Source organism: Puccinia triticina, chromosome 2A (assembly GCF_026914185.1).
Source record: "Puccinia triticina chromosome 2A, complete sequence".
Taxonomy (NCBI): Eukaryota; Fungi; Basidiomycota; class Pucciniomycetes; order Pucciniales; family Pucciniaceae; genus Puccinia; species Puccinia triticina.
Window position 1 is genome coordinate 7,577,028 of NC_070559.1, and position 69,162 is coordinate 7,646,189.

The 69,162-nt window shown below is 45.4% G+C and overlaps 14 protein-coding genes across 14 annotated transcripts in view; 7 read left to right on the forward strand and 7 right to left on the reverse strand.

Moving 5' to 3' along the window:
- Positions 1–14,399: 14,399 nt before the first annotated feature.
- PtA15_2A803 (uncharacterized protein) lies at positions 14,400–15,026 on the forward strand (the record flags this gene model as incomplete). The annotated part of the gene is made up of 3 exons (XM_053166861.1): positions 14,400–14,492; positions 14,718–14,784; positions 14,884–15,026. 3 exons carry the CDS (start codon positions 14,400–14,402, stop codon positions 15,024–15,026), a joined length of 303 nt encoding a protein of 100 aa, XP_053018041.1.
- Positions 15,027–19,246: 4,220 nt separating this feature from the next.
- Positions 19,247–20,602, forward strand: PtA15_2A804 (uncharacterized protein; the record flags this gene model as incomplete). The annotated part of the gene is made up of 4 exons (XM_053166862.1): positions 19,247–19,468; positions 19,596–19,997; positions 20,076–20,504; positions 20,573–20,602. 4 exons carry the CDS (start codon positions 19,247–19,249, stop codon positions 20,600–20,602), a joined length of 1,083 nt encoding a protein of 360 aa, XP_053018042.1.
- Positions 20,603–23,610: 3,008 nt separating this feature from the next.
- PtA15_2A805 (uncharacterized protein) lies at positions 23,611–24,534 on the forward strand (the record flags this gene model as incomplete). Its single annotated transcript, XM_053166863.1, has 1 exon — positions 23,611–24,534. The coding sequence occupies one exon, from the start codon at positions 23,611–23,613 to the stop codon at positions 24,532–24,534; it is 924 nt and encodes a 307-aa protein (XP_053018043.1).
- A 731-nt stretch (positions 24,535–25,265) lies between these two features.
- Positions 25,266–26,097, forward strand: PtA15_2A806 (uncharacterized protein; the record flags this gene model as incomplete). Its single annotated transcript, XM_053166864.1, has 3 exons — positions 25,266–25,452; positions 25,533–25,681; positions 25,759–26,097. The coding sequence occupies 3 exons, from the start codon at positions 25,266–25,268 to the stop codon at positions 26,095–26,097; spliced, it is 675 nt and encodes a 224-aa protein (XP_053018044.1).
- A 333-nt stretch (positions 26,098–26,430) lies between these two features.
- PtA15_2A807 (uncharacterized protein) lies at positions 26,431–27,114 on the reverse strand (the record flags this gene model as incomplete). Its single annotated transcript, XM_053166865.1, has 3 exons — positions 26,431–26,742; positions 26,865–26,915; positions 27,004–27,114. The coding sequence occupies 3 exons, from the start codon at positions 27,112–27,114 to the stop codon at positions 26,431–26,433; spliced, it is 474 nt and encodes a 157-aa protein (XP_053018045.1).
- A 5,984-nt stretch (positions 27,115–33,098) lies between these two features.
- Positions 33,099–33,706, reverse strand: PtA15_2A808 (uncharacterized protein; the record flags this gene model as incomplete). Its single annotated transcript, XM_053166866.1, has 3 exons — positions 33,099–33,233; positions 33,317–33,423; positions 33,535–33,706. The coding sequence occupies 3 exons, from the start codon at positions 33,704–33,706 to the stop codon at positions 33,099–33,101; spliced, it is 414 nt and encodes a 137-aa protein (XP_053018046.1).
- Positions 33,707–35,410: 1,704 nt separating this feature from the next.
- On the reverse strand, positions 35,411–37,161 carry PtA15_2A809 (uncharacterized protein; the record flags this gene model as incomplete). Its single annotated transcript, XM_053166867.1, has 7 exons — positions 35,411–35,748; positions 35,841–35,985; positions 36,052–36,157; positions 36,228–36,346; positions 36,426–36,819; positions 36,912–36,987; positions 37,068–37,161. 7 exons carry the CDS (start codon positions 37,159–37,161, stop codon positions 35,411–35,413), a joined length of 1,272 nt encoding a protein of 423 aa, XP_053018047.1.
- Positions 37,162–37,417: 256 nt separating this feature from the next.
- On the forward strand, positions 37,418–38,939 carry PtA15_2A810 (uncharacterized protein; the record flags this gene model as incomplete). Its single annotated transcript, XM_053166869.1, has 5 exons — positions 37,418–37,580; positions 37,685–38,063; positions 38,127–38,346; positions 38,417–38,697; positions 38,768–38,939. 5 exons carry the CDS (start codon positions 37,418–37,420, stop codon positions 38,937–38,939), a joined length of 1,215 nt encoding a protein of 404 aa, XP_053018048.1.
- A 1,074-nt stretch (positions 38,940–40,013) lies between these two features.
- PtA15_2A811 (uncharacterized protein) lies at positions 40,014–42,578 on the reverse strand (the record flags this gene model as incomplete). The annotated part of the gene is made up of 12 exons (XM_053166870.1): positions 40,014–40,172; positions 40,246–40,298; positions 40,362–40,528; positions 40,630–40,735; positions 40,815–40,924; positions 40,991–41,068; positions 41,136–41,212; positions 41,279–41,373; positions 41,444–41,458; positions 41,528–41,554; positions 41,624–41,664; positions 41,734–42,578. 12 exons carry the CDS (start codon positions 42,576–42,578, stop codon positions 40,014–40,016), a joined length of 1,773 nt encoding a protein of 590 aa, XP_053018049.1.
- Positions 42,579–49,251: 6,673 nt separating this feature from the next.
- On the forward strand, positions 49,252–50,325 carry PtA15_2A812 (uncharacterized protein; the record flags this gene model as incomplete). Its single annotated transcript, XM_053166871.1, has 5 exons — positions 49,252–49,357; positions 49,443–49,507; positions 49,584–49,762; positions 49,833–50,137; positions 50,228–50,325. The coding sequence occupies 5 exons, from the start codon at positions 49,252–49,254 to the stop codon at positions 50,323–50,325; spliced, it is 753 nt and encodes a 250-aa protein (XP_053018050.1).
- A 3,811-nt stretch (positions 50,326–54,136) lies between these two features.
- On the forward strand, positions 54,137–55,260 carry PtA15_2A813 (uncharacterized protein; the record flags this gene model as incomplete). Its single annotated transcript, XM_053166872.1, has 3 exons — positions 54,137–54,427; positions 54,548–54,859; positions 54,940–55,260. The coding sequence occupies 3 exons, from the start codon at positions 54,137–54,139 to the stop codon at positions 55,258–55,260; spliced, it is 924 nt and encodes a 307-aa protein (XP_053018051.1).
- A 292-nt stretch (positions 55,261–55,552) lies between these two features.
- On the reverse strand, positions 55,553–56,804 carry PtA15_2A814 (uncharacterized protein; the record flags this gene model as incomplete). Its single annotated transcript, XM_053166873.1, has 2 exons — positions 55,553–56,424; positions 56,498–56,804. The coding sequence occupies 2 exons, from the start codon at positions 56,802–56,804 to the stop codon at positions 55,553–55,555; spliced, it is 1,179 nt and encodes a 392-aa protein (XP_053018052.1).
- Positions 56,805–65,885: 9,081 nt separating this feature from the next.
- Positions 65,886–66,528, reverse strand: PtA15_2A815 (uncharacterized protein; the record flags this gene model as incomplete). Its single annotated transcript, XM_053166874.1, has 2 exons — positions 65,886–66,410; positions 66,502–66,528. The coding sequence occupies 2 exons, from the start codon at positions 66,526–66,528 to the stop codon at positions 65,886–65,888; spliced, it is 552 nt and encodes a 183-aa protein (XP_053018053.1).
- Positions 66,529–68,244: 1,716 nt separating this feature from the next.
- Positions 68,245–69,162, reverse strand: part of PtA15_2A816 (uncharacterized protein) — a gene marked incomplete at both ends in the record, with an annotated part of 2,261 nt that continues 1,343 nt past the window's right edge. The window contains one exon of the mRNA XM_053166875.1: positions 68,245–69,162. This exon is cut by the window's right edge and continues 872 nt beyond it. Coding sequence (XP_053018054.1) covers positions 68,245–69,162 — 918 coding nt within the window.

Sequence of the window (69,162 nt, forward strand, 5' to 3'; positions counted from 1 at the left end):
AGTTGTTCAACAGAATAACTGAATATGCCGTTGAGTTTGTAGATTTTGTTGATGAATTTGATCCTTTCGCCGCTAGAAGTCGTTTTCCTTTGACGTTAGTTCGAGTCGTTGAAATCGGTAATACAGTGTCGATCGAAAAAGGTTATCCTATCACGTTGGGGACTCCCTTGTAAGACTCAAAAGTGGTTGTGAAACCCTTTTGCTGAATGGAGAAGGGGATGAAGGAGGTGCAAGCTCTGCCCTTCTATACTACCAGCTACAAGACCCACCAAGGTAAGCTTGGCAAGTTTTAATAAGTGATAGGAGTGGTTAGCTCAAGATAAGTTTTCTCGTGACACAGTATAAAAAGGTTGTTTATTCAGTATGTAAGGGTTGTTATATGTAAGTAAGAGGGTTGAGTGGGTATGTAAGTGTTTTGGGTGATGGGTGAGTATAAAACTTGATGAGTAATAAACTGAGGAACTACAAATGGGGGGGGAGAGAGCTCCTTATATAGACAAATGTGAGGGGTTTTGGCTCCAGGGCAGCTCCTGAGTGAGTTATTTTAGCTGGCCTGGGCTGTACAACATGAGGGAGTTAAGAGGGAGTGGCTGTGTACAATTTATGCAAGGGGTGCATACATGAGGAGGGGCTGTGCCAGATGATGTCATAATTTATGCAAGGGGTGCATAAGCTGTGCAGGGAATGATCAGGTGACGTGATAAGACCAAGCAAAGCGGAGTTAGAAGGAACTAGAATGTGGGGACCATTCAGTTGAGGGGGCACAGCCTGCAGGGGCAGTGCTGCATGATGTCATGTACATAACAAACAAACCCAAACCAATATATGTAGTGGGGATAGAATGGTGCGGGGAATGTGACTTGAGGCGCCTGACAGGTGGTTGACTGAGTGCTACAGGTTGTCCAAGGGGTCTAACTTCCAGTGTAGTGGGGCCCCAGTGATGCTTCCAGTGGGGACTAGGGGTTACTTTAGCTGTGGAGTCCATTTATGGTGTCCAATGGATGGTATCTTGAGGCCTTCTGTATGTACATGAGAAAAACTTTTGATTTTTCACATTTTTGCGTACCACACCGGAAGGCGCAGGATAACCTGAGAGCAAGTGTTGACCTGGAGAATTGGCACAGGTGCAACGGGTGTTACGAAAACCAGATGGGAATTCCCTGTAAGCATACACTCTGGCAGCGCGCAATTGATGGCAAGAAGATACTCCCCGAGGATTTTCATGTCCAGTGGCACATGAAGGTAAGATCTGTTTTTTTTTTATCTTTTTGTCATGTGGGGGGGCCTTGGATGGCCGGTTTTTGTGGACAACTTCCGTTTTTCCTATGACGACTCCCATTTTTCCTATGACGACTCCCATTTTTCCGCGGACGACTCCCATTTTTCCGCGGACGACTCCCATTTTTCCGCGGACGACTCCCATTTTTCTCCAACAACTCTTGTTTACCCCCGCGCGCCCCAGGGACAGGAACGACTCCCATTTTCCGTCTGTGCGGCTTGCCAATTGGGATAACGACTCCCAACAACTCCCAAATCCCCCAGCCGCGGATCCTCAATTGGAAGAACAACTCCCGCCGACTCCCATTTGTCCGGCCATTGCCACCGCCCCTCTGCCACCCTTTCTCCCAATTTTTAACCTCCCCTGCGCCATTCCCTTACTAACTGGAGTCTTTTCATTCCCCCCAGGATCTTCATGCTCTTGACACCAACGCTGATCTCACCCAAATCGAGCAAGTCAACCGGATCCGCGAGAGGCTCCTGCAGATGAATCCCGCGCAGATGGCGGCCCAGTTACAAGTATCAAAAGCCTATTGGAAGGCTCTGGAACCGTTGTGACAATCCAGGAACCAACACAAGCTCAGACCACCCGTGGAGGTCCAAAAGGCGCGCCAAACAAACCAAAAACTACAAAAAGGGACCCCTCCGCCTTCGAACGCGTTGAAAATAAAAGGAAGAATGAAGAAGGAGCAATGATGAAGTCCAAGAAACAGAAGCTAGCGGAAACCAGAAAAGCGGAGAAGGAAGAAATGAAACAAATGAAGAAAGAAAAGAAGGAGCAACAAAAAGGGAAGAAAGAAGAAGAAGAACAAACCAGCGCCCAAGAAGAGGAAACTCCCGGCCCAAAAGTCAAAGACTTCCAAGAACGTTGCTCTGTCTCCTTCTCCGTCGCCGTATCCATCACCATCCTCCTCACCTGCGCTTCCTCCTCCTCCGCCGCCGAAAGCTCAAGTCCCAACAAAGCGCTTCAAATTGGTCCGCGTCGCGCCTAAGAAGCCAGCTTCCCCTTCCCATCCTGTGAACTCCACCTCGTCTGCCGCCGCCCCTCCGCTGCAACGTACGTCCTGCGCCGCTGGGAAGATGCAAGCTCCGCCTTCCCCTTCCCCTCCTTTGCAATCAACCTTGTCTGCCCCCGCGCCTCTGCAGCAACTTCCGACCCGCGCCACCGCTAAGAAGCCAGCTCCACCTTCCCCTCCTGCTCAATCAACCTTGTCTGCCCCCGCCCCTCCGCCGAAATCAAGCCGGGTACCTCCTCTGCGAGCCACGCGAGTCCCTCCACCGCCAACAGCTCCAGTCCCTCCACCACCAACAGCTCCAGTCCCCCCACCACCATCCAAAGAACCAGTCGACCGACCGAATTGGCTCAATCAACTCCCAGTCATCATCAGAACCTCGGTCAAGCGGATACTTGATGTCAATTCAGATGGCCATTGTGGATTTCGCGCGGTGGCATGGTGCTTGGGGAATGTTCAGGGCGCTTGGAGTGCAGTCCGAGAAGCTCTAGCCTACAAAATCAACAAACGAGGCGAGTGGTACGTGAAGTTGGGACATTTTCACAACATCAAGTCGACTCTGGCCAGAATAAATTTTTCCGGTACCAAAGGTTGCGGTATGGCTCATTGGATGGTGATGCCCTCCTCCGGCGAAGCACTGGCCAACACTTTCCAACGGCCAGTTTTTTATTTCACTGAAGAGTGGTCTCAAACTTTCCTTCCCTCCTTCTGCCCTCCTAACCAAAACCCCCCGATCTTCTTGGCTTTCATCCGGTGACTTGATCACTTTGTGGCCCTAGAACTATCCTCCCCTGACGTCTTCCCTGCCCCTTCCCTACAAAAGAGCTGGAAGCTAAATGCCAAGCCAGAGGCACGAGGTTGGGAGGCAAGATATGTGAGAATTGATAAAACTGAAGATATTACATTTCTTAATAAGTATTTAGTTTGTAAATACAATAATAAGAATACAATAATAATAAGGTTGATTGATCTTTACCTGAAGGCAGTAACTAAACCTGCAAAAAATAATTAAGACTTTTAAACTGTTTTTTGAGCTAAGAGAGAATTTCTTTTGATAAGATTTTTATCTGTTTGTAAATGTAAACAGGAATGTCAATCATTTGATTGTCAGTTAAAAGTTCATCAAATGTATCGATAGAAGTTTGTTTTGTAAGAAAAGAACATTATGGATAAGTTATCCTTTTCTTGTTTGACTCTGACTTAGTCAGGTGCACGGCGAGGTAATACGGTGTGGAACTCCTAAAAGATCAGGAAAGAGCTGTGAGGGGAAATAGTCAACTACACTACTAATAATGTAGGAGAGGCTACAGGTGCTGGTGAGGCTGCCCTCTAGACTAACGCTGATGGAGAGAGGGTTACACTAAGAAAAAGAAAAGGGTGTGGCTGATGATTCTCTTTGACTTAGATGGCTTTAACACTTTATGAGTCTGAGGTGTATCAATCCTACTGAGTGAGAGAGGAGAAGTGAGAAGGGGAAAAGCAGAAGCTCTTGGGAGTCACTCTGAGATGGGTAATGAGATATATGCTGGGGGATATATTTCTATGGTGATGAAAGTGTATCTAAGTGTGATGTGTAAAGGTGCTACAGAGGGGATGTAGTAGAAAGTGCATATAAGGGTTATAAGGGTGATGTTTAAAAGGTGCTACAGAGGGGATGTAGTAGAAAGTGCATGATGGGGATACAACATCTAGAGGGGTGTTTATATATGTGAGAAGTACTACAGGGGGGTGATACATGATGAGCACATAGTAACAATATCTGAAGATGAGCAGTAATGATGAAGGCGCAATGACCAAAGAGTGTACATGAAAGGTAACTATGTAGAAGATGAAATAATGATGAGCATTTGATAATAACTACAAGAGCTATGAAGGAATGTACTGCTGATATCATATGAAGAGAAAAATGAGTAATGAAGTTATGTAAGATCTGCAGTCCTATGTAGCTATGATACTAATGAATGATGTATGTAATAATGCTAAGGATATGTATGAAGAAAATACCTGCCAAAACTATACATGCCAATAACTGCTGATCCATTTGGAAATCCTAGGTGAAATGAGTGGGTGACTAGGGGTAAAATGGGGTGTAGAATCTGAATATGAAGTAATAATGAGGTATTTATGAAGGGTTTAGGTGATATGAGGGTGATAGTATGAACAGGAACAGGGTTACCACAAGCTCCCCCAACTTATTGTCTGTCCCCAGACACTGAGAGGAAAAGAAAAGAGATGAAGAAGAGAAATTTGGGAAAAAAAAAAAAAAAAAAAAGAAAAAAGAAATAAGGAAAAGGAGTTAGTCCAATCCAAGGAGGGAAGTAGTTATCCAACCAAAGAGGCCAAGTCCAAGAGGTCCAAATCCAAGGAGGGAAGTAGTTATCCAACCAAAGAGGCCAATTCCTGAGAGAGGTCCAACCAAAGAGGGAAGTAGTTATCCAACCAAGGAAGTCCAAAATCCAGTGTCCAAAAAGAAGTCCTGAGAGTACAATCCAAGGGTCCAATGTCCACAAAGAAGTCCATAGAGTCCATAAAAGAAGTCCAAAAGTCCAAGTCCAGAAGAAGATAATTCTAAAACTAATCAACTATATAAAACTGAATATCTCAAACACTGTGAAAAACTAGAAGATCCACTATATAAGATAATACTAGAACTAAACTACTGAAAATCTAAGCTTATGAAGAAGAGAATTGAGATAGGGGGAGTGGACGATATACTAACTATGTGTAGTACACCAATTATGAAGACTAAAATCTAATGGCATATCCATAGACTAGTAAAAAAAGAAGACTAAAATCTAATGGCATATCCATAGACTAGTAAGACTAAAATCCAGTGGGTATCACTGAACTAGTAAGGGGGGAGTGAGGGATGGAAGCTTAGACCAGAGGATAGGCAAGTATGAAGATATATGATGAAGCTAATGATAATTCAGAATGAAGAGTTGAGGTATTTATATATTTAACCTGAAAGAATATCTAAGGGAAAAGAACTCAAAAGGAAAGAAAAATTAAACCGGGTCGTGCACCGGCGTCGAAAAGAGAGTGAGAAAACAACCAATCCGGGTCGCGCACCGGCGTCGAAAATGAAAGTCGAGCTTTGACCGCTCATAAAATCGAAACCGTCCGATGGAATTCGATAAAAATTTGATAGAATGAAAGGCCAGAGGGCAAGGAAAATTTGGCGCTAGAAATCAGCCCGAGTTGTCGTGTGCCGGTAACGTTCGAAAAGGAGAAGTCCGTAGGTCCGCGGGGCTAAGAAAATTCGATCCACGCCTTTTGAACGCTTGTATCTTTCGAACCGCTCGATGGGAATCCAAAGGTCCACCGCCAAATGAAAGGCAAGACCCCAGGAAAAAGTTTGAGCCATACGGCGGCTTTGGGAAATGAGCGCCGATACCTTTTCTAAAAGGATTAATGAAAATCCGGCCCGAGCGCGGCCGGAAGTAGAAAACCAAAGGAGAACCTGCCTGGATCGTGCACCAGAGTCGAAAAGAGTGTTAATAATAAAGAGTGTAGGGTCTGGGTCGTACACCAGCGTCGTCCATAGTTTCTTGAGCCCGTAGTCCTCGCAGAAATCGCCGAACTGCCCATTATTTTTCCCTAACTCGAAAACCAAAGCAATGTCTTATCTTAATCCTATTATAATTGAGGATAGCACTATTGAAGAAGAGCTGTTTCGTCCCCCAACTCCCAATTCCGAAGAAGACGCCGCCGGTATTCCAGTAGATAATTCTGATAACAGTGTTGATAATGCCGAAGACCCAGCCGAGTATTCCGACGACGAAGTTGATTATAATGGAGTACATACTCCTCGAATCCATCCCACCATGCCTGCTCAAGCCGCGTTTCCGGCCAAGAAAATTCCTCTGCGTGGGGCACAGAACTTTTACCATGCCATGGAGCTTGAGTTCGTCGAATTCGCCACCGCTACTCATAGAGACGAGGACGCCGTTCGAGCCGCCAAGGAACGCTTCTTTGCTCAGTTCGAGGAGCACTACAACCGAGTAAGTTCTTTTATTTATTTTTAGAAGTAATTTTTAATACTAAAACGAGTTAATTTCTTTTTCTTTCTTTTTTTTTTTTTATTTATTTCTTATGTGTAGATGATTGATTTATCCAACCTGCGTCCTGGTGACCGGGACGCCATTGCAAGATCCGAATTCGAGCGCCAAGTGCGCCGAGCTGATAATTTGCGCCTGCGCCGCCAAAGGAACCGCGCTAGCCGCCGCCTACGTCGTGAGAGGGAAAGAGAAGAGGCTGCTAGGAATAGGAGAGAGATGAAGAGGGAAAGAGATGAAGAGGAAAGAAATAGGAGAGACAGAGAAAGAGCCAGAGAGAGGATTGATGATTGTGAATGATACTAATGAAATTTTATGTTGTGATTATATACTAATTTTTACTTATTTATCTTTTTTTTTTTTTTTTCTTTTGCAATTAGCCTGGGATCCTGTAGAGTGGGCCAGATTTAGAAGGGAGGAAGGGAGATTTATCTAGGGATTTATATATATATATATATATATTTTATGGTATGTTTTCAGAGAAAGAAGTCCTAGAATGATACTTTTTGACATGTGTTGATGCATATCTTCTGGCCAATTCAGTTCCATCCAGTTCTTCCAAGGTGTAAGAGCCTCCAGGATTTTGAGTTTTTATTCTGTAAGGTCCATTCCATTTATTTTCAAAGAGTTTCCCAAATTGGGAGTCCAGAGATTTATTGTATACTAATACCAGTTCTCCAGTTTGTAGTGGTTTTCTTGCTGTCTTTTTGTTGTTCCAGTAATCCACAGAGCTTTTCCTGGTGTCCATAAGGTGCAAATGTGCCTGCTGAAGAATAGTGTCCCTGTTTTCCAATTGTTGAGTCCTGGCCAAAAGAAGGTCCTGAGTTGATTCCACTGTGGTCCAGTCTATTCCAAAGAAAGTTTCCAGTTCCAAGTCTATGGGTAAGATGGGTGATTGTCCAAGAACCAATTCATAGGGAGAGTAGCCAGTTGATCTTTTGGTGGATATTCTGTCTGCAAACAATACTAAAGGTAAATAAGACCTCCATTTCTTGCCTTCAGTTCCACACAGTTTGACCAAAGTGTCCTTGATTGCCTGATGTCCTCTTTCTACCATTCCATTAGCTTCAGGATAATAGGGTGTTGTGACTTTTACTCTGATACCTGCTTCTAGAAGTGAGTTTTGAAATTGTTGTCCAAATTCTGAGCCTCCATCCACCGTTACTGACCAAGGGGCTCCATATCTGTAGATCCAATTTTCCAAGAACCAGTGGGAGATTTTCTTTGCCTGTATTTTCTCCAGTCCAACAGCTTCTATCCATCCAGAAAGGTCATCTCTAGCAATTACCAAGTATTTCCATTTACCTGCCTTGATGTGTACTGTGTCCAAACTAACTCTTCCAAAGATTGTTGATGATCCAGTGGGCTTCTTTGGTTCCATGGGTAGTACTGAGTTCCTCTTTTGGCAAGCTTCACAAGATTGGACCCACTTGGTAACTCCTCTTTTAAGTCCTGGCCACCAAAATCTGAGTTTAGTTCTTCTGTAGGTTTCTGAAATTCCTCTGTGACCTAGGGTTTCATGGAGAGAGCTGAGGATGGATTTCTGTGCTGAAGGGGAAGTGACCACTATTTGGGAGAAAGGTTTGTTGATCCTGTGTAATACTCCATTTGAGAGAAAGTAGTTGGCTGATTTGTGCAAAATTTTTCTGAATTCCAGGGTGCTGCATCCAGGAGGTTTGTTCATGGTGGCCAGGTAGTATTCCAAATGTTTCCAAATTCCTTGTTGAAGAGACCTTACCTCCTCCCCCAACTCAGCTGATGTCCCCAGCAGCAAACCAGGACAAGAAAGAATTCCAAAAGAAGATTGCTTGAGTCCAAATCCAGGGTGAGGTTTGATCCATTCTTCATCCTCATCAAAGCTAGGGCAGTCCTCCTCATCTGGGTCTGGAGGCCTCCTGGAAAGTCCATCTGGTAAGGTGAAAGTTTTTCCTGGGGTGTGGACCAAGTCAAAAGAGAAGAGCTGAATAAAGGCAATCCATCTGTTCATAGGGGCATTAGGTAGAGAAGGGTTGTTGATCATTCCAATAAGGCACTTGGCATCCACCCTGAGTTGAAAGTGTTGGCCCCAGAGCTTGATTTGAAGTTTCTTGAGTATTTTAGAGACCCCACAGAGTTCCAGTTTTGATTGTGAGTATTCTGATTCCCTTTTTGAAAAGACCACTGACTCATATAAAACTGGCCTGTCCAAATTAGCAGAATCCTCCTGGGTAAGAACAGCTCCAGCAGCAATATAACTAGAATCCACAGAGAGTTTGATTTGTCCAGCTTCAGGTCCAAATTCCAGTTTCTTGAGGGTGATATCCTTTCCAATAATCCTTTTAAGGTCCTCAAAAGCTTCCTGGCAGTCCTCTGTCCAATCCCAAGTAGAGTCTTTCCTGGTGAGTTGTCTGAGAGGTGCAGTGATGGTGGAGTAATTTTGGATAAACATTCTGACATAGACACAGATACCTAGGAATCCTCTGACTTCAGTTGGGGTGATTGGGGTTGGCCAAGTTTCTATTTTGTTGAGTTTCTTAGCTGAGATTTTCCTTCCTTCCTTGCAGACAACATGGCCTACTAGATCCAGGGCAGGGACACAACAGGCAAACTTTTTACCAGAGATAGTGAGTCCAGCTTCTTCAATCCTAAAGAGTATCCTTTCCAGAGTGATGGCATATTCAAAGATAAATTTTCTGATTTGGGGGTTGGCATCCAGGGTTTGTCCATTGTAGTCTGAGGTTGGTCCTTTGATTCCTCCATCATCAATAAAGATTCCCATGTGGTGAGGTAATTCATCCTGGAGGATCCACATCATCTGGGCCTGATAAACTGCAACTGAATTGGTGGCTCCTTGGGGTAATCTGGTGAGTTGGAATCTTCTTAGAGGAGTTTCAAAGGTGGTGAGGGGCCTAGATTCTGGTGCTAACTCCCTTTCATCATATCCTCCCATAATGTCTCCAAGTCCATAGCAAGCCCTTCCAGTGAATGAGTCAATGAGTTCCTCTGGTGATGGTGGTAAGCCTGCATCCTTGATAGTGACTTTGTTGAGTTTCTGGAGATCATGGACTATCCTTAATTTGCCATCTTGCTTTTTGACACAGAAAATGGGGCTGGAGTAGCTGGAAAAAGATTGTTCATAGAGGCCAGTCCTGAGTCTTTCCCTTACTAATTCTATGACTTGGTCCTTGATGGGTCCAGGGATTGGGATAGGTTTCTGTTGCCAAGGTTCATGGGGAATAACTGGGATGGTGTAAGGTTGTCCATAGGTATGTTTGAGTAGTCCTCTTTCATCTTCCTTGAAGGCCAGGGCTCCTTGTCTGATGGTGATGACCCAAACTAATAATAAATATTCTTGTTCTGAAAGCCATCCAGGGGGTCCAAAGTTGATAAGGTCCAGCCTGTCTTGAGTAATTTTGGAGGTAGGAGTAAAAGGAGGTGGAAATGGAGTTAAAGGAGTTGCATAGGGATCCCTGGAGAGTGGTGGTCTGGCCAGAGGAGGATTAAGAGAAAGGGGCATAGGTTGGTTGACTGGTTTTATCTTTTTTAAGGTTGATTTATATTTTGAGGCATAGGTGGCATAGGTTGGTGATGTTGCTTTAGACAGGGTTCCAGATCCTATTGGGAGAAGCTGAAATCCTGTCCTTGGCCTAAAAAATCCCTGGTGACTAGATTGATTGGAAGGCTGGTTTCCCATTTGTGATGATTAGGCAGGAGGATTGGTACCAAGTAAGTTTGTCCTTTGTCCACCACAGACAGTGATTCCTCCCTGTTTCCATTGTATTTGATAGTGGCTGATGCATCCATTAAGAAGGGTTTTCCTACAATTAGCTGAACTCCTCCTTTAGCTACCCAGAAATGAACAGTCTTGGTGATTTTTCCTAGAAGAACCTCCACTCCTTCAGCAATTCCAGTGATTCCAGTATGGTGGCCTCCAATTCCTTTGAGCTTCATGGGTTTTTCAGTGATAACCAGTCCTATAGATTGGGCCATCTCCTCAGGGATAATGTTGACCATAGATCCAGTGTCCAAGAGTGCTTCAAAAGATTTTCCTCCCATGGTGAGTCTGACATAGGCAAGGGGGCAGGAGTAGTGAGTTTGTCCAGGAGTTTCCTCTTCTTCTTCCATAGCTGCAGAGTTGGCTGATTTGGTTGAATCCACAGAGACCCTCCTGTTGGAAATTTTCTTTTTGAAGGCTTCAGAGGCAGAAGGAGAAGAGGCTAGAAGTTCCCCAATGGTAAGTTCCACAGTAGTTTTGTTGAGCACCCTGTTGACTATAGAATCTTCAATCCCTGGGTATTCCTTGGCTAGTGGCTTTTCCAAGTGGGTTTTCCTAGATGGCTTGTCTGTACTGGGCTGGCCTTGGTCCTGGTTGTCCTGGAATTTAACTTTTGGGCCTGGTTTGGAAGGTTGGGCTGGACTGGGTTTAGGAGGAGTTTTGGAAGGTGAGGTTGCAAATTTGATTAAGTCATCCTGGTCCATATCCATTAGAGATTCCTTTTCATTCCTGGTCCTTTTTCCACTAGTAGTAGGTTCATCCTCTGGGTCCTGGCTAGATCTGGTCCTTTTTCCAATATCCACATCATATACAGTTGGAGAGTCCTGGGCTAGTTCCTCAAGTTGGCCAAAGGAAGAGTTGGTGGTTGGCCTGGCAGAATCCTTGGAGAATTGGTCCACTATAGTTTTGATAGGTCTACTGGTATCCCAAGGAATAGGTGTGTTGTCTGGAAATTTGTATCTGTTTCCATCCCTGATGACTAATCCAGAATCCACATCATAGTTTAGAAGAGAGCAAGACCTGGTTCCATGGTTGTTCTGAAAGCAGTAGAAGCATTTGAAATCTGGTTTATTCCTAGGAGAAGGGGTGTACTGTTGGCCAGGGGCAGCTCCAATAAGGTGAGGTGGGGCTGATTTTCCTGCAGTAAGAGCTGCTAATTGCTGTGTGATCTCCTCTAGTTTCTGCTCTGTGGTTTTAGGTGCCTGGGAAGTGGTAATCTGAGGTGGAGGCCTGGAAGGAGGAGCCATGGGTTGAGAGGTGGAAGGAGGGGCCTTGGTTACTGGAAGAGTTGAGTCCTTTTGATCCTGGGGAAGAGCCATCTTGAAGAGTTTTCTCCTTTCCATGACTGATGCTGAATGGACTTCTCTGATTATGAAGGAGCAGATGGTTGAAGTTGGGGTTAGAATCATTCCTCCATCCTCTGAGGCCAGCATTTCATTGCACTTGATGAGTTCCTTGGTGACAGCTGATTCCAGTTCTGGGCTAAGGGCATCCAATAGAAATTCTCTGAATTCCTCCAGGTGGGAGCACTGTTTCATTCTTAAAAGATAATTAGTAATGACTGAATATTTATTGTTGAACAACCTGAATTCTTCTGAAGTTTTGATTCCTCCAGCCTGGATTGAGTTGTTGATCAATTGAGTGAGGTCCCTCCTAGTATATCTGACCAAAGGGAGTGGGGATCCATATCTGTCCAGTAGCTGCTTCTTGAGGTCCTCCCAGTTCTGGTTCCTGTAAGCCTCCATTTGTTCCACTTCTTCCTTGATGGCCTCCCCTTTGAGAAAAGAAACAACCTGCCTGACCAAATCTATAGAAGAAGCTCCATCAGTTGATCCTACATTTTCATACCTGTTAATAAAGTTTTCAATGGTGAGGTTGGTTCCATCAAAGCAGAGTTCCTTGTCCAAGGGCTTGATTTTGACTCCTTTTGATTGGTCCTTTGTAGGCTGGCATCCTGGTTTCCTTCTCCAAAAAGTAGACCACAGAGTGCTTGGAAGATACAGATGGGGCTGGAGGTGTGATTCTTGGTCTGAGTCCTAGGTGAGAGCTTTCTGAAGGATCAGGTATGTTGTCCCTGTACTGGTTGAAGACATTGGGGTGTTGAAACTGAGGATTGTTGGGGCCAGTGCTGCCTCTGTACTGATTGAAGTTGTTGGTAGGTTGAGGTAAAGGGTTGGTTTGAGCTGGATCTTCAGGAAAGGGATTGGCTGGTCCAGCAGGGTGAGTGTTGTTATCTTCTGGAGCAGTTTGGAAGGGGTTGTTGAAGAGAGTTCCTGGGTTGTTACTGGCAGTCTCTCCTAGGTTGTTGTTGATAGGATGAGCAGCATCTTGAGAGTGGATGGACATCTTGAAAGGTAACTGGCTGGGGAAGAAAAGAGTTCTGAAGAGGAGGGAAAAGAAGAGGGAGAAATAAAACTGAAGAAATTTGTTTTTATGGGTTTGTGGTTTTGGGATCTGATGCACTGAAGAGGAATGGAGTGGAAAGGGTTTGTGTAGGTGATAGAACTATGAACTGGTAGTGAAAAAGGTAACTAGGACTAAAATCTAAAGGTAATCAGGCCACTGTTGGGACACCACTTGTGGAACTCCTAAAAGATCAGGAAAGAGCTGTGGGGGGAAATAGTAAACTACACTACTAATAATGTAGGAGAGGCTACAGGTGCTGGTGAGGCTGCCCTCTAGACTAACGCTGATGGAGAGAGGGTTACACTAAGAAAAAGAAAAGGGTGTGGCTGATGATTCTCTTTGACTTAGATGGCTTTAACACTTTATGAGTCTGAGGTGTATCAATCCTACTGAGTGAGAGAGGAGAAGTGAGAAGGGGAAAAGCAGAAGCTCTTGGGAGTCACTCTGAGATGGGTAATGAGATATATGCTGGGGGATATATTTCTATGGTGATGAAAGTGTATCTAAGTGTGATGTGTAAAGGTGCTACAGAGGGGATGTAGTAGAAAGTGCATATAAGGGTGATGTTTAAAAGGTGCTACAGAGGGGATGTAGTAGAAAGTGCATGATAAGGGTGATGTTTAAAATGTGCTACAGAGGGGATGTAGTAGAAAGTGCATGATGGGGATACAACATCTAGAGGGGTGTTTATATATGTGAGAAGTACTACAGGGGGGTGATACATGATGAGCACATAGTAACAATATCTGAAGATGAGCAGTAATGATGAAGGCGCAATGACCAAAGAGTGTACATGAAAGGTAACTATGTAGAAGATGAAATAATGATGAGCATTTGATAATAACTACAAGAGCTATGAAGGAATGTACTGCTGATATCATATGAAGAGAAAAATGAGTAATGAATTTATGTAAGATCTGCAGTCCTATGTAGCTATGATACTAATGAATGATGTATGTAATAATGCTAAGGATATGTATGAAGAAAATACCTGCCAAAACTATACATGCCAATAACTGCTGATCCATTTGGAAATCCTAGGTGAAATGAGTGGGTGACTAGGGGTAAAATGGGGTGTAGAATCTGAATATGAAGTAATAATGAGGTATTTATGAAGGGTTTAGGTGATATGAGGGTGATAGTATGAACAGGAACAGGGTTACCACACCGCTTGACTCTTTCCCATGGCAACATTCCCTGCTGTGGCGGTGCCACCGCTTCAGTTTCTCAGGCCCAACTGCTCCAGGTGACGACCTGCACAACAGAAGTTTTTTTTGTTGCCTCTGCCACCACATGTGCCCCCACAAGCAATTAAATGCAAACCTTGATTCAATCTCAGAGCTTGTATCACATATTTAAAAGACCCTGCGTAGTAAGACCGGTGCGGTCAAGTCTATTCCCTCCCAGTTTGGCTGTACCGGGCCTCTCATTAATGTCTTTATGTGATTTGCCGCCCGGCCAACAGCCAATCAGCACCAAGTTTCAAGCCAAACCATGCCAGCCAGACACAGGGACACCACCACCTCAGCACGCGAGAACCTGTAAGGGTCCAATGGACCCTCACTAAAATAAGACTTGGAACGGGACACAGGGACGAGTGGGCAGTATGTCAAGGGAGTTTCTAGGTCCAAACTCTGGGGGATTGATTGCTTGTCTAGCCGGGAGAGAGGAGAAGCTCTCTCTGTTAGTCTAAGTACAAGATCATTGGTGAGGAAGACAAGGGAGAACAGAAGATGGAAATGTGCTTACCTAGCCGGGAGAGAGGAGAAGCTCTCTGCCGGACTAGGGAAGCGGAGGCTCAGACTAAGTATACGATGCGCGGGGTTTACGTAATCCTGTGACCCTTCGTGTGGAGTCCCGATGTCGAGGGGGGCTTCACAGAACCACAGGATGAAGGGCACAGGCGCAGGGCTACCTGAACACATCCAAACCAACAATGCGGCAGGAGGACCAACACCTTCTCAGACACTTGTCTTCCTGACTGTAAGCTTCTACCTGGTCGCCGCATTGGTCAACTTATGTCAACTTGTTCTTCTTGTGATTTTCCTTGCCCCACCACAATTCTTAGTTTGCTCAGTAATACTCGTGCGAGTGATGATTGACAAAAGCTCAAGGTTTGCATCCACATCATCTTTGAAAAGGCGACCTAAAGATGATTTGATCAATTGGCACTCAGATACTGACACTTGAAATCTGACATCTCCAAAGAATCAACCGGGAAAATTCAAAGTCCAGAAAGCATCAATCTCAGCCAGTGATTCCTACGGCACAATCAGTAGGTCTTGATGCAACTCGGCCAGCTTCTCAACATTCAAAATGGACTTGTAGGAATGCGACGTTCAACTCCAACTTACTGATCAAAGCCTACCTCAAGAACCCGGTGAACCCAGTACCGTTTCCGTCGCTACCAATGAAGACGGGCCGGGTGATGACAGGACCAGCGTCCCAAGGAAGCTTGTCAGCGGGGGGCACGTTGTTGACCCCAAAGCCGAGCCGGGCTGGGATGAATGGTTCTGAGCGCAGCTCACCTCCTCGGCTCAACGGACCCTTCCTGCAAATCCGCTCAAACAACGACCACGACTCCCGGCAAGTCGACTCTAGGGTTGTCGGCGCCACCTTTTCAAAAGGGGAGCCTGCTGAGCGCCCGAAGGATGGCGCCCCGGCGAGCTCGGTGCCACCTATTTTTAACTATTTTTAAGTTGAATTACATATTAAACAACAATGTACATGAAATTTCATTACATTTTGTGCCGCAAAAATGAGAAAAACGGGTGCAAGAAGTACAAAAAAAAATAAGGGAGTGAAGTGAGGTTCAAATTGGAACTGAGATAATTTGACCATTGGTGTCATTGCCATCATCTGATGCTAATGTGCTCTGATTACTGCCCTGAAACAGAGGATCACAAAGATAATTGGACTTTTCATCTGGAGGAATCTCTCGAAACAATTCTTTGATTTGTGAGAAGAGGAGATGAGGCTTTGCTTGTTTGAAAATCTTTTGGCAGTAGGTGCACTTTGCCTGTTGTCGCCTTGCATCATCATTTTGTAAGTGAGACATTAAAACCCCCTTCCAACGTGCACCATGATGATGCAGGTTAATGGAGGGAGTGACCCATTCTGCAGAAGTGGGCCTGGTGTTACTGATTGGCGGCATCATTGAATTTTGCAGATTAAAAGGTTTGTTATATGTTGGGAATTGGGAAGCTGGATCTGGCAGTTGCTGTGGAAGAGTCCAGAATGAAACACTACTGTATAGACTCTACAGGCATGAACATTTTTTCCCAGCTGGCACATCTTGTCACATTCCTGTGGCAGGTGCCGCCGTTGCAACATTCTCTCAAAGTGGGTTCCTGGGTGACTCTGTAAGCCCTGCTCCTCATAGGCTTACACAGACATGTCACTAGATTACATAATCCTAGTTCTCCCTTGTACTTAGTCTTCACCCTCTGCTTCCTTAGTCCGGCAGAGAGCTTCCCTCTCTCCCGGCTAGGTAAGCTCCTTTCCACTTTCTCTCATTCTGTCTAGCTGTACTTACCAGAGAGAGCTTCCCTCTCTCCCGGCTAGCCCTTTGCAATTGAGTCCCCCACCGTTTGGAACTAGAAAGTTTCCAAAGGCTCCGGCCTTGTCCCCTTTGGCCCCGGTTTCCTTGTCTTCATCAGTGAGGGTCTACTGGACCCTTACAGACTCACCCTATTTTCACGGGTAAGAGGTGCGCGCCGACCCCAGTTGTTGAGATTTTCGGGGCCCCGGGTGCGTGCCCCGGGGGGGCGCGCACCTTGGCGCGCCTCAATCCATGGCGCCAACAACCCTAGTTGACTCCCTCTTTTATGGCCCCGTGGACCCCGTCCTGGTCGACCCTTCTGTCAATCATTATTACACCTTCCCCAAACTCAAAGAGGCCCTCATGGCCCCCCTAAATTGCTACAAATGTGACCTTTTTGACCCTGTCATCCTTCACCCCTCCTTCAATCCTCTTCGTCCATCTAACCATCCTGTCTTGTCCACTCCTCCTCCTTCACAACCCTCCCAGTTCTCTGCTCACTCCCTTGTTAACCTTAACTCTGAAGTCTTTCCTTGGGATGCTAAGAAAGGTATTGGCCTCCTCAACCCTTGCAAAACTTAAAATAACATCCCTCCCATCCTCTACATAGTTCTCTCCCTGCTTCTCAATTTAATTGCGCTCAAGCTTTTCAAAAGTAGTAATCTATGGTCGCTCAAATCATAGCCTATCCAGTCAGTTCTTTATTTTTCAGCGAACAACATATGAGAGAGAGATATGGTGACTGGATTGCCACTCCCTATCAAGCAGCGAAAGAAACCTGTGTGGCCAATTGCTTACCGTGCCTCTTTCCTTCCTTGAACAAGCATTGCTTTGTTTCATGGATGTTGTGATTTGCTGTTTTTTCATAGCTTTGCAAGTTATCTGTATCTATGAATGCAAGACACACATCATCTCATTGTCAATCTATCAAAGCTATTCTACTGAAATTTTCTCAGTGAATTTGAGGGTTATATAGAGATGTGTATTGTTGGAGAAAATCATTGTGGTTGGTTCCAATCCCAACTTGTTTTCTCACAAAATTTTAATTAATGGCCAACCAGTCACTGGGGTAGCACCAGGGCTGCCAATGAGGAATCAGGAACAAGGAGAAAGCTATAATAGCCAGGTTTTCCACTGGTGGGGGAAATGGGGTGATCTGTTGATTGGGCCAAGATGCTAGCAATAGCATGTAGTGAGGTGGGAAACTCTCCCTGAAACAACGCTGAAACAAATGCAATACAAGAAATGTATATGGTAAGCGTTTCACATCAAAGATACATACCTACATGTCTAAATTTTTGTTTTTAGCCATTATATACAGGATAACAGCTAAAAACAAAAAATAAGACATGTAGGTATGCATCTTCAATGTGAAATATTTACCATATACATTTCTTGTATTGCATTTGTTTCAGTGTTGCCTGAAACCTGCAGCGGTGTAGCCACCTTGGCCTCTAGTCCAATACAAATACATGTATTGGAATACGCAATACAATAAATGATTGGAAAAAAATTGTGTATTGTCCTGTCTGATACAGTGATACCATATTGTATTGGATTTGTTACAGTGTTGGTGCTGGTGCAGCGGAGGTCTAGGGTTTTGTCCTTGCAGCAGAACCAATCTGAATGCAGATTCAAAGTCAATGTAGTCTTAGATTGGATGTCATGCAGGGGCTTCATGGACCACAAAGCCTGACTACATAAGATGAATCAGTTTTACACATGGTGGCTTGTATGCATATGTTGTGCAGCAAATGGGGGCTACAAAGTGCTACAAGATGAAAGCTGAACCACTGCTGTTACACTGATGGCTATCAAGCATTTCGGGTAACTAAGTGTTTGCCCACAAGCTTCTTTTTTTCTTTTTTTTTGCCCTTAGACTATCCAGACATGCTCAAAGATGGACATAGTGATTTTCTGTGTGCAACTATAATAAGGGGCTGTACCATAGGCTTCAATTTTGCAAGATTGCTACATTGATTTTCCTCTACACAAAAATTGAAAGCAAGAGGAGGGTTCAACTGCTGAAATTCTTCAATTTTGGTCTCAAGACTGCATTTTGGTGATGTTCAGTTTTAGTTTGAACTAGAGTTCAAGGCAGCTACGCCGCCACACTTTAATTGGGGTCCAACCTTTAATACAGCTCCCCCTGACTCTTTTAGGAATACAAATCACAACCCCAAAGATATGATCTGCACATCTTGGAGTTGCACTGTTTTGTTTATCTCCACTTCAAACTGTCCCCAATCATACTTGACACTCAGTCTGCAGCATAAAATTTAGTTGTTCTCAGCTTCTGCTTAACTGCTCATCATCTCAATTAAAAAGTGAACCATGAAATTCACAGCATTGGGCCCTGATGTGCTCTCAATAAATTCCCTGCCCTTAGCTGAGTGGAGTATTGGTGGAAGGACAATACAAATGATCCTTGTGGATCTTCAATATTGGAGGACTTCCCATCAATCTGGGAACTCAGATTTTTCTAGATTTTGCGGGGAAATCTGGGCTCAATCTTCCCAAATCCTAGATCTGCCTAGATGTCCCTGCAAAATCTGAGAAAATCTGGGTTTCCAGATCGGCGGGAAGTCCTCCATTAGGGAACAACATTGTTCAAACAAATCTTGTGAATGCTATGGTGTTGGTTGTCCTTGATCTCCATCCGGGGCTCACGCTGAAGCACCTAATTACCCCGGAAGAGACTCATGCCTTCCGCATCTCGTCTGTTTTGTGGTGCAGGATGAGGATTTGTGGTGTGCTTGCTTTTAATTTATGAAGATTCTTCCAGATGGAAGTGGAACAAGAAATGTCAAGATGAGGGATAAATGTGTGGTAAGATTTTTTTTTCTTGAAAGGGAGCATGTGTACATCTTTGGTTATTCTGGAAATCGTGCTCGGCGTGGCTGGTAGGAGCGCGTTCATGTCCCTGCTAGACGAAGAAGGAGGAGAAACCGGGGTGGTCGCGGCTGAAATATCTGGTGTGATCCGCGGTCATCTACCAGATATGTATCCCGGATTGTCTCCCGGATATCCTGCACGCGCTAAGGTTTGACTCCTTTCATCGCAGCTACAATTTTGTACCCTGTCATCGATCGCTCCTAACTTTTTTCCGACGTTGCCTACCCACTTATATCTATAGTTACCCCTCGCCGATCCCCACCGTTTGACTCCCCTGAGTCAACCCAATAAGATCGACCGCATGTCAGGTACTACCACTTCCGCCACGACGCAGGCCTTGATCGACAATGGAGGTGCCGATTTGAAGAATCGAAAAAACATCTCTGGATATTCTAAGTTTTGGAGTCCCGAAGCCGCTCAGGACACCAAAGAGGATGAGAAGAACCGAAAAGACCAGTACGAAAATCTGGTCAATGGTTACTACGACGCCTGTACCGACATATACGAATATGGATGGGGCCAGGTGAGTAGCAGTGTTCATCAAGATCGGACAATACTTCCTGTTTCTTCCGACGCTTACAGAGAGCCTCGGCGGAATGTTTGTTGGCATCCATCGGTTCTGACTTTGCTTTACTCTCCCTTCCTCTTAGAATTTCCATTTTGCGCGATACTACAAGGGTGAAGCTTTCGCTCAGGGAATCGCCCGACATGAGCACTACCTTGCTGCCCAAATCGGCATCAAAGAGAATATGAAGGTACTCGATGTCGGCTGTGGTATCGGTGGTCCCGCCCGAGAGATATGTTTCTTCACAGATGCCAACATCGTTGGGATCAACAACAATATCTTTCAAGTCGATCGTGCCATCAAGTATTCCACCAAGGCCGGCTTAAGTCACAAATTAACCTTTGAGAAGGGCGACTTTACCAAAATGGCTGATCAATTCGGTGAAGACGTCTTTGACGCTGTCTATGCGATCGAAGCTACTGTCCACGCCCCGGAGTGCGAAGACGTATACGCCGAGGTGTTCAAAGTCCTGAAACCCGGTGGCATTGTGAGTTACTTTAGCCGTGTGAATGCAAATGATATTTTTGCCTTTCTAATATTTCTTTTCTGGCGATTTTTCCCCTAGTTTGGTTTGTATGAGTGGTGTTTGACCGACAAGTACGATGACAAGAACCCTCAACATCGCCAAATTCGTCATGAAATTGAACTTGGTGACGCGATCCCCGAGCTCCGTACAGTTGAACGCACTTTACTGGGCATGAAAAATGTTGGATTCGAGGTTATCAAGTCAGAGGATATGGCCGCTCGAGACGATCCGCTCCCCTGGTACTACCCCCTTCGCGGAAAGCTGTCGGAAGCCCAGACGGTCTGGGATTACTTTACCATTTTCCGATTAACTACGTTCGGAAAGGGACTTCTTTCTGGTACCGTCAGAATCCTTGAGACTTTGGGCCTTGTCCACAAAGGCACATCTGCAGTTGACCGTTCGCTCAACATCGCTGCCAATGCTCTCGTGGCTGGTGGCGAATCTGGGATTTTCACTCCCATGCAATTGGTGAGTCCATTTGTCTTTTTCGATATTCTTCCAAGTCTTGTAATAAGCTAATTTTCTCATCAATATAGCTCATCGTCCGCAAACCTGAGAGCAAATAGAAAAATTGTCTGCCATCCGTGCCCTGGTTCCCTCCCTTTTCACAATCCAGAAATGGTGTCACTCATTATTACATCTGTTAGAGTTCTTGACAAACTTCTTTCCGCTTGTATATCCGACATGATATCATTCCCTCTAACGTTATCCTGCTTGCTGCTCCATCAAGATTTCCAAGTACAATTCAGATCGCCATGGTCAATTAAGTATCACATATTACCTTGAATCACCTAGATGTCACGTCTCATCATATTCTCTTCAGGCCGGGTTGAAATCCAGAGAGCCTATGAAGGCTACAGAAGCAACCGTGCCTAACTTGGTAGATCGGTCCCGGCCCCTCTTCATCAAAGAGAACCTGACGCCATTAGATTTGAGATTCCGCAGTGCTCTGAGTGATTGGGCCACGCATTGCGTCTTTGGTAGCTGGTGTTCAGCCGCTACATAGACATTGATCAACGCCCTCAATGATTGTTCATTACCCGATCTACTTGTTTTAGATGCGTATCTTTGCACTTGTAAGTACGACAATCTGGAACGACATCAGCCAGGACAATGGAAGGACATTGATAAAATATAGGATGGTGGTTGCTGCCCCAATCTATAGCACTGTTCACGTAAGAAATCTATGACCATGTGAGAGATATACATCAGCATACTTTCCCAGCCAAATTGGCTGGCACAATGGGATAAACTTTATTTCAATCTTGCTGATGTTTAGCTTACGTGAACAGTGCTTATGTAAGTAAATATATCCAATGCAAACAAAATTAGACCAGGAAAAGATGTATGTTGTATCCATTCGACTATGCTCATGCTGTCTTGTTGAAAACAAAGGTGGCGTGAACAAGTCGTGGCCCGGAATATAATCAGGCCAGGTAAAGATGTACATTGTATGTATCCATTTGACTATACTTATGCTATCTTGCTGAAAACGAAGGAACCAGTCGTGGCCCAAAAGCTTTGGTTCGAGCAATCATCCATGTGTCCATATCTTTACCAGTTCCAACATCCGCAGAGGCTGCAGATTTGATTAGTTAAGTATTCAGCCACGTATATTGAAAAATTTCATCCCAGCTCTGTTGAGGGGTATTTATCTCAGGCCCCAATTATAAACAATATTTGAAACTTTATTCAAATATATTTCCGTTTGTTTTGAAGGTCAGTTATAACTCGTTCATAGTTAAATACAGGGTTTCAAAAGTGTTTTTGAGCTCAAAAGTCCTCATCAAGGACTTTTGAAATTGAAATTTGCCAAAATTTGCTAATGTACATGATTACAGGTCTCAATACACCGTATGAGCTCCTGTACCATAAATCTTGAGGTTGATGTGTCTTTCAATCAACCATGTACACATCTGGCTGGCTGAATTGGGATGCCAGTATCCACCACCCAACCCCCAAACCCACTCGTTCCATCCCCTCCCCACAAGAACGTGTGGACCAACAGCTGCTGGCCTGACTTTGCGCAGGGGCACTACGCGGAATCCTGTGAGGATTCCTTGGGATCCTCGTCAAAGGAGTCCCCGGGTGTACGGAAAGCCCTCCGGACGGGGTCCCTCGGCCCCTCCGTTTGAGAGGCTTGGGGTTGCTGAAGGGGCCCGGGCCAAAGCCGCCGGGCAAGGTCTGCAGATTGAGATAGGCTCCGTTCGACGCAAGCCCGCCGACTGGGTTGCGAGCCCCAGGAGAGTTCCCATGCCAACTGGTCGACCCCTAGTGAAGTAGAACAGTCCAGTTGGCCAGCATTCTTGCTCACCAATGCCAAAATTGGCTGTTTGTGCGCCTGGGTTTATAATTGGCCAGGTTTTGAATCACTTTTGAAACCCTGTATTTAGCTATGAATGAGTTATAACTGGGCTTCAAAACAATTGTAAATATATTTGAATAAAGTTTCAAATATTGTTTATAATTGGGGCCTCAGACGCATAAAGGAAGCATGAATTGTATTCCTGTTAGACTTCTTGTCACCGCTTTTCCTTTCCACCCGTTGGGCGACGGTTCCACTTGCAAGGTTTCTGTTCATTCTGAAGCAAATGGTTACTACAGAGCATTTCTTTGTTGCTATATTTGGATATTTCCCTCTGTAATGATAAGAATCATACTTAATACTTTAGCCTGTGTTTTCCCCAGTTAGAAATCTTAATCACCAGCTGAACCTTTGGTTTGGCAGGACAATCAAAATGGAAATGATGGACAGAGTGTCCGCTTCTAAATGAATTCGCCATAGACTTATCCTCAAATTATCGTGCGGAACTCCACTTATCCATGTTCACAATGTAAAGCACCGCATGTCAATAACAGCGCCTGCTTTTCGGCAATTCCCTTGTTTGTGTATAATTAATTATCCACATAGTCTTATATACTGGACCCAAATACATCCATGAAGCAAGGAGTAGGGAAAGGTTTCCCGAGATCCCATCGACTCAATCGGTCACCCGCAATCCTTCCGGGAGGACTACCGGTGGTGAGGACGGCGGGATTGGTTCTTGAATACCTAGATAGATTAACATTAGCTCGCCATCGCATCGATCATTCCTCGATGATTGTTGTCAGGATCTTTATTCTTGATCATATACAGACTACATAACACATGCCACACATGAGTCACGTCGGCTCATGACAGCCTACGCCAAAATCTTGTTGGTTTAGAATGCTGTAGATCTAATCTGACAGGTAGCCACGTAGTCAGCGCAGCGGACTAGTCCCTACTAAGGCGGACGATTGGAATCAGCCACAAGTTATTGCAAGCTACGTACCCAGGGTTTCGGTTGACCTCCTTACTTAGGTACTTCCCACTTTCCGGTTCCCGCTGAAAGTTAATCAAGTGTGCAGCACGTCTTGAAAGACTACTAACAGTGAGATTACCGAACATACCTCGTTCGACACTTGCACAAGCTTACAGATCAGCGTTTCCTCGCAAGGAGCTCTCCGACGACGCCCACCCTCATGCAAGTTGTCAGCTTCAGAATTTCTGTTTGATCTCTAGCTGCTTTCGATTACTGCGATTTTGAAGAAGATGGCCACGGCATACCGGCGCCATTCGAACTCTGGGTCGAACTGGAACCAGAATTCGACGTTCTCGCCACGAGAAACGACCCCCAGTCTTAGAGCACCCTCACCCTCGTTCAATCACCGAAGTATGCAGAGTTCTCTATGGCCTTTGAAAGCTAGCGCATCATGTTCTCCCTCACTGAGCATTAGCAGAGCGACTTCGCAGAAGTCCTTGTTATACCAAAGTACTAGCAACTCAGTCGCCTCGCCTCACTCGATCCCGCCCGTACCCGAGGATCTTTATGATCAAGAGCAAGCGCGTCCAAAGGAAGGATCCAAAGAGAAGACTAGCACGAAAGACGATACTCTCGAGAAGGGGAAGAATCCAGCGATTGTGAGGAATAGGCCCATATTCAATGCTACCCGCCAAGCAGTCGCCTCGTCTTACTCGATCCCGCCTGTCTCCGAAGAGCCTTGCAGTCAGCAACAGACAAGTTCAGAGGACGGATCAAAAGATAAATCAAGCTCGAAAGAAGAAACATCGGGGAAGGGCAAAGAGCCAGCGATCGTGCGGACCAGACCAATATTTCATGCTAACCTAGAGGAAGCCAAAAAGTACCACCAAAACCGCCTCAAGAGTTTATCATTGAGTAAGAAGACACCGGTTTCGTGCGAGGAAATCATCAGTCGATATTGCGATCATTTCAACTTTCAACTACCCATCTTAGAAGTAATTCGCTGCAAAGAAAGTACTCGAAAGAGAGTATTTTTGAGGATCAAGCGACGATTGGTCGGCATCGGAGAAGGCCAGACGACGTTTGAGGCCATGCTTGCAGCATACGACGACACAGTTCTCTACTTGTTCAACGGTGACTCTCAACTGAAAAAACAGCTTCTTCAGCCGAATGAATCTATCGAATGGAATCACCAAAAAGTAGGGAAAAAGTGAACGGGTAGCCCAGGCAATTCTCAGTGAGCTCTTCGATTTTTGAATGTTCCTTTTCTCCTTCACAAAAAGAGAAATGCGTTGTGAATCTTTCTTCTTTTTCTCTCCCTCCCACCCGGTCACAAACAGATTTCATTGTGGACCTTTCCGCCAGTTTAGAAAATCTTGCTAGGCTCGCGCTTCAAGATAGTAAACTATGTACTCACTCAGATTCCAACAAAAACGTCTTGAATGTATACACAAACGGGTTTTTTTTTTCTCTTTTAAATTTTATAGTTCAACACTTCCGTTCTCCTATTGAGTATTTTATTATTTTTTCTGAGCTCACTTTGAGACCTCCATGAATTGAATAATTAATGTAGCTCTTTTGAAGTGTCAGAAACATTTAAGGTCCGATTTTCCAATCCATATTTTAAGAGCTATCTCTATCAAATTTGAATCCTCTGTTTCTCTCTACCTACTGAGCAATTCGTCTATGTATCATTTGATTTATATTTCGTATCCAAAACCTGTAACTATTGCTTTTCAACAAGGCCTAAAAGAAGTATTATTTGTGGGTATACATATCCCGCTCCTTCGAAGGAAAAGTCCGCCGCACAGGCGGTTTTGAACGCGCAGGCTGCACAGTGCAGGCCCGCGCCCTCTCGCGCCGAGAACTTCCCCCGACCCCGCCCCCATATAACCTGGATCATCCAACCTTTGTCTCCATCTGACTTGGGACCATCTATCCTTCAATGTCGACACCAGCCAACAATATCAGCGCAGAAGGCGCAACATCGTCTGCGCCTGAGCCATCGATCAGACGACTTCCTGCGCCCAGCACGCCGAGAGATGCGCGGATCATCGCCTTGCTGTTAGCGTCTATGGGCGTGCAATCGGCATCGGAAGGCGTCATTCGGGTTCTGATGGAGTATGCACATCGTCCGTAGCTCACTGGTTTCGTGCCTATTCCACTCATCCACTCACGCGATTAAGAGATCTAATCTGTCGGCAATCATAAGGCTATACGGTCGATATCCTATCCGATGCTCTGGTGTATGCTGAACACGCTGGAAGGGCGCATGCCGCCCATGGACCGGACGTTGAAGACGTTCGTCTTGCGGTTCAAGCCAAGGTGGAGCATTCAATGAGTGTTCCCATGAGTAAGGAGGTAAGTAGGAGTATTCGAGCCACCCCAGCTGGTCCAACGGATGCGTGTTTTCGCTGAACCTGCTGCATGATAACCAGTTCCTCCTTAATCTGGCCGACAACCTCAATCGAACGGCTCTTCCTCCAATCCCCGAGCGCTACGGGATCCGACTCCCTCCTGAAAAAGATCGCTTGACGGCACCTAACTTCGATATCGCGCCCAAGCCCCCTCCTACAGACGCGGAAACTGCGAGCGATTACGAAGACGGCATGTTTGGAGGGATCGATGACGACGACAGTAGTGACAGCGATAGTGATAGTGATACAGAGATGGACTTCGCACCCGTCATCACCATCAATGGCAATGGCAACGGTAATTTGGCACCTGACCAAGGCAGAAGGAGACTAGAGGATGTTGAGGAGGATGATTACGATTGACCCAGCAAATTTTCAAACTACTCTGTAACTTCAATGTCACAAAAGGCTCCTGCAATTCAAAAGTCACTCTTACATACATCTCGGTCTAAAGCAGGATCATTGAAGATCTTTTTCTTGAACAGTATAACACTCAATTTACACACCCTCTCAGGATTATTGCCTCTGATACGCTGTTGAAGTATAGCTTTGTCTTAGGCGGGTGCCAACAAAATGAATATCAATAGGCCACCAATATGAACTTGGTCTACCGATATGATTACAAAATGAACAATCAAGATCCTAGTGAATTACAAGTCCTTTTGGGTCTCTACTCCGTGCAGATAATCAAGGATGTCAAGAGGAGCTAAAGTTTGGAGGAGTGGTACTAGTGCAGGGGGCAGACGATACAGCAGGACGATCGCTTGACGGAGCACTCAGAATAGACTCCATCGCACCATTCCAGCCGGGCGCAACCAGTCTCAACGAGTTCAATCTGATCTGTTCTTTCTCGTTTTCGATCTGAATCCGCTCTGCTTCTTTTCGAAGTCGACGTTCTTCCAAGTAAGTTTGGGCAGACCGTAAGGTTGTTTCCCAATTTGTCGGATGTGACGATAAACCATTTAGATATCTCAATGATGACGGCTCCAAAGTATATGGGTACACGAACTGTATTTGCTCATAACAACCCAACACGCTGTGAAAACCGTTAGAATAGACAAGCAACAGTGGAACAAGATGACCGAGACACACAATCATTGCAACTTTCAAACAAAGGGTGCTGGACTTACATAGGCCGTGACGTCTTCCGGCAATGGATGGAGATCACTGGGGCAAGCAATCTGATGATTCGAAAGGACCAATGTCAAGTCAACGGGAGCGATGCATCCGAACAAACAACTGAAGAGAAAGAGGAACGGAGATTCTCACTGGTTTTGGGAGCCATGTGCCGGGAGCTCTGATCAGAGGAATATTCGAAGCGAGTAGTGAGTCGGGTACTCCTGCTAGCTGAGTGGCCATAGAACCCGGTCTTGCCGTCATCTTTCCAGTCGATTTCCCTCCACCTGGAGTGACAAGCGGTCATATGGTGTAAATATGCACTGTGACCTGCCCCGATGGGCTGCGCGGGGGAAAGCCCTGCTCGCGTCGGGGGTTTAGCACAATCTTGAAATGACACACTTCAAACAAATTTCAAAAGGGAGTTGAAAAATTGACTCCCAAGAATTAATAAATCAACTCCCAAAAGTTGTTTACGTCGCGCGGACTGCCTCTGGACGTCTGTCCCCAGGCTGCGGGACCAAACTTTGAACCACGCGCATTTTGGGAGTCGGAAAATTAATTTTACTCTCCAGAATGGTAGTCGGAATTTTAATTTCACAAAAAATGACGGAAAATGAAGAAAAATTTATACCTCCGCACTGGGGCACCCAAAGCCTCCCAAAATTTTACAGCAGCCATAAAGCACTCTGAATAGCACCTGATGAGCTTCAAGGCATTGGCACACCCCAGGAAAGGGGTGTGCTACTGTGGGTCTAATTTGGCGGATTTCCTACTAAGGAAATCGGCCAAAGCCTTAGCTACAGTGCCCCAAAGCCCCCCAAAATTTTACAGTGGGAATAAAAGCCTCTGAAAGGCACATGGTGAACTTCTTGGAAGTAGGAAGGCGGAGGAAAGGGGTGTGCTAATGTGGGTCTCATTTGGCGGATTTCCTACTAAGGAAATCCCCCAAAGCCTTTGCCACAGTGCCCCAAAGTGCACCAAAATTTTTGATCATGAAATAAAATACTCTGTACCCAAATGTTTAGCTGCAAGGCAGTAACACTGTGAACACACCAGCATAAAATAATTTTGAGGCAGCTGGGGCTTTTGGTCATATCTGCTACCAATTGCCTCTGCAACAGATAATAGTGCCTCCGCCACAGTTGATAGTGCCTCCGCCACAGTTAATATTTCCTCCACCACATTTAATATTGCCTCTGCCACAGTTAATAGTGCCTCTGCCACAGTTATGTGGCAGAAGCATTATTAACTGTGGCAGACGCACTATTGACTGTGCCAGACACACTGTTAAATTTGACAGAGGGACTAATAAATGTGGAGGAAGCACTATTAACTGTGGTGGAGGCACTATTAAATGTTGCGGAGGAACTATTAACTGTGGTGGAGGCACTATTAACTGTGGTGGAGGCACTATTATCTGTTGCGGAACCAAAAGCCCCAGCTGCCTCAAAATTATTTTATGCTGGTGTGTTACTGCCTTGCAGCTAACCATTTGGGTACAGAGTATTCTATTTCATGATGCAAAACTTTGGTGCACTTTGGGGCCCTGTGCCAAAGGCTTTGGCGGAGCAGTAACACACCAGCATAAAATAATTTTGAGGCAGCTGGGGCTTTTGGTTCCGCAACAGATAATAGTGCCTCCACCACAGTTAATAGTGCCTCCACCACAGTTAATAGTTCCTCCGCAACATTTAATAGTGCCTCCACCACAGTTAATAGTGCTTCCTCCACATTTATTAGTCCCTCTGTCAAATTTAACAGTGTGTCTGGCACAGTCAATAGTGCGTCTGCCACAGTTAATAATGCTTCTGCCACATAACTGTGGCAGAGGCACTATTAACTGTGGCAGAGGCAATATTAAATGTGGTGGAGGAAATATTAACTGTGGCGGAGGCACTATCAACTGTGGCGGAGGCACTATTATCTGTTGCAGAGGCAATTGGTAGCAGATATGACCAAAAGCCCCAGCTGCCTCAAAATTATTTTATGCTGGTGTGTTCACAGTGTTACTGCCTTGCAGCTAAACATTTGGGTACAGAGTATTTTATTTCATGATCAAAAATTTTGGTGCACTTTGGGGCACTGTGGCAAAGGCTTTGGGGGATTTCCTTAGTAGGAAATCCGCCAAATGAGACCCACATTAGCACACCCCTTTCCTCCGCCTTCCTACTTCCAAGAAGTTCACCATGTGCCTTTCAGAGGCTTTTATTCCCACTGTAAAATTTTGGGGGGCTTTGGGGCACTGTAGCTAAGTCTTTGGCCGATTTCCTTAGTAGGAAATCCGCCAAATTAGACCCACAGTAGCACACCCCTTTCCTGGGGTGTGCCAATGCCGTGAAGCTCATCAGGTGCTATTCAGAGTGCTTCAGGGCTGCTGTAAAAGTTTGGGGGGCTTTAGGTGCCCCAGTGCAGAGGTATAAATTTTTCTTCATTTTCCGTCATTTTTTGTGAAATTAAAATTCCAACTACCATTCTGGAGAGTAGAATTAATTTTCCAACTCCCAAAATGCGCGTGGTTCAAACTTGGGTCCCACGGCCTGGGGACAGACATCCAGAGGCGGTCTGCGCGACGTAAACAACTTTTGGGAGTTGATTTATTAATTTATGGGAGTCGATTTTTCAACTCCCTTTCAGATTTTGCATGGAAATTTGAAATTTGGAACTCTGGATCACTTTGGAGACCTAGATTTCCCGGCAAAATCTGAAATCTGGCAGATCAGATCTGACTTTCCAGATTGACAGGAAGTCCTCTATTGGCTTGTAGCCCCTATTTTTGTGCCAAAAACATCCCCCGGGGCTTTGGGGTTTTAAAGAGGGTCATCCTGCACCCTGTACCCCAGGGTTAGACCCCAGGAGCACCAGTTTGGGTCACAGCCTTAACTCTTTGGGCTGAAATAGCGGTAATATGCTGCGCTGAGCACTGAAATAGTGGAGAATTTTGCTACACTAGCTGCATTGTTTTGTTGAAAAGTGGTGAGGGGATATTATTTTTAGCCCTCCCATTGAAGTCAAGGCAAATTCCTGGAACTGACTGTGAAGATGCTATCAAAGCTTTGTGAATTTCGGATGGAATGGAGACAGACACTAGCTCTTTAGCGCACAAAATTGCAGCAGTTCCTGGCGCTATCAATACTATCCTTGGCAAAAAGCCGCCCAGTGCGCAAAAGCGAGGCCAGCTGCTGTGCCACTTTCTCCATTCTTCAGCAAAAGCAAAAAAAAACCCTACACCAAGTTCAAAATACATGCATGTATTTTCAGTGTTTTTTTCACTGCGCTGGCGCTGAAAATATTGTTTGGCTGCTGTTGCCATTGCTTTTTGGTGCCAAGAAAAGCAGACAGCCACTGTGTTGCGCCATTTTTGCCGCTTTTTGCAACACACTGGTGGCGGTAGTGGTGTTGCCACCAGTATTGATCATGATGCTCCTTCCTCACTGAATTCAACTACACCATTTTCCAGTTACTGGACTATTTTCTGTGAACTTAATGTCTCAAGCTGTCTCCCCAACAACAAGTTGGGCCCAAACCTAGGCATGGGAGAATTGCTCCAAGTCCATGAAGTGCTTTTACAGTCAAAACCGCAAAACCGCATACCCCTTTGTGGAAAGCCTTTGCTATGCAGTTTCACAGGGTATGCCTTTATGGAAAACCTGTCTGAGGGCATACTGACAAGAAGTATGCGGTCTGGCAGGTTTTGGCCTAAATGTTATGGAAAACCTGTCCAAGGGCATACTGACAAGAAGTATGTGGTCTATCAGGTTTTGGCCTAAATGTTAATTTTAAGAGCTTACCAATAGTTGGCGCAAAATATTTGAGAGGGATCAATCCTCTGTGTACACCGCGGGACAAGTGGGGCGTCAAATTGGCGGCAACCGTGGCGCCCCATTGACCCTGTATGGGAAACTATGCCTCAGTGGCGCGCTGTGACCATACCCTCCACGGGCGCTCTCTATACGCCCATGTGGCGAGTGGGGTGACGCCACACATGCGTCGCCTGATGTCCAACAACCGGGGGGGAAAGGATTGCCGCCCCTGGCAAAAGAATTAGTTGACTGCGTGCAGGTTTGAACACACGGCTCGGCCGGGCTTTCTCGGCTGCACTCTGTACTGACTGCGCTAATGCGGTTTCAGTTGAATTCTGGCGGGAAACATGGGATTTCAATGTCCCTCAATCTTCATCTCCTCCAGAGGGATGTGTGAACAGAGGCTTGGGATCCATGCTGACTCTGTCAAACAAACCAAGAAGGTAGTTGGAGGCGATGTGATGTGTTCATGCGGCGCGCGTTCTCCTCCATTGCACTCTACCCACACGTGCTCACGAGAAAACTAAGGACTTCAACGTAAAACTGATTCCTAGGATCGTCAAGTCGCAAAGGTATGAGAGTTATCCCACATAGCTCCATGAGTTGGCATGGATATCTTCTTTGGCATAGTCAGCAGGGACGCAGCTCGCACTGCTCAACTCTGACGGGGGTTTGACCCCGCCCTCATCTTTTTGTCTGAACTGCCAAGCCAGACCTCACCCCCTGATTGGAGTATGTACCAGCTTTGGCGCCCCATGGACGCCCCTGTCCATGCCGCGCTTGTGGGGCGTCACGACACACTTGAGGTGGAAGTCCAGCGAGCGCCCATGGAGAGTATGGTCATAGCGCGGGCCAGAGACGTATGCGTCCTCTGGGACGTCACAGCCTTTCAGGAATCGCCCCACGGTGTATGTTTTTTGAAGACAGCAGAAGTGAAATTCTCTCTGAAGGAAGTTGATGTTGATTTGTTGAGGAGTCATCACTTCTTGATTGAAGGGTAGAGGTTTTTTTTGTGGTAGCTTTATGTGGTTTCAAAGGTGGGGATCCCCAGTATTCTTATGCGGTATGTACTCAATTTTGGCCCGCACCAAACTGCGGAGAAGCCGCCGGCTATGCAGTTTGACAGTCTATGCGCATACACAGGTATGCGGTTTCGCAGTTTTGACTGTATTTAAAATCTAGTGGCAAAGGATTTGAGAATCCTGATTTTAATACAACACTATAGATTGTAGAGGCAAGTTGAATCTAACCTAAGCAATTCTGGATTGAGAGAATCCACCATAGATATGTACTTGATGGAGGATCAACCTCAGCTATTGAACCTCCCAATTTGGTCCCTGGCCAACCAAGCGGGCAACACCTTTGTACCTATTTGGTGGGGACAAATTTTTGGCTTGCCCCCGGGAGTAATGAGTGCCTGCTTGCCGAGGACCTCAGCAAGCAATTTTGCACACACTCGGCAAAGATGGATTCCCTTCCGCTCGCCCAGCAGGCTTCCTCTTGCCCTTGGATGTGGAAATGACACCTGCTTGCCAAGGTCTAGGAATTATCTCGGTCAAGCAGATACATGTTATACATACACTTGGGGCTTCTTCCGCTGGTGCCCTTTGTACTCGGCCGGAATGAATATTCTTCCATTGCCCCGGATCACTTGTACCTGCTTGTTGAGGAAGATTTCTCGGCAAGCAGGTGGAAGGTGCTCGCGTAGGAGGAATCCTCACGGGCGAGTGGCGATCCGCTTGCCGGGGATGATTCCGAGGAAGATTGCTCCACAGTAAGCAGTCAAAAGACCCGCTCGCTGGAGAGGCCTCCTCCTCGGCGATATCATCGTACGTTCTTGCAGAGAGCAGCTATGTACGGGGTGTGCCCGCTCGCCTGATACATACCCGGCTGTCTCAGGAAACCTTCTCCTCGGCGGGCAGCCAGCACCACCGGCATGCCGGTGAGGAATCTCGCTTGGTTGCTCGGCTCTGAGGGGCGGTTTCTATGTGTGGGCTCATCCCGGCTTGTTGGCTAGGTACCTTCAAATGTGTTTTTTTCATACCCCTTTTGGCTGTATGGATTTGAATATTGTTTTTTTTCCTGCCTAGCAACCAAATTGAGTTGGCATTGCTTAGGCTACATTCAGGTTCGCGATTGTAGATAATGGAAAATCACAATCATCAAGTAGTGACCCTTTTAGATTTTTATTTACTCACCCCAACTCTTAGTTTTTGGTGGAAAGGAATATGTGGGATTCTTTGTGTTCAAGTGTGCTGGTTGTGGTTTTGACACTTGTGTTAATATATGTAGGATCTAGGGAACATCTAGAAATACGGACGGGATGTCCTCGAAATTGGAGGACATCCCTATTGGAGTCTAATAGGTCCCCTATAATCTATACTAACTGATTTTAAGAGCCAACAGTACCAAGTAAATTGACTTCAGATTGTCCTGAAGGTGCGTTTATTCATTGAATGGTCCACAATAATTGTAAAAGGCATAAAACTCGAGAGTCTTGATGTCTATCTTCGGGCAATTCTTTCCAGTGCAAATTGGGTTGACAACATCCTTCGGCTCGTATGCTGTGTCAGTGGTAACCTGTGAGCCATGAAAATGAACCTCATGAGTGTGACTACGAGGTAAACAGTTGGGTGAACATCCAACTTGACGCAGATACTCACAAATTGGCTGATCACATTATCCGGGCAGCAAGAACTCAACTCCTTGAAATCTGGATCAAAGTCGCACACGGGTGTAGCGCTTTCGTCGTAATACTGGGCTGGCATCGCTTTGAGGTCCGAAAAGAAAGAACAGCGCTGTAGCAAGTCAGCTGAACCTGAACTCTGGTGCATCAATCATGTTTATCTTGGTGGGTGTTTCAATACAATGAAGTACATACCTCTCAGGCTATCGCGTCTCCCCTCACTAACAGCAGCTTTATCTTCAGCAGAAATACAAAAACGACGAGCAAGCGGCTCGTCTCGGAGGGTACAACTAGAATCTCGCGCAGTCACTCCAGAGGCAACTGTGAGTAACAAAAAAGCACTTCCTTCGACACTGAGCAACTGCATCCCGGCGCGCAGAAGACGTTAATTCTGGAGACGAAGTTGAAAGCAATAGAAAGAGAATCAAGCCAGTGACTTGAAAGACTGATGTGGGCAAGTATTCTACGAATTTGAGAAAAGAGATCAAAACTTGCAAGCCGCTAATGATACGAGGATGGAGTGGATGTCAGGAATATGTCTATGTGCTTATAAATGCGTGGTTGGATGCGCAAACAAATTTGAAGGAGGTGAATCGAAGACTCTACAAATCACCTCACCGCAATCGCACCGGCCTCGGTCGGCAGTCAAAGGTGGCGTTAGCTAGTCGGACGCCAAGTTGCCGACGGTGACAGCAACTCTTGAACCGGCGGCCAAAGGAGGTATCTCTGGAGTCAGGAGTTAAGTAGTTGATAGTCGGATCATCGTTTTGATAAGTCTTGGTGACCAAGGCCGTAGTCTCAGTTCAATTTTGTTTGTTCAAGAGGCAAGAGCACAGAACTCGAGGAAACTAGCACCCGGCGACCGGTCCTGGTCAACCGGGAAATGTCAGGGCAAAGCGATCTCCTTGCCTTTTTTACCCTTGCTCGACAAGGAGCTCACAACAAAACACATTAGCACTGTTCACGTAAGAAATCTATGACCATGTGAGAGATATACATCAGCATACTTTCCCAGCCAAATTGGCTGGCACAATGGGATAAACTTTATTTCAATCTTGCTGATGTTTAGCTTACGTGAACAGTGCTATTACAAACCTCAGGAGGACTTGAAACGTCAACAGATCAAGTCGAACTTGTACGCACGTGCTCTGCGACTGCGAGGGCCAGTTAGCAAGGCCAATGTAGGCCAATTTCCAAGTGACATTGGATGGCCGCATCATGCATGATTTGTTATATTTTTACCAGAGTTTAAGGTTGGGCACGGAGGATGGGTATTCGGACTTCATCTAGCGAGGGCAGTAGTGCACGAGGTGCGGAGACAATGGAATAGTACGCGGTACTGAAAGGGAATGAGTGTGGCTCGCAGAGCCAGTGACTGTAGCTTATGAGTTATGTAATATTACTGGATTCCGATGAAGCATGAGAGGAAGAGAACAAACATTGGCAAACAACTTATGTCTTATATATACAAGATGGAGACTCGATAGCTTGAGAGGTGATCGCTGACAGGTTTCATTGACAAAGGAAAAAAAATAGGAAAGGAAACTTAGGCCACTGAGGTTGGATAGTAGTACAACGGTAAGGTCAATTGGATAGAGAGAGGAAACGGATAACAGAGGCTGAGTACTTAGGCGGTGTTAAGGTTTCAGCAGGTTGAATTTGAGATGAGTAGATGAGGTACAAGCTGAGGATTCTGAGCAAGTGTATTGGTGATCCGGACTAGGGTTACAACACTTCAATCATACAATTTATATTAGGATCCAAGGATATGTGTATCTGAGAATCTGCCTATATGCGCAACTCGTGACCAAACTTTCCATGTTGCTTCGATGATACATTTAACATGCCTCGGCTCTACAAGAGCAAATGTGCCACATAACGCTGCTTTGATGTCCTCGTAGGTCATGGGCCGGTAAGCCAAAGAAAAAGGTTCAGAATTGCTGCAGAAACAAGATATTTCTAACAAGTCCTAGGCAGAGAGGATTAGTTGATCAACTGCGGATAGCCTCTCCCCGCATCTTCAAAGAACACTAAAAAACATGTCATATATCAAACAAAACAAAACAATGATCTACCGGCCTAGCTTCTGAGCCTTAGCGTACAAGGATTCGACGACGCTACCAATCTGTTTGAAAGTGTCTAGAGAGTAATCATACATCTTTTCATTTTTAACCTCTTCAAAGATTTCTAAGCAGCCTTCGCCCTGGTCCAAGATTCCTGCAAAAACCTTGTCGAGTATCATTTGCGATAATTTCGCCTCGACGTCTCGCAACGGTAGCTTGACTTGTTCAGCGACGTAACTTAACTCGATTCTTGAATAGGGTTCAATGATTCGTATTAGGTTCTGTTCGAGGAGTGTATCATACAGGGCGGCCAGATGGTTGCGAACGATCGGGTCATCCGACAATTCTACCCATTTCATGAAACGTCGTTGGCATAGAAGAAAACTGAGATTCAGTCGGTTCATAGAATATGTTTGAGGCAACTTTTTTCTCGCTTACCGGCTTTATATACCTTCAAAGCTTCTTCAAAATCGGCCAGACTCCTATTCTCATGGGCCTTGGCGATTGCCTGCATGGCCTCGGTCCCTCGGCCTGCATACTTTCGAGCGAGTTTGGAGCCTTGGATACTTGACACATCTTCGGGCTGTAGTCACGATAAACCAGCTTCAATTTCTTCGATTGCGAAGGAGTACAATGAAGAGAACCGCACCAAATTCAGCATCACTTTGCACATCAACATGCACTTCAATGCTAAAGAGGCTCGTGGGTCGTCTTGAGTCGCCAACCCCTCGAGCGCTTCGAAAAAGTATGAATAGCTGTTCTTCCAAAATATTCATCAATTCAATGTTGTTTGGGGGACAATAGTAGGTTTTTTCTCTTGCTTACGCCGTCTTGTAATCCTTCTCTTCTGCGTGCAAAACACCTGACTGCATATCCAACTGTGCCTGAAGCAGGGGTGGACAGTAAATTGAATTGGCGGCTGTTCTAGCAGAAATCAAAGCCGCCTGACAGAAGGGTCACATGATCAGCACCAAATGGGGGAGTATAAGCGCAAATAAAGATTAAGAAAAAACTGAGCTTCACCTTAGCCTTTGGTGGATCCGAGAGAGCATGTCTGATTCTGCTTTCGAGTAGGTGGACTTCAGTGAGAATCATCTTGTCATCCAGTTTTTTGAGTTCTTTCAAGAGGTTAGCGATCAAGGCAAGTGCCTCTTTAGTCTGTTGGTACTCAAACAGAAGACTGCAGAGTTTGATTTCGAGATTCTGACGAAGGAAAACACGTTTTTCGGTGCGAGCCCACTCGACATTTTCCCTGGTGATGACGATTTGAGTTTGTGAGGAACTGGGGTGTTCGTTGAGTGGCGCTTGAGAGTAAAAGTCGATCAGGGTCTTGACTAGCTTTGCAGTCTTGGCTTTTGCGATCGCCGACATGAATGATCGGCAGGATCTGATGGCCGCGGCCAATCCTTCGGGGTTCCTAGGGCAGTAAGAACGGGCACATTCAGATTAAAGCCCCAAGTTTGGATTGCTCGGCGCGAAGGTGCCACTAGAATGGGCGGGTGCTCTCACTTTGAATCTCGATAGTATTGCCCCAATCTAATCAAAGCCAATTCTTTTTCTCGTAAGATACTGTCATCCTTGGTATCTGTAAGCATTCAAATGAACCCCGTCAAACTTGATATTATGAGTTGGATTTGCCAGCGTTAACATGACGGAAGGACTGACCAGCTGCTTGTGAGATGATACTCATCAGGACATTCTCGGCCTGTCCGCTCTGCTTGTTCTTGAACAGTCGCTCGGCTTCGACAACGGTGGACATTGCGACGTCTGAGGCGTTGATCGTGTGATGGAAAACAGGATGTTGAAGTTTGGAAGCAGCTTGATGCGTGCCGATTACGCAATGCGCCGTGGCCCGTGGCACAGGCCGGTCTCGATGACGGGGGGCTCCAGGCCAGACCCGATAAAAGCATGTGTAAGTATATGCTTGTATCCGTCCAGCCCTCTATGACGACTCCATCCACCACGGGTTGACCATCGATCGCAAACTCCAACAGCCAGACTCAATAATCTTTACCATGTCCGCCGACCCAGTCAACATTGCTCCTGCCGACGAAACCAATCCGGTGCCAATCCCTAATTTACTCCAGCAGGAACGGCGCTTTGTGCTCAACCAACCCAATTGCTCTGCTCTTCACGAACAGGCAGCAAAGGAACTTTTGCAAGGCATCATTCAAGATGGTCGGCTGACTTCTCTCGCTATGATTTGGGATACTTACATCTCCTCAATATCAAGATACGCAGGATGTTAAAACTTTTGTTGTTCTCCGTCTCTTTTTCCACAGAAATGGGACCGTTCCTCGAGACTATCCTGCAATCAGACTCGTCCACGATTTCGGCAGCATTTCAACAGATCGTCCCCAGCCACCTAGTTTCAGAGCTTTCCGCAAAAAATAAAGAGCAGATCGAGTCGATTCAAACTAAACTCAACGATGCGATTGAAAACTTAGGAGAGACAGAAGTTTCGGATCTTTTACGGACAAAAGCCCTCTACCTGTCCAAGATTGGTGCCGAAAAATCCCAGAGTGTGGCCGCGTTCGAGGAGGCCCTAAAGAAACAGGCCGGCTTGGGAAGCAAAATCGATCTCAGGTTAGGACTGATTCGAGTCGGATTTTTCCATGGTGATCATCAATTAATTATGGATCAAATCGTCGAAGCCAAACAGTTAAGTCGATCACCTCAATGTCCTTTTTGACTCAATGCTAACTCCTCTTCTTCCTTCTTCAGACTTGTTGACTCTGGGGGTGACTGGGATCGTCGAAATCGTCTCAAGGTGTATCAAGCCATGAACTTTATGGCGGTACGAAACTTTAAAGAAGCCACCCCTCTTTTACTCGACACTCTCAGCACATTTACGGCAACCGAATTATTAAGCTACGAGGATTTCGTCACCCTCACGGCAATTTCAGCAGCTCTTACTCTCGAACGCAAGGATATGAAGAAGAAGGTGATTTGTTTCCTTCAATTAGATTATACACTTCACCGAGCACTTATAACATCTTGGTGTCCAATTACAGCTCATCGAATCCCCAGAGGTCATCCAAATCATTCCCGAACGACCTCACTTGCACGCAATGGTTTGTGCGATTCACAACACAGAATACGACAAGTTTTTTGTCGAACTAGCGAAAGTAGAGCAAACATATCTGTTGCCCTCCAGGTGGTTGTCAATACACGCGAGGTATTACGTTAGGGAGATGCGAATCAAAGCCTATAGTCAACTACTGGAAAGTTATCGAAGTGTCAGTATCAAAAGCATGGCCCAGGCTTTCGGAGTGACGGAGGATTACATTGACAGGTATGTTGATTGAGATCTTGGGCATGACCGTAGCATGTGACGTCGATTAACATGGCTTCGTTGATCGTAGTGAATTGGCGCGGTTTATCGCCGCTGGCCGGTTGAATTGTGCGATTGACAAAGTCAACGGGATCGTCGAAACCAAACGGGCAGACGGGAAGAATGCGATGTATACATCTGTACTTAAAAATGGTGATGCGTTGCTCAACTCAATTCAGAAACTGAGTCGTGTGATTGGATGAGTTTCCCCCAAGCAATTATCATTCGAAGATGTGTCTTAGTTCGGAGCTGTAATTTATTTAACACGTTGGCATGTGTTCACATGATCAACTGTACTTACATAACCATTTCTGAGACGCGGAAAAGATGAACCAGTTGGAAGTCTTGGTGAAGGTAACTTAGCCCGCCTGAAATTTCCTTCATCTGATAAGAAAATTTGCTAATCGGTAAGCAATTGACATATTGCTTTGCTGAATTGATAAGAGCATCCTTACTGATTGAGCTAAGATTGCGTGAGTTTTGACTCGCAGCTATCACTGATTAAAGTAGCAACATCGAGTTGAGCGTATCGGCGTGGCTTGCGCGGTGTGGAGTTGTGTGGTCACTGTGCCCAGGTAGATGGCAGCTAGCTCGTGAGCTAATTGTTGGTTGGTCTAGTGCTGGTTAGCTGAATTCGGAGCTTCCGGCTGATTTAGCTTGGGCGAAGCTCCGAATTCAGCGCTGATTTAGCTTGGGCCTAGCTCAGCCAGGGTGTGGTTGAATTTAAGTGGCTGAAACTGTGGTCAAGATACTTGAAGTACAGCAGCTTATGATTTCTTTAGATGAGCAACTTCACTTTCAAGGTATTACGCAGATGATACAAATACATAGTATTAATACGGACCGGCACAACATTCAATTTCCCTGGAGCAATGAGAAAAGAGATAAATATCTGACTGGAAGCGGCAGATGATTAAAAGTGGACTGATTAATGAGAAAAGAAAACCCAAGGAGCAATGGTCCATTTGAAAACTCTGTCGAGTGGCTGGAGAAAGAATCTGGATCTCGCAAATGGAAAAAATAAAGGCAACAAGACTAGGCCAAGACATGGTCATGAGGCAATTAAGGGAACTAATCAATACAATGCTCAAGTATTCTGAAAGAAAGAATAAGAACAGTGTCGAATAAGTTGACTTGATCCAAGCACATAGCGATATGAACAACAGATAAATTACACGATGTAAGTGTTGACCACGATTTGTTCATCCCCTTCACCCAGTGATTTTTGTTTTTTCAAAGAGATCTATTTCCTACAGGAGAGATCTTACCAGCACGTGTTACACGTAATGCTCCCCATTTCCTACCACAGCCGGTTTTTCTTCTGAGGGTTTTCTACGCCGAATTGAAGGAAGGGACCAATTCCAAGACCGGGGTAGGCTGAGGGGACAATTCCAGGACCACGGTCGATTAAGGGGAGAATCGTCACCCTCATAGATCTATATGGATGGAGAGACCTTATGAGTGCATGGGAATCTTTGCTTTGATGCAAACCAGATTAAAAGCACTTACAAAGAAGTCATACAAAAAACATCCAAATAATGCCCCCAAAAGATTCGACACCCCTTGAGGAGAGATCCTTTCAGTTTTTGGAAATTTATGGACAGTAATGATTTTGGCTTGCTTACAATTATTCCATATCCAATACTGATCTCTGAAAGACCAGTGAGACGTTCCATATCCCATGCAGGTAACCACAATACGACTTGCAAGGTCCAACGCTGGATTGAGAGCATAAGATGTCTGCGAGCCCAGCGCAAAAGCGACGCCGATCACAACACACATGAAGACGATTCTTTGAAAGCGGAATTCGAGAATGAACCGGTCGATAAGACGCGCGAGAAAGGGATCATCAACAAAATAAACTTTGTTGCGATAGATATGTGAAAAACTCACGGGCTAATGCCATCAGGTGGGGGAGAGTTTGTCCGATCACCAATGGCCATGATGAATAGCAGGACGATGGTCGAATCGAGAAACTGCTGGAAGAAACTGCAAAAATCTAAAGTGTTTCGAAAATTTACGGCATGAGTATTCTCATCTGAGCACGATACGGAAGAGAGATAATCAACAAAGCTTACTGGACATGTATGGAGCTGGGTAACTTAGGAAAAACCCAGCCGTAGAAGATGGGCCACTGATAGTCCGAATACCCTCTCCACCTTCGTATACGTCTAGTCCACCGGCGTATCTATTAATAAAACACCAGCTTAGTCACATTGTGCCCACCAATAAACAACGACCGCGAGGAGCCTACATCAATTGGATGGTCAAGGAACCCATCAAGCCACCAAAAACCTGAGCCGTGCAATATGGAATGACTTTCTGCCAAGGACTTTTTGGTGCCAGAAGGGTATTAGCATTTCTGATTTGGTAAGATTCATGATGTTAGGACGACATACAATTCTCTGAAAACTGCCAGTGAAATGGTCACTGTCGGGTTGAGATGGCCTCCAGATATTCCACCGGCAACATACACCTGAACATTTTAATTGATAAGACGAATAAGCCTGATTCTGAGCCTGCCTAGGAATGTAAGACTCACCCCTATCATCACAGCAATTGCAGACCCAATACATTGTGTCGCGTAGTCCCCTTTCGGAGAGGCCGATATCGCACTGTTGGCAGTCAAATAGACCTCTAATAATGGGGAAAGAAATCAACATAAACCGTTTTCCTCTTGAAATAAAACGGAACCGTAAGGGCTTACGTGTTGAAGCTCCGCCTGTAATTCAACTCCCAGAAGATATATTTAGCATTTAATGAAAATCAGGGAGTCCTGTGATTTACTGACCGCTGAATACCGCCAGTAAGAACGAAGCTAAATTTTTACAGGGGTTGAAAATTTGTTAGTATGTTATACCTTCCGGAAAATCGAAAGCAAACTCACCCAATGCTTCCGCCGCGGGTTCACGTATCATGGATTTAAACCTGTTTGGCACAGGTGAACTGGTCAGCTCTCTCTTGTTTGGCCAAGCAATCTAATCTTTCAATACTGACCTTCGATAACGGCTTGAGTATGTTGGGTTTTCCGGTGGATCTCGAGCTATTGTGCCAGGTAGTATTCCTGCGCCTCTGATATAGCTAGCATTACTGGAGCGATAACTTTTCGGGCTCACTGGAGCATCCTCTTTCTCGTTTTGTTCAACGGCAGTCGATTCGCTCAGGTCTGGTTTGCCGATGAATTCGTTTTTGGGACCGGTGTCTTGATACTCGTCGGTCGTATGTCTGCGTTGGCTGCCCTGCGTTCCTCTCGAGTGCCTACGCTCATCCCCACCAAAGCTCATACGGACTCTTCGAGATTCAGAATTCCGGGTTTCCTCTAGAAAGCTTCGGAGTAACTCGGGGGTAGCCACTATGTATTGGTCTTCAGAGAGATCGCCCAACCGCAAAATGTGCATCCCAGTTTGGGTCACCGATCCGCCAGCCAATTCCGCCCTAGACTCCGGCTGCCGAGTGGTGGAGATGGGAAAATTTTTCAAAGAATTGGTCTGCAGATTCATCTGCGCTGCAATGTCCCCAAGGAGCTTAGTTGGGGACCTGCGTCGGAGTGCGGAGGCGGGCTCGGGAAAAGGTCTCCCGAGGGAGTAGAGGGGTCGGTCACGTTCAGGTGATTTTGGAGGATTTAATTCAGAGAGCGAAAAGGTTTGTAGGCGCATCAAGCGATGGGCTGGCCTTACGGGGGGCGTAGCTTCGTGAGTCAGGTTGGATGGGAAATAGTTCCCGCGTCCGCGATCATTATCAAGACTTGCTCCCCGCGGTTGGATTTCATCGGCTGGAGTGGGCTGGGGCCGGTTCCAAATGTCGGAATCGATGGTTTCGGCAACTTCGTTTTCGGCCGGCATCAAGCTAGGGAGTCTTTGTGGAACCTTTGAGAGATATGTAATAAAATTGAAGGGAAATGTTGGGGATAGGAGGGATATTAACCGAATGACCTGATGGTGCAAGAAAGCTTGAAGGCTCAGAAAAAAGGCGGGGAGTGGTTGGGCAACCAAAGTCAGAGATGAGTGATGGTCAATGGTATACCCACCCTTGCCCGTGTTGCGTTGTTTCAATAACCTTAGTACCCTTTAGATGTGAATTCCTTTCACCACTTGTGATGGGTCTAAAGGGATGTTGCATGTATTATGGGCAGCAGCAGACATCAAATCAACCGCAGAATGCTCGCACGACTAAATGAGCAGATCACATCCAGTGATCAGAAGTGATCCGTTTCAGCAGTGATGCATGCAGTCACCGCGGTAGCAACCTCCCGCCGCCGGTGGTGGAATCTGGTCCCCCCGTCTAGTCCCTCATGCTACCGCCTACCAAACATTTATGTAAAGAGCTAAAAGGATCCGCTCGACGCCGCTTTGAAGGGTGATCCAAGCAAACCTCACTCGCGTGCTCATCGGAACAGGTTGCGGCTGCTTACCCGAGTCATTTATAGCGGGGTAGATATTTACACATCGCCTCATAGGTAGCCATCGCAACCTGCCCAACCCCCCACAGGCGATGGATGGGTACATACTGAGTCCTGGCATGGACTGTGCAAGAAGAGTGACATAAAACACGGTCCGAGTGGGGTTCATCCAAGGATAGTTTATGTATGAATGATCAACGGCCCATATAATCAACAGTCCATAAAAATATCAGATGGCGAGATGCAAGCATCAGCAAATCGCCTCACTGCTGCTAAACTGCTCCTCACTGGAACACCCCACGTGAGATTGTTTTGGTTTGATGCAATCAAATGTATTATGCCGGTTTTTACATTTTAACATGGGTTTACCAAAGCTTCGTCCGTTTGAGAGAAGGCCCGGTCTTCTCCATCTCATCTCGAGACGGAGTCCTCTTCTCACAGCCTCGCCCAATTTTTTCCTGCAACAATTTGTGATTTTGCCCCCAAGATGCATGATAATCAGATGTCTCCGGAGTCCGTGCCGACTGGATAGCGAAGGTTGACCGGCGGTCAGGCTCACTTGATGCCAGTGACACCAGTTGCGGGGCGACGACAAAACGGCTCGAAGTTAAGTGGCCAAGTTGCTGAACTCCGCCCACCAGGCCTCGGTGTAAAGAACGCGGCCCTTTTTCACTTCAAAACCTAATTTGGAACTCTTATTCAATATACGATCTTTTAACGTGTACTATAACTTCTTTTGAAATTTTAAATTTATAGCAAAGATTTTGGGATGATAAGGAAAATAACAAAATAAATCTCTTAAAGAAAAGGGAAATTACAGCGTTTCTTTGAATATATATAGGAAAATAACATCTTTAGAATTTGAGAGAACATCTTGGAATATAGAATCTATCTCGTATGATCGGTCCTTCGTTGTCATCTAATGAGCGCATCTATTGATGCGTGCGCGTCGCGTAGAAACTTTTCGTAGATAATAGATGTTTTTACTTTGGTTTTTGACTTTTTGTTTCATGGTTTCCGACCCGTGTTTGACACTCGGTCGTTCCCAAATGAAACAGGCCTCAGGGAAACCGGCAAGTGCTCCGTCAGCCCATCGAGAGTGAGAGCCCTGAATGCGCGTTCAGCGTAAGCGCTGGCAAACGCCGGCACCATATGTCGTCAAACCGGCCCGAGCCTGGCTAGAACTGCGGGTGTGGACAAACTTAGCTAAGTCCGAGGGTGGAGGCGTTCGCGCCTCCACAGTATTGGTGATTGAGGCCTGAGAGGAATGACCAAAAACACCATTTTCAACGAATGTTGCAATAGCTCCCTTACCTCCGAAGATTTCACCAATATTTTTGGATATTAAGAAAGCCCTGCATCTTGGCTAATTTTGATGCTCTTGGATCATCAAATTTCCTCATTCCTTGCTCATCATAACATATTGAAGATGGTGGGTTGCAAAAGCCAAGCATGAGGTCCGTAAAACAGCATTTTAGTGTAAATCCATACGCTTTCCTCAAGAAAAAAAATGACAGGTATCCTCATTGAAACTGGTTTGACAGATCTGAGGGCATCAAAATGGTGTGGGATGCTTGTGGGAACATGCATTTGGGCATGTTCACTCAAGATTCCGAGGGAGCTCATTTGAAAAACAGTTATACCTTGACTGTTTTTGCCAGAATGAAGTTTTTTTTACTACACGCCTACGCTGCAAAAAAAAACTGTGTCAACTGTGAGCAGTTGACATGTGGTAACTCTGAGGAAGCTTGTGGTATTACACCAGCCTTACTCAAGGTTTGACTCAACCCAAGCTTCAATGCACAGTCACTGTGCACCTTGCACAGTGACTGTGCCAACAAAGACACTTGTGCATTCATGTGGAGTTACAATGGCAGCTTGGCTTGAGTATCCTGCATGTCAACTGCAAGCAGTTGTCCAAGTTTTTTTTGCAGTGCTAGTATCTTGGGTTTGGGAAGAAGGAAAATGCACACAAAGGTGGCAGGAGATAGCCAGGCATCCCAAGAGTCTAAGTGTAAATGTAGAGGGGGATTACACCAAGGCAGCACCGTGCAGGGGCCTTAGCATAAAAAGGCAGGGATTATTGTCATTTCTCTCAGGCAAATTTCACTGATAAGGCATCAGTCCCTCCCAGAGGGAGGCCGAAGCCTCCCTTGGGAGAGAATTAGTTAAGTTTGGGACATGGATCCCCCTCTGGCAAACCAATACTGGTGGTCAGTCACTACAGCCCAAAGCCAAAAGACTGCCGGTTCCAGCATACAAAATTAATAGGGGGTTTCAAAGTTGGCCAGATGAAACTTGCATGCACTTTTGCAATTTTGTGTTCAAGTGCATTCTTGAACACAGAGTTGCAGAAGTGCATGCAAGTCACATTTTACCACCCCCCCCCCCCCAAACCTGCTTGAAAGTTTTTTTGAATTTTGGAGTTCAAGAAAAGCCTTGGAAACCAACTTGCAAAAGTGCGTGCAAGCATGCATGGCCGGCTTTGAATCCCCCTAATACATAAAACCAGAAACAAACAAAGAGAAAAACTTTATTAAGATTTTTTGAAATGACTATGCTACTCGGCAAGTGAGATTTCTCGTTCAAGACTACCCCGACATCATCGTTTGATGGTTTTTCCCAACTTCCAAGTCCTGATATATAATTGCTTGAGCTTTGATTTTGCTCTCCATGAGTGCATTGGACAATCAAACTATTATGATAGGAGCATTCACTGGGTAATAACTAGAGATAGTGTTGGGAGCACCCCGGGGAGGAGGAGGTTGAACTTAATGAATCTATCCTTTCTGCTGGGCTGTAGAGATTGTATAACAGCTCTGTTTATGAAGCTTAGCGCAAAAACCCGTCAAAATAAAGGGTTTGGGCCCTAGCACTATAACTGTGCTGATGTAAACACTAGTAATGTAAATTACTAAACTTGTTACGTGGTAAATATGGCCACTACAAGGGTTTTAAACACTCTTTAAAAGAGGAGGATTTAGTATATGTAATTAATAATATATAATTATTAATTACAGGGAATAAATTTGGCGTAAAGAGTAGGTGGTAAGCGCTTAAACTGATTGGCTGCTTGACAGAGGTGGTGGTCTTACGGCAACTACTTATAAGTATAAAGCTTTAAATATGCTAATAAGGGATTTTTGATATTTAAAAGGTTTAATCCAGTGGATTTTACGTGCTGGGGATGGTTTTAAAGGAAAAGGGGCTACAGTAGTAGCAGAGGAGAATATTCACGGCAAACTTACGGTTTATGGGCAGTGAATGGTCTGGGGGATCTTTTCCTGAGGGTCAAGTAGGCCTCTATTTATAGAGGGGACTTCTGTGGGCCCAACCACTAAGTCCTTTTCTCGCTATGGGAGTATCCTGAGGTGTAGCCGTGAACAAGGCTTGGCTGTGGGCAATTTATTTGTATTATAATAGACTAATTTCCCTGACTCTGTCACATGACATGTTTATAACCAATTGTGTTGAGTTTTCGACCGGAGAACCCAAAAAGGGGGCGGAGATGCGGAAAGAATATGCTGGACAGTGAGAGGAGGATTTTCTCACTGGATCGGCTCAAGGGTGGAAAAAGAGGGAGAGAACCAATGAGTTGATTACTCTGGAATAGGCTATGGCCATATAGACTATGTACATGGCAGCAACTTGTGGGTGAGAATAAAATGAATAAAAAATGATAATGAATAAGAAACTTCTCAACTCATTGTAACATGTTAAAAGGTACATCAATACCCCCAGCAGAGAGTGTGCACACAAGAGGATAAGAGGGATTTGGGAAAGTTTGACAAACTAATCTAGGCAAGGAACAAAGTCAACAAGGCTAGTACGGTGAGCAAACATGACCGCTAAATACAAGCAGACCATAATATGTGGACTCATAAGTGTTGGATATCTTTGATCTGAAAACATGTACATAGAGGAGGATATAATAGGTGGAGATGGTGTGAGGAGAAAGTGAAGGGGTTTTAGGGATGAGTGGAAAGACAGAAATTCAACAAATTGTCATGTGAAAGAGCTTCAGTAGAAGTCTACATAATGCTTTCACGGGGTATTTTTACACAAGTAATATTACTCTTTAATGTACAATAGTTTATTTTTATGTACTTTGTTTATTTTACTAATTTTTTGTATGTAATACCTTTTTTGGGTGCTTTCTGGGGCCAATTCTTAATTATACAATTAGTACATGAAGGAATAGGTGTTGCAATACAGTCCAGAGAGTAGGATCAGGTGGATGACTACAGCAAGTCAGTTAGGTGGAGCGGGCCCTGGTACAACTCTATCTATCACTATACTAGGTTTAGAAAGCTTGTATCTAGTTATAGCATTGTTGTGCCGCTTCCCTTTTCTTTTTCTTCACTCATCTTTCTCCAAGTCATTCCCCGCGCACCTCAATAGGTGCATAGTTCATTTCTCTCTCTCATTGTTTGTCGTCGGCCTCCCATCATCGGCCTCCTTAGCTCACTGCGTGCTGTCTGGTTTTCTCAATAGGAATAAGGGGTTACTTTGAGTGGGTGACCCCCCTTAATTTATGATGAGGAATCTGATTCTGTAATAATAATTCACTAATTATTATTATTTACTAAGTTATTGCAGTCTTTTGGATACTTGATGTATCTCTAAGGCTGACATTGTAAGCTTTACAAATTGCATCCTGAATTCGGTACCCGGTGGTCGGTTGTACCCGCCGGAATGAGGCTGGGATGGGTCAGGACTGGATGTGCAGGGTAGCCTGGTTCTTGGCAGCAAACAAGTAATTTATAGAAGTATTCTGGTAATACCCAGGTAACGTGTGGACAACAGGACTCGACGAGAAAGCTCAGAGGTGGCAAATCCTGGAGTTTTCTGAAAGGAGTTTTCGTGTGGAAACCGTTTGGAGAACTCTGGAGAACTCGATTCACTGTGTGATTCCAGAGCGATGGGCTGAATCCAATTTAACCCTGCAAATGATGAGGGACTTCATTAAGTTATGGTTAAAAAGGAAGGAGGAATTGGACTCGGAGGAGCATGATAAAGCCGGACTATGCACTGCTGACACGAAAAGATGCCAAGGCCAATTCCCCCCCTTTTCGGAGAAGGTGGCCGGCTAGTAACTTGGTCCACTTGGTGCGCCGACACTCCACATCGCCAATACACTCGGAGCTCTACGGACTCCCGCTGTGCGCCGGTAAACACTAAAGATCATCCGTCGCCAAAACGGATTGTCGCCCTCAACCTTTTAATGGTGCATTGGTGCGGGCAGTCAACAGCAGTGGGAAAAGAAATCAGCCGCCCACAGAAATGGGACCTTCCAGCCCATTCTCACTGGACTTCAGCTCGACTTGGACTTGATGCGTTGGCGGTGTCGGTACACCTTTGCAAACGTCAGTTTTGTAACGACGGCGGACATTGATAGTCACTTCGGGCGATATGCCCCTGTGGCCTGCATGGTAGTAGATTGTGGGCAAACCGGTTTTTCATTAGTCCGATTCCATAGTAATAAATGCGTAAGTAGGGTCAGGTGTGGAGTGTGGGCTTTTGTACGCCGACCTCGGTCGCGGCGGAGACCTTTTTGCTTCTTCATCTCGGTTGGTTATTTCGACGGGAGCTTCCTCGTAGGTTTTCCCGCTATTCTCTCGCTCACCACGGGACTCAGTCATTTTGCACAGCTTTTACCCCGGGTCAACTCAGGTGATCTTCTCCTCTGCTCCCACCAGGCCCCGCACTGCCCTTTACCCGAAGAAACTTTTCTGAAGCGGGCATTGATTTCTCTGTCCAGTGACCCTTGGTGATTAACGCCGTCGTTTCCTCGCAGTGATTGAGTCCACCAAACGTATACATACCCATTACTTTCAAGTTGCTCTTCAACCAGCTTCGCCGGTCTCGTGAGGATACACTGTGCCAACCAAGCCTCTCTCTGCAGTCGACTCCTATTATTTTATTTTGAAACGACACCGTTCTAGCCCCTCTGTGATCAGTCGTGTTCACCAAACACATTCGCGTTGTCGGTGACTTCCCGTAAGCACAAATACACACATAACCACCAAGCCAACTCGTTTTCATCCCTTGTATACTCATTGACCGACAGCTTTAGCCCGAAGCGTTTTTTGTAAATTTTACAATCTCCAAAAAACATGTATTTGTTTACATGTCTAGGCGTGGCTACGTGTTATATCGGCCTTGCTTTTTGCTATCATGAAACCTATAACGAACAAGCTGCCTTGTCTCGGTCTAAGAAGGGTGCGAATTGGAATATGACATCTTGCTTGTGATCATTCACTCTAGAGACTGATCAATTGTGATGATTGTACTATTCTTCGTATAGGTTTTGAAGAAAGTCGTCTGGTTCCCGATCTTCTTTCGACGTTTGATCCTCAAGGAACTCTGGCTGTAAGTTCTTTGCTATTCAGGGCGTTGTTCCTTGAATCTTTATTAAAGCTGACCTATGTACTCATCGATTCTCCAGATCCACTTTGCTGATGATAAAGTTCTCCGACGTCCTGGGTTCCCAATGTCAGCTCGAGATACTCAAGCTAGCCCAAGTGTTCAGCTTTACCCTGAGTCCACCGGCCAGCTGGACTCAGCAGAGAAGTTTACATTGATCATGGTAGACCCAGATTCGCCCATCCATGCCAACCCATCTGGGTGAGTGAAGCCAGCAATCCGCTGCCCAGACTACTTTGTTTTAACGCCTGCAAGCTCGACCTCTGCTCAGGGCCAAGTTGCACCTTCTCGCCACCGATCTGGCTCTCGATCGGCATCATGAACCAGTCGAAACCTACACCCTCCTCAACAACACTCGATTCTTGTTTGATTGGCATTCACCGAATCCGGAGCCCCGCACAGGCGTTCACAGGTACACTTTTCTGTTGTACAAAGGTGTTGCCTCACAGACGTCTCAGCAGCCTCTTCAGGCCCCGGACTTCAATAGCTCCGGTTTCAATCTCGCTCAGTTTACGCGTGATGCCGGGCTTCAAAATCCGTATGCTGCGGCTTTTATGAATGTTGATTCAGCATCCAGTGAGCTGTTATGTTCCAATTTTTTTGTATTCCCCTTTTGATTATCAACTATACTGACTAGTCTGACTACATGACGATGTCTCACAACAGATGCCCAAGGCAACAGTGCATCAGGCCGATCGATTGATGTATATACCCTCAGCACTACAATTGCCCTGTCCGTTCTTGCGGCAATCTACCTCTCCTAAGCTTTCGCTTCATGACATACCATTGGTGTCTAAATCTGATTTAGCATCTCAAACGCAGTTTTATGGCACATTCCTGTTCGAACACGTCTTACCACAAATGTGCACGCAAATATCTACCAGAACCCTGCTGACATTTTATTTTAGCACTTCTTATCATTCCCATCCATGGATGAGTCTTCTTATTTTCTATTTTCTATTTTCCATTCTTAATTGTTTCATAGTCCATTTCTCCATCCTTACTGATTGCTGTATATGTCATAAAATTAGGGAGTTGAAAAATCGACTCCCAGGAATTAATAAATCGACTCCCAAAAGTCGTTTACGTCGCGCGGACCGTCTCCGGACGTCCCCCCTGGGTCCTCAAGACCTCGCGCGGCCCAAAAGCATTTTGGGAGTCAATTAATTAATTCCCCTCTCGAGGATAGGAGTCGATACATTAATTTAACAAAAAATGACAGAATATACAAAAAAATTATATCTTGTCACTGTTGTACCTGAACTCCCTAAACCTTTTACAGCAATATAAATACACTCTTTAGAGAATATTGTGAGCTTCATGGCATTAGTACTCCTCAGGGAGACCCTGTGTAGCCAGGGGCAGATTTGGCGGATTTCCTACTAAGGCCAACCCCCAAAACCTTATCTGTGGTGCTCCAAATGGCCCCAAGATTTTTCAGCTATAAGAATATACTATTTAAAACATATGTTAAGCTTCACAGCATTAGTACTCCTCAGGGAGACCCTGTGTAGCCGGGGGGCGGATTTGGCCGATTTTCTACTAAGGCGAACCCCTGAAACCTTATCTACGGTGCTCCAAATGGCCCCAAATTCTTCCTGCTATAAGAATCAACTCTTTAAAACATAAGTTAAGCTTCACGGCATTAGTACTACTCAGGAAGACCCTGTGTAGCCGGGGGGCAGATTTGGCGGATTTCCTACTAAGGCAATCCCCCAAAACCTTATCTACAGTGCTCCAAACAGCCCGAAATTTTTTCTGCTATAAGAATAAACTCTCTAGAAAATATTACAAGTTCCAAGGAGGTATTGCACATCAGGCACACCTTTTATCCACCATGGTGTAGCGTAGCGCAGCGCAAACACACTATTTTTTAGCGTAGCGTTAGCCCAATTGCACGCATCTGCGCTAAAGCTACACGCACAGGGTGCAAAGCTATCTTAGATTCTAGTTTAGTGTTAGCGCAGATATGCGCGATTGCGCTAATGCTATGCTAAAAAATAGTGGATTTGTGCTGTGCTACGCTACACCATGGTCAACAAAGGTGTGCCTGATGTGTAATACCTCCTTGGAGCTTGTAATTTTTTCTAGAGAGTGTATTCTTATAGCAGAAAAAATTTTGGGCTGTTTGGAGCACTGTAGATAAGGTTTTGGGGGATTGCCTTAGTAGGAAATCCGCCAAATCCGCCCCTGGCTACACAGGGTCTCCCTGAGGATTACTAATGACGTGAAGCTTAAAATATGTTTTAAAGAGTATATTCTTATAGCTGAAAACTTTTGGGGCCATTTGGAGCACCATAGATAAGGTTTTGGGGGTGGGCTTTAGAAGGAAATCCGCCAAATCCACCCCTGGCTACACAGGGTCTCCCTGAGGAGGAATAATGCTGTGAAGCTCACAATATTCTCTAAAGAGTGTATTTATATTGCTGTAAAAGGTTTAGGGAGTTCAGGTACAACAGTGACAAGATATAATTTTTTTTGTATATTCTGTCATTTTTTGTTAAATTAATGTATCGACTCCTATCCTTGAGAGGGGAATTAATTAATTGACTCCCAAAATGCTTTTGGGGCCGCGCGAGGTCTTGAGGGCCCAGGGGGGACGTCTGGAGACGGTCCGCGCGACGTAAACAACTTTTGGGAGTCGATTTATTAATTCCTGGGAGTTGATTTTTCAACTCCCTAAAATTATTGGACCTCTGTTAGCAAAGATCATGATGAAATTTTGCCAGGAAGAGCTACAGCACTACTGCAAAGGTAAAAGCAAAATTAAGACCAAAAAATGAAACCCGCAAACTTCCACTTTGCATTAATGTTCCATAGCTTCCCTGTATTGTAGAATAAATCATTTTCTTTTCAATACATATTTGTTGTATTAGTCCAGATAATCTGACCAGTTTGTAAAAATTGCAATGATAAATGTGAAAAAGTACCCTTAGATTGACTGCACTGCAGACATGGTGTTAGTTGTACCAACAGGCTCCCTATGACAAGCTATTAAAGAGGCTTGTATTTGTTTTAATCTCAGGTGGTCTAAGTTTTAATTGTCTTAATTCTGTCCACCTGGTCAATTGATATCCTGGAGGACTTCCCGTGAACTTTGAATAAATCTGGAATTTCAGATTTTGCAGGGAACTCTGGAACCTGGAACTCTGGATCCCTTTGCGGATCTTTGGGGACCTAGATTTCCCTGCAAAATCTGATATCTGGCGGCTCAGATCTGACTTTCCAGATTGCCAAGAAGTCCTCCCCTATTTCAGTAGGACAAAACATCAAAAAATATCAATCTCCCTGGCTAAAAATTTCATCAGTGCTCTCAGATTGGGACAGTTTGTTATTTTGAAAATCAATACAAATATTGCAACAGAAAAAGATGCAAGTCAAGCTGTCATGGACTCAATTGGGGGCATTATAAGGCAGTTGGGGGTCTGATGACAGTCACCTTAGACCAGTGGATGACTTTCCCCCTGAGTTTGCGAGCCTCCCAGATCTCAATTTACACCCCCAAACTCTTAATTTTCAGTAAAAAGGAAAATGTATTCCTAAGCCTGCAGCTCATTGCTTTCATGTGCATTGGTTGTGGTTTTGGTAGGTAGCTTCTTTTAGGATCTAGCATCCAAGTGTCAACGGTGGGCCAGCTACGCTAACCGTAGCGTTAGCGTGGCGTAGCGTAGCGTAGCAGAATTCCGCTAAATTTTAGCGTAGCGTTAGCGGAATTGCGCCTTCTCTGCGCTAACGCTACGCGCAAAGGGTGCGGAGCTAATTTAGCTGTTAGCGTAGCGTTAGCGCAGATGCACACAATTGCGCTAACGCTACACACGCAGGGCGCAAAAGAGCGCGCGCTACGGTGCGCCACAGTGCTTTTAGCTGAAAAAAGGGCCTTTTTGTTTTGCTAAAAGCGCCGTAGTGCAGCATAGCGTAGTGACTGTAGCGGCGCACTAACACTAACAAACAATTGGCGCGCTGTTAGCGCCGCTGAAAGTTAGCACAGTGTAGCAGCACTAATAGCGCGCTAACGCTACTCAAAATGGGCGGGCGCTTTTTGCCGCTACGCTAACGCGTAGCGCTGAAATAGCGTAGCGGCCCACCGTTGCAAGTGTCCAGGTGATTGTTTCACCAAGTATTTACCTGCAATCAATTGGGTCACGCATCAAGGAGATGGGAAGCAAAGGTATGACACTATTACTGGCGCTGGGTGATTTATGTTAATGAGTCTGTTCTATGGCAATGAGAATCAGTCAGACGGCCTAAGAGAGATAGATGGGCCAAGTTGACCTAAGTTGACTCACTTGAACTGTTACTTGAAGGAGAATTGTAGGATCTGGTGAAAATCATTCCAGCTCTTTCTACCTTGGCTTCTATCCTAAAAAGCCAGCACCACAATCTTTGTAGATCTGAAATCCCCAAAGATGTTGTTTCTAGCGATGGATGAGATCTGAATCTGCAGGGGTTGGATCTGGATCTACAGGGGTCTTCAGATCCAAAGAGTACTCTGGGACAAGCTCGATGGGACTTTTTTGTACAAATCCATCAGAGACCAAGGGGAATCCTCCATCAATTTTTACTACTTCTCTCGCCATGCAACCTCTCAATCTCATCCAAACCACCTCCACTTCGAGGTCCCTGTTCAACTCATTAAGATCCTCGAACCGTCTCACTTCACGAGCCACGACATTTGCTCAGAACCTACGCCATCTGGCCACCAGCCGAACCACTCCAGCTGAGGGGAGTCGACCTCTCAGACAAGAACCGGATAGCGCACAGTTCACAGTCTCCAGATCGGAGATCGAACACTTCAACAAGTTGGCCTCGACATGGTGGAACGAGCATGGCGCGTTTGGGTTGCTACACAGGATGAATCCGGTCCGAGTTCAGTTCATCAAAGAGCGCCTACTCTATGACGTTTCGCGGATCGCCGAGTCCGGATCGGGAGAAGCCGAGAGCCGATCGCAAGGTCCGGCTTCGTACGATTTCCTGGCCAACAAACAGGTACTCGATGTCGGCTGTGGGGGCGGAATCTTCTCAGAAGTGCTCGCAAGACTCGGCGCTCAAGTCCTCGGTATCGACGCCGCAGAGGACAGCATCAAGGCCGCCCGTCTACACGCCCAATCCGATCCTCAGCTCAACCCTCTTTCCAACCCGAATCCAAAACTGCTCTATCGCCACTGCTCCGTCGAATCCTTACTCCAATCCGATAACTTGCATCATCATGGGCGGTACGATATCGTTTGTGCTATGGAGGTCATCGAACACGTTGAAAACCCTGCGGGATTCCTCACCGCTCTAGCCGAGCTAACTAAAGTATGATTGATTCTTCTTTTTTTTGAATCGCCCAAATTTTTTATTCATTGATTTTTCCTTTTTTTGCATAATTCTTTAAGCCGGGTGGACATATCATCCTTTCAACCATCTCCCGGACGCCGCTCTCAAAATTTCTGACGATCACGGTAGCCGAATCCAACCTACCAATCGTCGGCATCGTCCCCCCGGGCACTCACACTTACAACAAGTTCATCAAGCCAGAAGAGCTCACCGAATTCTTCCGTGGCCAACTCGGTTGGGCAACCTCTTACGAAAGGTCCGATCTCGAAACCCGTGGATGTACCTACGATCCACTTGCCGCTAGGTGGAAGCTTTTCCCCAGAGACGCCTTCTGGGGCCAGTGGTGCAACTATTTCTTCGGTGTAAAAAAACCTCTGTAATGCTGCCTATCGAAACGTAGGCATATATATCCCTTTAGCTTTATTTATACCCTTCTTTGAGCTTGGTTAGCACTCGGTAATGAATATTGGTTTGAATGTAAATCAGAAAGGCACACAATTGCGCAGTTCCTTTTTAATTACGTTTTCTGAGATCTTAGTGACAATCACAAGATTTATCTCAAATAAGAAGTACAATGAAAATGAGTAAAATTGCAAGCAGCGCGCTCTTGAAGTGATAGAGGACTGAAGTCACAAGTTATAAGTAGCCACTTGTGAGAATCCCCTGCCAGACTCAATAATCGTTATAGGTCCGTCGGGGTGGTGATTGCGAACGGCGTCTGTCATCTCGTCGGCGTTCGTTTGGGGACACCGGGCGTTTATGTCGATCGTGAGCAGGAGGGGATAGCGGGCGTGAGTGGCGATTGGAATGAGATAGTGATTTGGATGTCCGATGGTGATCGGACTCGCGACGGCGGTCGGACGCGCGATGGCGATCGTCTGGTTGGCGAGAATCATTTCGAGCAGATGTGGATTCTCGAGGAGATGGGGCCAGTTCAGAAGATGCTCGGTCAGCGAGCCGATCAGGTGAGCGACTGAGGCGCTCATGATTCGAGCCGGGAGGGTGCGGGGAACGGCGGCAATCCTTAGAATGCGAGTCGCGATCCTTATAATGCGAATCGCGATCCTTATAATGCGAATCGCGATCCTTATAATGCGAATCGCGATCCTTATAATGCGAATCGCGATCCTTATAATGCGAATCGCGATCCTTATAATGCGAGTCACGATCCCCATGGCGGGAGTCCCGATCCCTATGTTGCGAGTCTCGATCCCTACGATGTGAATCGCGATCCTTATGATTTGACCCATGTCGGTCTGGTGAACGATCATCAAGTCGATCCGAGCGGGAACGCCTGGAGATTTCTGGTTCGGCGTGTTTTGAGTACTTGGAGTACTTTTTCTTCGCCATCTTTTCCTCTAGTTTCCGTTCCCTTTTGGCGGCCCGTTCAGCCTTGCGTGCCGCCTTCTCTTCCTTCCTCCTTTTGATATCCTCCTCACCATCAGAGTCCCGGTCGTCTTGCTTTTCACCACCGCCTCGAGCAGGGCCGAGCGGAATGGCATTCGAGGAGGTTTCTGGTGCGTTTGACATCGGATCCCGAGGGGCTGGTTTGAAGCCACTGAATTCAATCCAATCAGTGTTTCAAATGAAATCGCGGTCAATCAGCAATCGGCCGACCCTTGAGGACAAAGTGAATTGGTTTGTCGTACAGTGCTGCACTGAGTGCATCTTCTTCGGCGGCCTTGATTCGCTTGATCTCCTCTCGCTTGGCTTTCATCCGCTCGTCTTCGTCAATCGCCCCACCATCCTTGTTGTACCACGTAATATCTTTGTTCTTTTGCCATCTACCAACGGGGGCCAGTATTGAATGACCTAAATAGTTTTCCCGGTCCTTGTCGTCTGCTACGTCTGACCATTTGAAGTCGCCCTGTCCTCCTCTGATTGAAGATTTTACCCCATCGAGCGGTAGCAAACATACTTTCATAGTGAGGCTCTTGAAGCAGACTCCATGGGAGAAAACTGGCGATGGAAACACTCACCGTGTACCACCTCGAATTGGTCCCGAAAACATATCCAACGGATCACCAAGTTTGCTAAGGGATAATGAGGAATGATTCGGTCGTTGTCGTGTTCGAAGATGTCGAAGCTCAGCAGTCTTGCGCAATACTCAGGCTCCAGACTCCATCGAATTCGGGCCACCCGTACTGAGTCCAAATACCCGAACCCGAGCGCAAATCAGGGGCGGCCAGACTCATTTCCATCACTTATGGTATTCAAAATTGAGGCCCCGTTTGGAGCCAATATAATTATAGGTGATATGATCATTTGTAAATTCAATGAAAAATACAAAACTCAACATAAAGAATCCAATTTTTTTTGTAGGAAACCTACAGTACTGGTCTCATCAACTATGATGTCAGATTTAACTGATTTAGCCATCTTCAGCACCATAATACCATTATATTGCTTTGTTTTGGTCAAAAGCAATATAATGGTCCTACAGTACTGAATATGGCTGAATCAGTTGAATCTGACTTCATAATTGAAGAGACCAGTATTGTAGGTTGCCTAGGAAAAATATTTGGAGGCTTTATGTTGAATTTTGTAGTTTTCATTGAATTAACCAATGATTATATCACCTATATTTATATTGGCTCCAAACAAAGCCTGAATACATAAAATATTTACATAAAATCATAATGGCATAACCCCCGATTTTGGCAGGGAGTTATAAATATATGATTTTATGTCGCTCAGGCAATAGTGAGAACCCCCTTTAACCATCCCCCGACCCCATCTCACACATATCTCATCACACATAACAAACCGAACCAAAAAAACCTACTCATCTAACCAGCCAACAGACCAAAAATTCCAACTCATCTAACCAGCAAACAGCCATGCCACGACAGACGGAACGAAAATCATTGATCCGGGACCTTCAGTTCCTCCTGATCACCTGCTTTGCAAGACTACAAATCAGCGATCAGAATTATCGAACCATCATAACCGGCCGACGCTTCCCTTTGTTTTGTATCATCATTGTGGCACTACTTGAAAAGGTTGAAGCTCCTGATCAAGATCTCCTTCTTTCTCTGGTGGTCATCTTGCTCCTCCGTTCGCGATCCAGGTCGAGATATCAGCTCTTAAGATTTCAACATTGCTCGTGGTAGGCTCGAACAACACACGCACAGGCAGAGGGAATCCTCCAGCTGATTACTACGGTATGCAACCGCCGCTACTTGGCACCCAGAGCTCCTCGTCCCCTAATCTCAACGATTTCACAAACTTTTGAGGTTTTCTCAAATAATACTGATGCTGTCTTTCTCAGATGGGTGAGTTTTTTGCGTGTATTGCAGACTTATTCTTTTTCTCAGATTAACCAATATTGTTTTGTTCTAGGCTAGGATGACTTAGGACAGTTTTTATGCGTTGTTGAACAAAATAAAAGACCACCCGGTGTTCATGAACGACTCGAATCACCACCAAGCACCAACTGAGTGGCAATTGCTTGTTGCACTAGCTCATTTGGGAATCAACGGTAATGGTGGATCACCGCATATTCTGAGAGAGGTATTCAACATATCTGTTGTGTTGGCAGACTTGTCTCTTGCTGATGCTATTGTTACGCCAGGAGCTGTAGTTAGCTTCGACCGTAAGCCAATCAACAATCAAGTCCATCTCGGACTTCCCGTCAGCATTCCGCGTCCTTGTCCATGACCTCGGAGGTTTTCTAGCGTGTGGAAAAGACCACCCGGTGTTCATGAACAACTCAAATCACCACCAAGCACCAACTGAGTGGCAATTGCTTGTTGCACTAGCTCATTTGGGAATCAACAGCAATGGTGGATCACCGCATATTCTGAGAGAGGTATTCAACATATCTGGTGTGTTCGCAGACTTGTCTCTTGCTGATGCTATTGTTACGCCAGGAGCTGTAGTTAGCTTTGACCGTAAGCCAATCAACAATCAAGTCCATCTCGGACTTCCCGTCAGCATTCCGTGTCCTTGTCCATGACCTCGGAGGTTTTCTAGCGCGTGGGTTTGGTGTCCCACTCGGCGCAGCCGTTGAGCCTTGAGCACGTGGGTTTGGTGTCCCCCTGGGCGCAGCAGTTGAACCTCGAGGAGCTTTAGATGTGCCTCCGCGCTTCCGACCTCTTTAGCGGAGTGATATGGAAGACTCGCCATCTTTGGTGTCGTTTTGATTCGCGGCAGGTGGTTGGTTTGGTTGGGGTGATGGTTGGTTCATATTTTGGCTGGGAAGAACCGATACAAAAGAGGACGGAGTGGCCGTTCCGGGCTGCATTGGACTTTTCCAAAGGTCAGTTTTTTGCACCAGCAGACAAGTGGGGAATGGATCAGTGCCACTTACAAGAGCAGGGGTAGGTTGAAGCCAGGGGAGAACTGTAAGAGCATCCTTACCGGTTGAGCTATGTTGGCGCAAGTTTTGACTCGCAGCTGTTGCAAACTAACTTAGCGACAGCGATTCAGCCGTATCGGTTTGGCTTGCACGGGGTGGAGCTGAGTGGTGGGCGCGGGAAATGGCAGTTAGCTTCGAGCTAACCGTCACTAAATGTAGTGACGGTTAGCTGAAATTCAACCTTCCCACTAATTTAGCTTGGGCTTAGCTACACCCGGTGTGGTTGAGATTGGTGGCTAAACTAGCTAATTTCGAGCTAAACTAGTCACCAGTAAGGATGCTCTAAGGCACCATTCAAAGGTGTGCCCAGAAACTGAACTTGAGACTGCAAGCCTGGCAAAGGAGATCCTTGGCTTGATGGTGGTGGTTGCCCCGACATTTTGAGTGTGATGCAGCCTGGCTCTTCCCGGCCGGCTGTGTTATGACGTGTCATTTTAGGTATCACATTATCATCATTGTTTCACATACTTTCATTACATCATCACATACTTCATTACATAGTTTCATTATGGTTTTATACATTTCTTCTCACCAACCCAATTACATAATCAACCTTGTATATATATTCTATTTGTGGTGTAATCTTATTCTTCCCTTGGGGGAGTTTCTCATCTCATTCTCGCCGTATCCTGATATCTTTGCTCTTCAGGTTATGAGCCCGAGTTTGTCCATCACCACCACTGAAATCCTAAACGTGGCGACCCGCGTGAATGTGAGTTTGTCCTCATCCAGTCCGCAACTGACAGTCATGGCAATGTCGAATCAACAAGGCCGTGGTACTCGGTTTTGAGGTCGACGTCCTGGAAGAGGTCAAGCAGGTGTTTCAAGTCCTGGTCACCTTGCTCCCGATTCTTGGGGCCAATCTCACATTACTCCTGAGTCTCCGTGTAGTTCTTGTTGGGATTGGGAGCACTGGGCTCCAGATTGTCCCCGCAAAAAGAATGGCCTCCCACCACTGGATGATCCTTGACGACTCAACCCCACCTGGAAACCCAAGAAATCATCAGTTTTGTCCAACAGGCTGCAAGTTCTCGACAACTCTTTGGCGTTGATCTCGGCGGCTCCGGAAAAGTCTGAAGACATCCTAGTTGACACCGGTGCCACCAACCATGTAACGTCGCGTCGTGATATTTTTGTATCTCTAAGACCTACTAATATTCGGCTTCGTGTGGCGTCGAAAGAATGCCTTCCCGTAGAAGGCATCGGCGATGTAGTTCTCAACGGTCCAGTTGGTAGTCTTTGGCTTCAAAATGTTCTTCTCTGCTCCCGAGTCAGCGGCACGGTTTTGTCAGTTGGTTTTTTCGATCAATGGGATGGTTTGGTTTCTTTCGACAACGGCCGTTTTTTCTTTCATCAGCATGGTTCTACATTCAATTCATACTCCAACAACTATAGATGGTTTATTTCTCTTTCCAAATCTATCCCACCTTCTGTCTTGTCTCCACCCTCTGTCCCTTCATTATCAAGTGTTTCTTCTCGTGTTTGGCACCTTCGGTTAGGCCATTTGGCAGTTCGTACTCTCAACCGTGCAATATTAAATGATTCAGTTCATGGTCTCCCAGCGCGCCGTTTCAATTCTTCCGTAAAAAAGTGCAACTCTTGTTCCCTGGCTAAAAGTAGGCACGTTCCGGTCTTGTCCCCATCACGCAAGCTGGCCACTAAACCGGGGGCTGTGGTTTCCGTGGACTTGGTCGGGCCGTTTCCTGAAGCAATTGATGGTAGCGTTTACGGTCTTGTCATTCATGACCTATTTTCCCGGATGACGTCTACGTTTGGATTGAAGCGCAAGGCTGACGCTTGTGACTCTGTAATTGATTGGGCTCTAAACTTTGTCAAGCACACGGAACACAAAATTCTATGCATTCGCTCGGACAATGGTGGGGAATTCATCTCCAACAAATTCAACAAATTCTTGAAAGACAATCAGATTCGACACAAAATGTCGATCCCTTATGAGCATCATTAGAACGGAAATGTCGAGCGCACCAACCGGATGTTATTGGACATGGCGCGGACGTTTCTTGTCCACTCGCAACTTCCAGCCCATCTCTGGTTTCAGGCTCTGAAGCAAGCAACATTCGTTTTCAATCGGGTTGTGCACAAGGGTGCAACCAGGACGCCATATGAGATTTGTATCAACTCAAAACCTTCATTTGACATGTTGCGTGTTTTTGGATGTTGGGCTTACTTGCATGATATCAACTATCTTAAGCAGTTTTTTCCTCGCGCGAAGGAATTAATTCATGTGGGAATTTCCGACGTCGCGCACGGTTGGATTCTTTGGGACCCGGTGGCCAACAAACTGGAACGTGGGGCGTCCGTTGTTTTTCATGAAAATGAATTACCTTATGCGTTGAGTAACCCCGGCGAGTTGCCTGCTGCTTTGAATTCAATTTCTGTTCAGCGGCTTGGAGATTTTTCATTGATGAAGGAATTCGATATTCAAGATGCCTGCCTGGATTCTGCAGTTTCTGTGGCCCCCTTCATCTCTGACGCGCCGGACACATACCGTCAAGCAGTCGAGTCAGACTCCAGTACTCATTGGACGCGCGCGTGCGACGACGAAGTTGGCATGATGATCTCACTTCATGTTTGGGATGAGGTTCCAATGTTGACTCACTTCGATGTCATCAATTGTCGTTGGGTCTTTGCGTTGAAGCGGAGTCAAGAGGGCGAAATAACTCGCTTTAAAGCAAGGATTGTGGCGCAAGGATTCCGTCAGGTTCATGGGGTCAATGTGGGGGAAAAATTTGCTCCCACCCCAACTTTCACGTTGCTACGGGTCTTGTTGGCGATTGCGTCTCGGTTCTCTTGGCCGGTTGCATCCTTCGATGTTAAATCAGCATTCCTTCACAGCGAAATTGATCACGATGTCTATATCCGTCCGTCGCCTGGTGTAAAGGTTTCTCCGGGGTGTGTCCTTAAGCTTCGCAAGGCTCTTTATGGGACTAGACAAGCAAGCCGTTGTTGGTGGATGCATTTGAAAAGCCGTCTTTCCTCAATTGGTTTCTTTCCTAACCTTGAAGATCAATCCACTTACTCTTACTGGGATGGTTCCTACATGGCTTTTTTATGGGTCCATGTGGACGACGGCATCTTCACCGCCAGCTCTAAATCTCTACTCGAACGCCTCAAATCAATGCTAGATTCAGTTCTTGATCTGAAGTGGGACTCCCAGCTGTCTAGCATTGTCGGTTTGCGGGTGCGCGAAGTCCCGGGCGGTTTTTGCATTGATCAACCTCTTTTGGTTGAAAAGATTGTTAGTTTGATTCCTTCCAACATCAAGACTCGGACTCCAATCCTCTCTTCGGATTTGCTCTCAAACCCGTCGAAAGAAATGGATAAGTAGTATCTCTCTGTCGTCGGTTGCCTTCTCTACTTGTCTCAGGGATCAAGACCGGACATTAATTTTGCTGTGAATTTCTTGGCGCGTTTTTTGATGGCGCCGGACAATTCGCACTGGTCCGCTTTGGATCACCTTGTCGGATATATCCGTTTCACGGCGGCGGCGTCTCTTCCTATCATTGCGGGAGGAGATGAGTCTGAGGCTGTCAAGACATTTGTTGATGCCAATTGGGGAGGCGAGGGTTCTCGCTCCGTTCATGGTCTCATCTCTACGGTTTGGGGCGCGCCTGTTTCATGGAACTCTAAACGACAGACTTGTTGCGCGCGCTCGACATGTCAAGCCGAGTACATGGCTTTGTCTTTCGCCTCAAAAGACGCATGCTACATTTTCTCTCTCCTTTCGAAGTTCTTTCCCATTTTGCCTCCGCTCATCCTTTCCGACAACAAGGCTGCGGTATATATCTCCAAGGACTGTGGTACTCGCAAGGAGCATCGACACATTGATCGGGAATTTCACACCATCAACGAGCTCCTCTATCAGAAGAAGGTTCGACTGGACTGGATTTCGACGCATAATCAGCTCGCCGACATATTCACCAAAGCTTTGGGATGGCGGAAGGTTGTTGAGTTTGCCACTCAGACGGGCCTTTGGTGCCCGTCACAAACTATGGCAAGTACAGGGGGGACAGCATGCGCTAGCTGCGAGGGACATGCGCCCCCCGCATCTGTCCGTCTCTCTCCACGTCCTCAGGATTCCTTAAGTGATTGGTTCAGCGGAGGTTAACCAATAATGTTTTATTCATTTCTTTTCCAGCAGTTTTCTGTTTCCCTTCTGGTCGTCGACTCCTCTCCTTTGTGGTCTCGCCCTTCCCATTCCCAGTTCTATTGCAATTCTTTTTTCTTCTTTTTCTCTCTTGTTCTGTTGTTCTATTTCTTAACATCGCCTGTTTTTCCTCAAATTATTTTGATTTACTCTCTCTGGTTTTGTTTTCTTTGTTTTTGGTTTTTTAGGGTTGCTGAGGGGGGGAGTGTTATGACGTGTCATTTTAGGTATCACATTATTATCATTGTTTCACATACTTTCATTACATCATCACATACTTCATTACATAGTTTCATTATGGTTTTATACATTTCTTCTCACCAACCCAATTACATAATCAACCTTGTATATATATTCTATTTGTGGTGTAATCTTATTCTTCCCTTGGGGGAGTTTCTCATCTCATTCTCGCCGTATCCTGATATCTTTGCTCTTCAGGCTGTTGTGTTATGATTTTATGAAATGGAGCACAGGGGAATTCGGGGGATTCATAAGAAAAATTTCGGGTATGCCATTATGATTTTATGTAAAAAATTGCTTATGCAATTTTGAATACCATAACTACATCAGTTGGGTTAAGTTGACAAGTTCAGGAAACAATGGGTAGTTATCATTACAGTAACGCGTAATGTAAGCAACAAGAACAAATCAATTTTTGGCCAATATTGCTATTGTTATTGGTAACGGCGGTGCGATATAGATATCACACCAGAGGAGAACTATTTTTCAAAGGCCGTTACAATATTTATGCCCGGAGAAGCGGATATCAAGTAAGACAAGAAGCAATAAAAGGGTGTTTTAGGACTAATTTGGCCTTTTATTGCTTGATAACAAGTTACTTGACCAGTACCAACTGCAAAAAAGTGGCCTATCACTTTACATGTGATGCCGCTGTTTGCATGCTACTGCTAACAATAACAATGGGTAGTTAATTTACTAAGATACAGAAGATATTGTAAAGTCAAGTAACTACTCACCAAAATTCTGGGAACTCAACCCAGCTGGTATGGAACTCCTATGGTGTCAGACTGTAGGAAGCACAGGGAGGGGAAAGTGCTGTGTAGCTACCCTCATGGCGGTCTGTCAATTGAGAGGAAAAAGGATCAAAAAGATAGATAGCATAGGTGGGGTGGATTGATTTCAGATGACAGAGGGAACAACTACCCTTGGTTTTGGAGAGGTGGAGAAGGGAAGCACAAGGTTCAAACTAGGAAAATGGTGTGATTGTAGGGTTGGAGAATTGGAAAGGTATCAGGGAATAGGCTCAAAACTCAGTGGAAATAAGGAAATCAGGATCAGGATCAGTAATGCTAAGAAAATGATAGTACCCCCTTGAATCAGGATGGAATTGTATACAGGGAACTTGTCCCAGCTCTGAAGGAACTTGAAGTGAAGTCTAGGGATGAGTGGCATGCGTCCAACACTTGTGTCCAACACATGTCCACCATTCTGACAACAAGATGCACAGAAACAACCAAACAACCAACAGAACAACTGTGCAACACTCTGAAACCATACAACCAAAAGAGAATGGACCTCCCAATGCAGATATGATCCGCAGACACCAATGAAAATAAGAAACAAGCAAAGTGAGAGACAGAAGGAAAACACAGGGGCAAGTGATAACAAAGGAAACATAGACAAAAGAGTGTAACAAAACTTAAACCAATTAAGCAGAGTCTAAACCTTGAATAGCCTTGCAGAGGTGGAGCTTGATATCCCAACCCTGAAATTTCTTGAGGGTTGGTCCACTAGCTCTGCACTGAAACTTGTGTTCTGTCACATGTACCAGTCTGAACACCACACCAGCAATCACATTGGTCAAGGCTAACCCCAGGTCAAAAAACCTCAGGCTTGGTTTCAGTTTTAGGCTCACTAAATTTAGCTAGCCTAAACCTGGAATCAAGCCTCAGGCTAGAGCATTTTTCACGTCAGTTAGCCTGAAAGTTAAACTGACCCAATAAATGTTGTTGCCTAATTTATTTAGCCTAGGTTAGCTAACCTGCCTACAAACCTGGGCTTACTTAACCTGAAAATATAGGCAAAAAATGTGAATTCTCTGAATGGGCTTGAAAAAGTGCTAAGCTATTCAACTTTCATTTCCTTATCTTATTTCCTTTTCTCTGCTGCCCACATTTATGCCCTACATTTTCACCTACATACCACTCAACCTCCCTCATGTCAGCTGATTTTCTAGCTCAAAGAAATTAAATCCTGCAAATTCAATAATGAATGTGAATTGAGTTTCTGAAAGAGTTTCAATTTCAATTGAACAATAGTATCATCTAATTTTAATGCAATTGGGAGTAATAATGAAAGAAAATCTGATATCACATGGAGGTAGAATCATTGCACTTGAGTGACCCAAGATCACAAATGGCTATGTACTCTTTATCAATTGTGTATTTTCAATGATAAAAGCTACCATGAACATAAATATGCAAAAGAGCAGCTCCAAAGGTGGATGGAATGGTTTATCAAATCTTGTTCCATACCGATTTGGCAGTCTTGTCAGAAGGACGGATAAGATTAAGAGCAGTAGCAGGTAAGACACTAAGGAATACACCAAAAAAAGGGAAGCCTTCGTTTGGAGCTTCAAAAAGACCAGGGAACAGATAGTGAAGAGAAAAGCATGTCACACCACTGAGTGATGCTGGGACATAACGCCAGAACGCTTCTTCAGATGAATCGGGTATGATGAGTCCAGTAAGACGCTTGAGGGCAGATGCTTGCTTCGACTCATTCGCGACTTGAGCGACCTCCTTGGAAGAGGATATATTGGTCGAGCTTGTCCCAGGACTCAGAGTAGCGATTTCTGACGGTTTGTTATCCACAAATTCACTTGGCTTCTTATTTCTCGGTATGGCATGACCTTCGTCTGCAAGTTGACCGAGATCAGGGTGACTTTGTGCGGTACTTTTGCTTATGTCTTTGGCAGCCTCAGCACTCTTGCTTACTAGGGGCACTGGTATAGAGAAGGTGGATACAACCACAACGCAGCTCTACAAATTCAAAGATTAATCATCAGTGTGAAATTGTTAAACATTCCGCTGCCCACTGAGAGTTACTCAAGAGAAAGCAAAAAAACGCAACTATAACGAGTATTTGCAAAAGTAACATGTCGATCTTTTCCTGAAAGTGAGCTCTAAGCTGGAAGAGTAGCAGAGGTTTCAACAGTATAGCCTATGATAAAATGAGCTCGAATGAGGGTTGAATGTGATGAAGGCAGCAAGAAAGATGGGCGGGCACGTGTTGGTACTGTTTCGTTCTTGCCAGTCAGGCTGCTACTCTAGGTACGAAAAATCGTGCACCTTGGATGCGACAAGTACTTCAAATTTCAAAGCGTTATCGACAAAAGGACTGCGCAACTTTCAGCCATTGGGTGGGGGGTGTTCTATATAAATACAGATGCAGTCAATTGGGTTGCAACACCAAAGGTGATGGTATGTCTGTATCCGGGTTTTGACAGACTCTTATACAGATTTGATGCTTCACCAGATCCTTTTATAGTTGTTTTGTTGCAAAAATATATTAGCCTGGTTCATGGGGGAACTTGGAGACTATTCTCAACACACTTATTATTAAAATTTTACAAATTTTTGAGCTGGTCAGAATCTTCAGAAGCCAGTATTCCTAAATTATATATTTTTTGTGTTAATTTGTTGATAAAATTTCATAGAAATAGTGTTAAAGTTGCCAACGGGAACCAGGCTCTTGTTTGTAGTGTAGATTAAAACATACCAAACTAGTCACCTCAAAGGGATGGGATGTGTATGTAGAATAATTTGGACATAAACATGTAGGAGGTTCATTAAGCTTTGTTTTGGGGCAAAAATGTAGACTGAGTACACAGGTCTGGGTGAAGGGTTTCACTGAAACCCTGCAACATTGTTATTTTTTATCAAGAGCTTATGTCACTCAAATATGAGAACCACTTTATTGGAGGACTTCCTGCCTAAAATGCTTGATTTAGAGGAGGCCGCTAAAACTTGTTTGCTGGTTAAAACTTGATATCAATCAATCTTCACCAGCCAGTAAGGTTTATCCTGTCCCTCCAAGCATTTTAGCCAAGGGGAAGTCCTCCATTTCTCCAAAGTATATTCCTCAATTCACTAAGGGCCTGTGCAACACTTTCCAGGGAATCAGAAACTACAACTTAACTAAAACCATAATCAGAGGGGGAGTACCATCTTGAAGGGAACCTCAGAACGGAGGTCTTACGGGCTGTCTACAGAGTAGAGAATTAGCCCTTTTTGTAAGTTAGAGTTTTACTGAGTCTGCGGTCCTGATCCAAATATTAGCAGAATGAAACAAGTCTGGCAATTTTCCTTGACACAAAAATAATCCTCTACCCAGACCCTTTTACTCTGTTATCTTTGCCCTGCTAACCAATTCGCTCTTGAGTTTGAAGAAGAGAAACAAGCCAAGAGATTTATCAGACTAGACAGCTTCATCATCATGTAATATGGCTGCTGAAGTTCTTGCCATCACTTATCCTGTATAGAAATAGATTTGCCAGAAGTGTGTAGTGATTCAAGAATTTACTTTTTGCCGGCTTGCGCGTAGATTTTAATGAATTTCTAAAAAAAGAAAAAAGGACACATATAATTATCTGTAACTTCCCATCATTCCACTCAGAGAAAGGAGGAACCTCTCTTGATCAAAATATCACTCAAGAAATGGAGAGTCTCATGGAAATACAACATCCTATATCTTCTAATCAAATGAATTAGAAGAGTAGAAGATAATGATTAGGAATATTTTTGTAACATGTTTTTGTTTGGCATTTTCAGCTTCTTGAGGATGTATTTTATACTAATTAATTCGGCACCGTAATTACCATTCCAAGGGTGAATTAGGACACCCTAGATTTGCTTCTAAGTTCTTAGCATGTTCGAATAACCTACCGAAGTTTTCTTCGTTGTAGAAGTGAGCTCGCCAATAGTCAGGCTGGTGTTTCTTGTACCAGTATCCCAGCAAGCTCAATACATTCAAGGTTGCTCGGCTTTTGTCGGGAACGGCTATGTAACGCAGGACCCAATGCTGGATTGGGTTGAACCGAGTCTCATCTCGTGGCAGTACCCCATCGGCCAGCTCAGAATTCGAGACGTATCCGAAAAGCGGGAGATGAAGAGGTCTAGCTGAAGGGTTCAAGATCATCTCACTGAGCCAGTCCAGAAAGGCATTGTGGGCATCCGGAATGGTTTGGATACCGGAATGTTCTATATACCTTATCAGCGTTTGGTGGTATTGCCGTAAGCCTTCGAGTAGCCGGGTCATTTTGGTCTCCAATGCATCTATTCTCAAGGCTCGGGACATGCTGTCGAGTACTTTGACCACCCAAACCTCCTTCCCGGTCGTGTTCTCCACTGCGACATTGAGAGTGGCCCGAACGCCAGTGATGGTTTTCATTGGCTTATATATTCGTCTTGAATCAACCGACTCGAGCACTCTCCGGTGTTCCATGATGATCCGGTTTTCGACCTCCGATGGCTGGTAATTGTCCCTATCAACCACCCAGGAGTGTTTTTCTACCCATGAGCGACCGCAGCCCTGCGGGTTAATTCCTTGTTGAAGCCCGAGTAGGTCAAAATCGATCACCTCCGCGCCAGCAGACTTCTGGTGCCCGAGAGCTTGTTCGACCCACTTGCCACTTTTCCATCTTCTACTTTTCTTTGCCGCGTCCATAGACTGTCCCATCCGCAGCCAGAACGTGGATTCACTGCTCTGGAAATGCTGGGCCCACTCCTCGGG